At 35.8% G+C, this 72,089-nt stretch overlaps 4 protein-coding genes across 5 annotated transcripts in view; 3 read left to right on the top strand and 1 right to left on the bottom strand.

The window, feature by feature from the left end:
* The window catches only part of LOC125244882 (glutamate receptor ionotropic, kainate 2), a 55,685-nt gene extending 29,593 nt beyond the window's left edge, over positions 1-26,092 (top strand). The window contains exons 7-16 of the mRNA XM_048155247.1: positions 5,364-5,507; positions 7,250-7,357; positions 7,446-7,559; positions 7,791-7,997; positions 9,445-9,668; positions 14,840-14,958; positions 15,234-15,451; positions 20,940-21,165; positions 23,448-23,698; positions 23,821-26,092. Coding sequence (XP_048011204.1) covers positions 5,364-5,507; positions 7,250-7,357; positions 7,446-7,559; positions 7,791-7,997; positions 9,445-9,668; positions 14,840-14,958; positions 15,234-15,451; positions 20,940-21,165; positions 23,448-23,698; positions 23,821-23,985 — 1,776 coding nt within the window. The 3' untranslated portion in view covers positions 23,986-26,092. The remainder of the gene's footprint in view (positions 1-5,363; positions 5,508-7,249; positions 7,358-7,445; positions 7,560-7,790; positions 7,998-9,444; positions 9,669-14,839; positions 14,959-15,233; positions 15,452-20,939; positions 21,166-23,447; positions 23,699-23,820) is intronic.
* Positions 26,093-36,436: 10,344 nt separating this feature from the next.
* naga (N-acetylgalactosaminidase, alpha) lies at positions 36,437-44,428 on the top strand. The gene is made up of 9 exons (XM_048156478.1): positions 36,437-36,596; positions 37,306-37,462; positions 38,695-38,835; positions 38,917-39,128; positions 40,343-40,437; positions 40,560-40,721; positions 40,811-41,008; positions 43,712-43,852; positions 43,925-44,428. The coding sequence occupies exons 2-9, from the start codon at positions 37,308-37,310 to the stop codon at positions 44,135-44,137; spliced, it is 1,317 nt and encodes a 438-aa protein (XP_048012435.1). The 5' UTR covers positions 36,437-36,596; positions 37,306-37,307; the 3' UTR covers positions 44,138-44,428.
* Positions 44,429-55,309: 10,881 nt separating this feature from the next.
* Positions 55,310-62,381, bottom strand: rpap3 (RNA polymerase II associated protein 3). 2 transcript variants are annotated; one of them, XM_048155958.1, is made up of 17 exons: positions 62,245-62,381; positions 61,335-61,534; positions 61,110-61,259; positions 59,052-59,162; positions 58,848-58,975; positions 58,654-58,775; positions 58,497-58,567; positions 58,282-58,422; positions 58,073-58,200; positions 57,873-57,994; positions 57,718-57,788; positions 56,671-56,763; positions 56,468-56,586; positions 56,274-56,388; positions 56,103-56,200; positions 55,822-55,922; positions 55,310-55,730 (listed from the first exon to the last, which is right to left on the bottom strand). In XM_048155958.1, the coding sequence occupies exons 2-17, from the start codon at positions 61,482-61,484 to the stop codon at positions 55,645-55,647; spliced, it is 1,806 nt and encodes a 601-aa protein (XP_048011915.1). In that variant the 5' UTR covers positions 61,485-61,534; positions 62,245-62,381; the 3' UTR covers positions 55,310-55,644. The 2 variants fall into 2 exon arrangements, with proteins under 2 accessions (XP_048011915.1, XP_048011916.1); XM_048155959.1 differs by lacking the exon at positions 62,245-62,381 and adding an exon at positions 61,631-61,648.
* A 189-nt stretch (positions 62,382-62,570) lies between these two features.
* atp23 (ATP23 metallopeptidase and ATP synthase assembly factor homolog) lies at positions 62,571-65,682 on the top strand. The gene is made up of 6 exons (XM_048155960.1): positions 62,571-62,947; positions 64,462-64,507; positions 64,584-64,665; positions 64,743-64,880; positions 64,963-65,046; positions 65,125-65,682. The coding sequence occupies exons 1-6, from the start codon at positions 62,764-62,766 to the stop codon at positions 65,326-65,328; spliced, it is 738 nt and encodes a 245-aa protein (XP_048011917.1). The 5' UTR covers positions 62,571-62,763; the 3' UTR covers positions 65,329-65,682.
* Positions 65,683-72,089: the final 6,407 nt, after the last annotated feature.

Raw genomic sequence — 72,089 nt, 5'->3', positions numbered from 1 at the left:
ATCGGTATCGGCAGAAATCATTCTGAATAATCGGTTATCGGTATCGGAAGAAATCATTCTGAATAATCGGTTATCGGTATCGGCAGAAATCATTCTGAATAATCGGTTATCGGTATCGGCAGAAATCATTCTGAATAATCGACTATCGTATCGGCAGAAATCATTCTGAATAATCGGTTATCGGTATCGGCAGAAATCATTCTGAATAATCGGTTATCGGTATCGGAAGAAATCATTCTGAATAATCGACTATCGTATCGGCAGAAATCATTCTGAATAATCGGTTATCGGTATCGGCAGAAATCATTCTGAATAATCGACTATCGGTATCGGCAGAAATCATTCGGAATAATCGGTTATCGGTATCGGCAGAAATCATTCTGAATAATCGGTTATCGGTATCGGAAGAAATCATTCTGAATAATCGGTTATCGGTATCGGCAGAAATCATTCTGAATAATCGGTTATCGGTATCGGCAAAAATCATTCTGAATAATCGACTATCGTATCGGCAGAAATCATTCTGAATAATCGGTTATCGGTATCGGCAGAAATCATTCTGAATAATCGGTTATCGGTATCGGAAGAAATCATTCTGAATAATCGACTATCGTATCGGCAGAAATCATTCTGAATAATCGACTATTGGTATCGGCAGAAATCATTCTGAATAATCGACTATCGGTATCGGCAGAAATCATTCGGAATAATCGGTTATCGGTATCGGCAGAAATCATTCTGAATAATCGACTATCGGCAGAAATCATTCTGAATAATCGACTATCGGCAGAAATCATTCTGAATAATCGGTTATTGTATTGGCAGAAATCATTCTGAATAATCGACTATCGGTATCGGCAGAAATCATTCTGAATAATCGGTTATTGTATTGGCAGAAATCATTCTGAATAATCGACTATCGGTATCGGCAGAAATCATTCTGAATAATCGGCTATCGTATCAGCAGAAATCATTCTGAATAATCGGTATCGGCAGAAATCATTCTGAATAATCGGAAATCATTCTTATCGGTATCGGATCGGCAGAAATCATTCTGAATAATCGGAAATCATTCTTATCGGTATCGGCAGAAATCATTCTGAATAATCGGTTATCGGTATCGGCAGAAATCATTCTGAATAATCGACTATCGTATCGGCAGAAATCATTCTGAATAATCGGTTATCGGTATCGGCAGAAATCATTCTGAATAATCGGTTATCGGTATCGGCAGAAATCATTCTGAATATCGTTATCTGTATCGGCAGAAATCATTCTGAATAATCGACTATCGTATCGGCAGAAATCATTCTGAATAATCGACTATTGGTATCGGCAGAAATCATTCTGAATAATCGACTATCGGTATCGGCAGAAATCATTCGGAATAATCGGTTATCGGTATCGGCAGAAATCATTCTGAATAATCGACTATCGGCAGAAATATCGAATAATCGACTATCGGCAGAAATCATTCTGAATAATCGGTTATTGTATTGGCAGAAATCATTCTGAATAATCGACTATTATCGAAATCATTCTGAATATCGGTTATTGTATTGGCAGAAATCATTCTGAATAATCGACTATCGGTATCGGCAGAAATCATCTGAATAATCGGTATCGTATCAGCAGAAATCATTCTGAATAATCGGTTATCGGTATCGGCAGAAATCATTCTGAATAATCGGTTATCGGTATCGGCAGAAATCATTCTGAATAATCGATATCGTATCGGCAGAAATCATTCTGAATAATCGGTTATCGGTATCGGCAGAAATCATTCTGAATAATCGGTTATCGTATCGAAATCATTCTGAATATCGTTATCGTATCGGCAGAAATCATTCTGAATAATCGACTATCGTATCGGCAGAAATCATTCTGAATAATATCGGTATCGCAGAAATCATTCTGAATATCGACTATCGTATCGGCAGAAATCATTCTGAATAATCGACTATCTTATCGGCAGAAATCATTCTGAATAATCGACTATCGTATCGGCAGAAATCATTCTGAATAATCGACTATCGTATCGGCAGAAATCATTCTGAATAATCGACTATTGGTATCGGCAGAAATCATTCTGAATAATCGACTATCGGTATCGGCAGAAATCATTCGGAATAATCGGTTATCGGTATCGGCAGAAATCATTCTGAATAATCGACTATCGGCAGAAATCATTCTGAATAATCGACTATCGGCAGAAATCATTCTGAATAATCGGTTATTGTATTGGCAGAAATCATTCTGAATAATCGACTATCGGTATCGGCAGAAATCATTCTGAATAATCGGTTATTGTATTGGCAGAAATCATTCTGAATAATCGACTATCGGTATCGGCAGAAATCATTCTGAATAATCGGCTATCGTATCAGCAGAAATCATTCTGAATAATCGGTTATCGGTATCGGCAGAAATCATTCTGAATAATCGGTTATCGGTATCGGCAGAAATCATTCTGAATAATCGACTATCGTATCGGCAGAAATCATTCTGAATAATCGGTTATCGGTATCGGCAGAAATCATTCTGAATAATCGGTTATCGGTATCGGAAGAAATCATTCTGAATAATCGGTTATCGTATCGGCAGAAATCATTCTGAATAATCGACTATCGTATCGGCAGAAATCATTCTGAATAATCGGTTATCGGTATCGGCAGAAATCATTCTGAATAATCGACTATCGTATCGGCAGAAATCATTCTGAATAATCGACTATCTTATCGGCAGAAATCATTCTGAATAATCGACTATCGTATCGGCAGAAATCATTCTGAATAATCGACTATTGGTATCGGCAGAAATCATTCTGAATAATCAGCTATCAGTATCAGCAGAAATCATTCTGAATAATCTGTATCGGCAGAAATCATTCTGAATAATCGGTTATCGGTATCGGCAGAAATCATTCTGAATAATCGACTATCGTATCGGCAGAAATCATTCTGAATAATCGGTTATCGGTATCGGCAGAAATCATTCTGAATAATCGGTTATCGGTATCGGAAGAAATCATTCTGAATAATCGGTTATCGGTATCGGCAGAAATCATTCTGAATAATCGAATATTGTATCGGCAGAAATCATTCTGAATAATCGGTTATCGGTATCGGCAGAAATCATTCTGAATAATCGACTATCGTATCGGCAGAAATCATTCTGAATAATCGACTATCGTATCGGCAGAAATCATTCTGAATAATCGACTATCGTATCGGCAGAAATCATTCTGAATAATCGACTATTGGTATCGGCAGAAATCATTCTGAATAATCAGCTATCAGTATCAGCAGAAATCATTCTGAATAATCTGTATCGGCAGAAATCATTCTGAATGATCGGTTATCTGTATCGGCAGAAATCATTCTGAATAATCGGTTATCGGTATCGGCAGAAATCATTCTGAATAATCGACTATTGGTATCGGCAGAAATCATTCTGAATAATCGACTATCGGTATCGGCAGAAATCATTCGGAATAATCGGTTATCGGTATCGGCAGAAATCATTCTGAATAATCGACTATCGGCAGAAATCATTCTGAATAATCGGCTATCGTATTGGCAGAAATCATTCTGAATAATCGACTATCGGCAGAAATCATTCTGAATAATCGGTTATTGTATTGGCAGAAATCATTCTGAATAATCGACTATCGTATCAGCAGAAATCATTCTGAATAATCGGTTATCGGTATCGGCAGAAATCATTCTGAATAATCGGTTATCGGTATCGGCAGAAATCATTCTGAATAATCGGTTATCAGTATCGGCAGAAATCATTCTGAATAATCGACTATCGGCAGAAATCATTCTGAATAATCGACTATCGGCAGAAATCATTCTGAATAATCGGTTATTGTATTGGCAGAAATCATTCTGAATAATCGACTATCGGTATCGGCAGAAATCATTCTGAATAATCGGCTATCGTATCAGCAGAAATCATTCTGAATAATCGGTTATCGGTATCGGCAGAAATCATTCTGAATAATCGGTTATCGGTATCGGCAGAAATCATTCTGAATAATCGACTATCGTATCGGCAGAAATCATTCTGAATAATCGGTTATCGCATCGGCAGAAATCATTCTGAATAATCGGTTATCGGTATCGGCAGAAATCATTCTGAATAATCGACTATCGTATCGGCAGAAATCATTCTGAATAATCGGTTATCGGTATTGGCAGAAATCATTCTGAATAATCGGTTATCGTATTGGCAGAAATCATTCTGAATAATCGGTTATCGTATCGGCAGAAATCATTCTGAATAATCGACTATCGTATCGGCAGAAATCATTCTGAATAATCGGCTAACGGCATCGGCAGAAATCATTCTGAATAATCGGTTATCGTATCGGCAGAAATCATTCTGAATAATCGGTTATCGGTATCGGCAGAAATCATTCTGAATAACCGACTATCGTATCGGCAGAAATCATTCTGAATAATCGGTTATCGGTATCGGCAGAAATCATTCCGAATAATCGGTTATCGTATCGGCAGAAATCATTCTGAATAATCGACTATCGTATCGGCAGAAATCATTCTGAATAATCGGCTAACGGCATCGGCAGAAATCATTCTGAATAATCGGTTATCGTATCGGCAGAAATCATTCTGAATAATCGGTTATCGGTATCGGCAGAAATCATTCTGAATAACCGACTATCGTATCGGCAGAAATCATTCTGAATAATCGGTTATCGGTATTGGCAGAAATCATTCTGAATAATCGGTTATCGGTATCGGCAGAAATCATTCTGAATAATCGACTATCGTATCGGCAGAAATCATTCTGAATAATCGGTTACCGGTATCGGCAGAAATCATTCTGAATAATCGGTTATCATATCGGCAGAAATCATTCTGAATAATCGGTTATCGGTATCGGCAGAAATCATTCTGAATAATCGACTATCGTATCGGCAGAAATCATTCTGAATAATCGGTTATCGGTATTGGCAGAAATCATTCTGAATAATCGGTTATCGTATCGGCAGAAATCATTCTGAATAATCGACTATCGTATCGGCAGAAATCATTCTGAATAATCGGTTATCGGTATCGGCAGAAATCATTCTGAATAATCAAGAACTGCTTTTTTTTTACCCAAAAGTTGGTAAAAGCATTGTATGAGATGAGATGTATGAGACGAGGCCATCAGATGTCTGTGTATAACAGGTGCTCAGGTACAGACACAATCACAGCTGGTCTGTGATTAATGACACGTCTGTTTGAGCTCAAGGACAGAAAACCACAGATACAAACACAGCGGATGAAGAGACTGAAGGACTGAGACTCTCTGTCTGTGATCAGATGTTAGAGAGTGTGTGTGTGTTTCAGACGGATGCCGCTCTCATGTACGACGCGGTTCATGTGGTCGCTGTGGCCGTCCAGCAGTCGCCGCAGATCACCGTCAGCTCACTGCAGTGCAACAGACACAAACCCTGGCGCTTCGGTGGACGATTCATCAGCCTCATCAAAGAGGTACAAACATGCACACATATCAGGAACTGTCACTGTTACAAACATCTGCGTTATTTCAAAGAGAGCTGAAATTATGAGTTTAGATCTAATTAAAGTGGAGTGTTTCATGCACATGTTAAACATGTCTCAGTTCAGTCAGTGTCAGTGGGAAGAGTGTGTGTTTGCAGTCGTCTTTGTCATTATTTCAGACATAAATCACTGCAGGTGTGTTTGTTTGTATGTCGATATCGAGGTGTTTGTTTGGCTCAATCATGTTCAGATTCAGACAGTGTTTTGTGCGTCTATCCTCAGATCTTTGGTCTCATTGTGGGTAATTTGTGAAAATGACACTTCATACCTGCAGTCTTCTCTCCGTCTTTGAAGTGAAGAACAATACGTTGCTCACAGAAACAGAGACTCGTTTCACTCGCAGGCCTGAGAAATACACACAATAAGATTCACACAGAAAGACACTCTGCTGTAAATGTGAAACTTCACCTTAACTTATTGACCGAATTATATTAAAAAAAACTACAATTATTCAGATACACTCCAGATGCATCTCTCACATTTATACCTAAAGATATGAATAGAAAAAATTAGGTAAATTCATTGTAAAACTATTATTATATCCAGTTAAATGACATACAACAGTAAAAATGATTAATCTGAAATGTTCAATAATTTATTTAATGAGTTTAATTTATTAATTTTTAAAATAATAATAAAATTAAATGTGTGTGTGTATATATATATATATATATATATATATATATATATATATTTATTTATTTAATGAATTTAATTTATTAAAGTTTTATTTAGCTTTAGTTTTATTATTAATTAATATTATATATAGTGTGTATAAATATATATGTATGAGTTTATTTTAATAATAATTTGAGTTTAATTTATTGTTTTTAAAATATTATTAATTAATATTATATATATATATATATATATATATCATTTATCTATGATTTATCATTTATTTATTAAATTAAAATATTTAATTTGATAGTAATTTGAGTTTACTTTATTGTGTTTTTATTGTTATTAATTAATATTATATATACAGTGTGTGTATATATATTTAATTAGTTTAATTTGATAATAATTTGAGTTTAATTTATTAATGTGTTTTTAAAATAATAATTATATATATATATATATATATATGTGTGTGTGTGTTTTAAAAATATTATTAATATTATTAATTAATATTATATATATTTAGTGAGTTTAATTTTTTAAATGAGCTTTTAAAAATATTATTAAGAAATATTAATTAATTAATATTAGATTAATTAAGATAATACTTATCATTTATTTATTAGTTTTACAAGTGAAGTTTTCTTTCCTGTATTGTTTATTTCCTGTTGAAATTGAGAAATATTAAATGCCTTGTCCTTTAAAAAAAATTAACAAACAAACAAACAAAAACAATAGCCTTTAGATACACAGCTTGAGTCGTTTTAAATGCACAAAAGTATATTTTGTCATGTTTTAGGGAACACTGAGACAGAAATGATCTCACAGCTACAGAATAAAAGCCACAAAAACCCCTGATGAATTTGGATAATTTGATTCTCTTCAGGCTCTTTAGTGAAATAATGTGTTTGCAGTTCATGATTAATCATTTCAGATGAGAATCTTCTGCTGTGGATTGCGTCAGTAAACCCTCGACGTCTCTGATGCTCGTGAACGTGTGTGTGTGTGTAAATGTGTGTTAAAGCCTGTGTGGTGTGTGTTTGTCTCCGCAGGCATCATGGGACGGACTGACGGGGCGAATCCTCTTCAACAAAACCAACGGCCTGAGGACAGACTTTGACCTGGACGTGATCAGTCTCAAAGAGAACGGACTCGAGAAGGTGTGTGTGTGTGTGTACATCATGCACGACGAAGTGTATATGAGTTCATTCATGCATGTGTGTGTGTGTGTGTGTGTTTCTTGCACAGATCGGGACGTGGGATCCTCCGCGTGGACTGAACATGACAGAGAATCACAAGAGTAAAATCACCAACATCACAGACTCGCTGGCCAACAAATCACTGCGGGTGTCCACCATACTGGTAAACACACACACACACACACACACACAGAGGACCTACTCTGCTTTTTTCCATGTTCATCTTTCATCTTCAGTGTGTAATGTTGCTGTTTGAGCATGAAAAATGTGCAGTTAACCTAAAAATGACCTTTTGGGATGAACTAACATTTTCCTGCTTTGATTTTTAACTCACTTTGAAAAAATCCACGAACTAATAAACAGGATGTTTTGCTTCTTCCGTCTGTGTGTTCAGGAGGAGCCGTACGTCATGTTTAAGAAGTCGGATAAACCCCTGTACGGAAACGACCGCTTCGAGGGATTCTGTGTGGACCTGCTTCGGGAGCTTTCGGGAATCTTGGGCTTCCGCTACGAGATCCGGTTAGTGGAGGACGGGAAATACGGGGCGTTCGAGGAGAGCACCGGCCAGTGGAACGGCATGATCCGCGAGCTCATGGATCACGTGAGTAAAACTGTTCGATATTACAGTGTTTATTAATATTCTGAATTCGCTTTTATTTTTAGTTTTTTAGTTTTCATTTAAATTTTTAATTAATTTTTTCATTAGTCATTTTTATTATTAGTAAAAATGATAAAATATAATATTTAGGTTTAATTTGTATTTATTTTACTTTTAGTTTTGTTAATTAATTTTAGTCTTCTAGTTGCCAACTCATTTATTTCAAGTTTTTCATCTATTATTCTGTATTATATTTTATTTAAGCTTTATTTTAATTAATAAAATTAATTGTTTTTGTCATTATTACTATTTTTTTCTTTAAATATTTATATTTAGGTTTAATTAATATTTATTTTAGTTGTAGTTTTTATTTATTTCCTGTTAGGTTTTTCATCTGATATTTCTATTTTATTTCAGCCTTATTTTAATTAACAAATTATTATTATTTTTAAATATTTCTATTTAGGTTTAATTTATATTTATTTTAGTTTTAGTTTTGTTAATTAATTTTAGTCCTTCAGTTGCCAACTCATTTATTTCAAGTTTTTCATCTAATATTTCTATATTATATTTTATTTAAGCTTTATTTTAATTAACAAAATTAATTGTTTTTGTCATTATTACTATTTTTAAGTTTAATTAATATTTATTTTAGTTGTAGTTTTTATTTATTTCCTGTTATGTTTTTTCATCTAATATTTCTATTTTATTTCAGCCTTATTTTAATTAACAAATTATTATTATTATTATTATTTTTAAATATTTCTATTTAGGTTTAATTTATTTATTTTGTTAAGTTCATTTTTAGTTTTTATTAATTTCCAATTAGTAATTTTAGTGCTTCAGTTCACTTTAATTTATTTCTATTTTTTTTATTTAGTTTAAGTTTCATCTAATATTTATAAGCATGAATTCCTTTCTCAGAAGTATTTTTAAATTTTAAATAATTATTTAATTATTTATTTTTTTAATAAACTAAACTTACACTAAAGTTTTAGTTAATCACAGTGAGTGCTCGTCATCGCGGTCATATGAGTAAACAACATGTCACTAGTGTGAGAGAAACTCTGAAGTGATTTCGCTTGGAAAAGAAGCCGAGATCCGTCTGGAGATTCTGGGAGCCGCCCGCGTGTCTCCGGAGGTCTTATTAACGGACGCTGTAGTCTGAGCTTGTTCGTGTGTAAGAACCGGAGCTGACAGCGAGCGAGGGACATGCTCAACATGAATTAATGATCAGATTCTCCAGCGCCGCGAGCCGCGCCACACGTTCGGTTTGATCCCGCGCACGGATTTTAAATTCGCTGGCCTTTACGTTCATAATCCGCATTTGAAACCTCAGTCTGACCCTTGTTTTGTGTTCTTGTGATTTTGACCAGGAAAGGAATTTCTTGCTAATAAAGTGTTCGGATGAGTTTGAAACACTGTTAACTGTTGTGTTGGTGATTGACAGAAAGCAGACCTGGCCGTGGCGCCGCTGACCATCACGTACGTCCGAGAGAAGGTGATTGACTTCTCCAAACCCTTCATGACCCTGGGCATCAGCATCCTGTACCGCAAACCCAACGGCACCAACCCCGGCGTCTTCTCCTTCCTCAACCCTCTCTCCCCTGATATCTGGATGTATATTCTACTGGCTTGCTTGGGTGTCAGTTGTGTGCTGTTTGTCATAGCCAGGTAACATGTGACCCTCGCGTCAGTGTTTGACCACGCGTCCGTCTTCATCCTCATTCATCCTCGCTCTCAGGAAACGGGGCCGTTTGTGTCTCAAATTCTCTGCAGTTTAATAAAAACGTGAGATTTCTCTAGCCTAACTTGCGAAATATTATTGCATCACACCACATCATTCATAACCAATATTGTTATATTTACTGGCAAGCATAATAATATATATATATATATATATATATATATATATATATATATATATATATATATATAGTAATTTAATTACAGTCAATGTTGCTGTTTTTAGTGACAAGAAAAATAAAATATATATAAAATATATATATAAAAAAGCATCACACTATATTATTTAATAATATAGTATTAAATTATTAAACACACTATATTATTTAATATAGCCAATATTTCTATATATTTAGTGGCAAGCAAAATAATAATAAAAATATATTTATTTATTTATAATTATTTACAGCCAATGTTGTTGTTTTTAGTGGCAAGAAAAATTAAATATATATAAAATATCAATATAATTGCACCACAGCACATTATTTACAGCCAAAATTGTTATATTTAGTGGCAAACATTTTTAAAATAAATATTAAATATAATTATAATTGCACCACAATGCATTATTTATAGCCAATATTATAATATTTAGTGGCAAAAAAATTAAAATAAATATTAAAAATAAATATAATTGCATCACACCACATTAATTATAGCCAATATTATGATATTTAGTGGCAAAAAAATTAAAATAAATATTATATATAATTATAATTGCACCACACTGCATTATTTATAGCCAATATTATGATATTTAGTGGCAAAAAAAAAATAAATAAATATAAAATATAAAATATAAATATAATTGCATCACACCACATTAATTACAGCCAAAATTGTTATATTTAGTGGCAAAAAAATTAAAATAAATATTAAATATAATTATAATTGCACCACACTGCATTATTTATAGCCAATATTATGATATTTAGTGGCAAAAAAATTAAAATAAATATAAATTATAAATATAATTGCATCACACCACATTAATTATAGCCAATATTATGATATTTAGTGGCAAAAAAAAAAATATATATATATATATAAAATATAAAATATAAATATAATTGCATCACACCACATTAATTACAGCCAAAATTGTTATATTTAGTGGCAAAAAAATTAAAATAAATATTAAATATAATTATAATTGCACCACACCGCATTATTTATAGCCAATATTATGATATTTAGTGGCAAAAAAATTAAAATAAATATAAATTATAAATATAATTGCATCACACCACATTAATTATAGCCAAAATTGTTATATTTAGTGGCAAAAAAATTTAAAATAAATATTAAATATAATTATAATTGCACCCCACTGCATTATTTATAGCCAATATTATGATATTTAGTGGCAAAAAAAATAAAATAAATATTAAAAATAAATATAATTGCATCACACCACATTAATTATAGCCAATATTATGATATTTAGTGGCAAAAAAATTAAAATAAATATTAAATATAATTATAATTGCACCACACTGCATTATTTATAGCCAATATTATGATATTTAGTGGCAAAAAAATTAAAATAAATATTAAAAATAAATATAATTGCATCACACCACATTAATTATAGCCAAAATTGTTATATTTAGTGGCAAAAAAATTCAAATAAATATTAAATATAATTATAATTGCATCACACCACATTATTTACAGCCAAAATTGTTATATTTAGTGGCAAACATTTTTAAAATAAATATTAAATATAATTATAATTGCACCACAATACATTATTTATAGCCAATATTATGATATTTAGTGGCAAAAAAAATAAAATACATATAAAATATAAATATAATTGCATCACACCACATTAATTACAGCCAAAATTGTTATATTTAGTGGCAAAAAAATTTAAAATAAATATTAAATATAATTATAATTGCACCACACTGCATTATTTATAGCCAATATTATGATATTTAGTGGCAAAAAAAATAAAATAAATATTAAAAATAAATATAATTGCATCACACCACATTAATTATAGCCAATATTATGATATTTAGTGGCAAAAAAAAAAATAAAATATTACAAATAAATATAATTGCATCACACCACATTAATTATAGCCAAAATTGTTATATTTAGTGGCAAAAAAATTAAAATAAATATTAAATATAATTATAATTGCATCACACCACATTATTTACAGCCAAAATTGTTATATTTAGTGGCAAACATTTTTAAAATAAATATTAAATATAATTATAATTGCACCACAATGCATTATTTATAGCCAATATTATGATATTTAGTGGCAAAAAAAATAAAATACATATAAAATATAAATATAATTGCATCACACCACATTAATTACAGCCCAAATTGTTATATTTAGTGGCAAAAAATTTTTAAATAAATATTAAATATAATTATAATTGCACCACACTGCATTATTTATAGCCAATATTATGATATTTAGTGGCAAAAAAAATAAAATAAATATTAAAAATAAATATAATTGCATCACACCACATTAATTATAGCCAATATTATGATATTTAGTGGCAAAAAAAAAAAAAAAATATTAAAAATAAATATAATTGCATCACACCACATTAATTATAGCCAAAATTGTTATATTTAGTGGCAAAAAAATTAAAATAAATATTAAATATAATTATAATTGCATCACACCACATTAATTACAGACAATATTGTTATATTTAGTGTCAAGGGGGAAAAAAACATATATATTATATTATAATAATAATAATATATTTTTACAGCCAATGTGATTGTTTTTAGTGGCAAGAAACATAAAATAAATATAATTGCACCATACCACATTATTTACAGCCAATTGTTATATTTACTGGCAAGAAAAATAAATATATAAAATATATAAAAATAACACAAATTCTGCATTTTCTCAATATATCTATATATATATAAACACACACACATGTAGTGAAGGCGTGATGTTTACAGAACAAGCGAGTTGAACTCTGCACATGTACACTGGTTGATGTTCTGAGGAAGACAATAAACTTTAGTGAAATAATGAGATGACGTCCAGAATCGTGTTCACAGACGAACGGCAGCGTTTCCTGTGACTGAGCGTCAGCTCCTCGTGTCTCTGTCGTCTGGATATCCCATAATCACTTACTTCCCACCTTCATCCTCTCTCATAAGTGTCTCTCTCTGTAATATCTCTCAGCGTTTATGGCCACATCTCACAGCGGTCTCGTGACACTAATGAAATCACTTTCCTGATCTAAAGACCTCCGGGACGCTGATGTCGTTTGAAACGCCCCGCAGGTTTTTACGCTCGGCGTCGATGTTTAATGTTACTGGCGAGACGATACGAAAGAAAAGCCACGACTGTCACCTAAGTTAGTTTGGAATATGCACAGTGTGTTAGTGAGGCATTCTGGGTAAGTTTCCTCCTGAGGCCTGATGATTCCAGCTTTATTTGTGTTGTTGAACTGGAAGTCATTGAGTTTCCGCTCGGCTCTGTAATTGTAATATTGACGTTTTCAACTGCTGTATTGATTAGAAAAGCCCCGATTCAGCTCTAAACACACACACCAGTTCCTGCAGATCCCAAACACTCACACAGATGTTCCCGGAACTCGCTCCACACACGCGTGCCGTCGGGACTGACGGGATCTATGAAGAGTCACAGAGATAATTATTTAATGTCATAACTTTGTTTTAAATCATTCAGAACTTTAATGTTGCTTTAATTTAAAAAGCTTCTTTGGGGAATCAGTTCTTTCATGACATCACTGAAAACAAATAAAAAATATCAATATAATAAATGCACCACATTATCTACAGTTAATATTATTACATTAATAAATAAATGAACCTGAACACTTTCCTGTCTGTACCACTGTTCACACACACACACACACACACACACACACACACACACACACACACACACACACACACACACACACACACACACACACACACACACACAGTCTGTTTTATTATTCTGAACACTCTGAGCACTTTGTGATGATTGTTCTGCTGTGACCTTACCTGCCAGAACTAACACACACACACACACTAACACACACACACACACACACACACACACTACAACAAACACACACACGCACTCACGAGACACACACACACACACACACACACACGCCGCATGCACACGCAAACAAACACACACACTACAACACATGCACACACAACTCTCACACACACTCCAGCACACACACACTCACACACATACACACTACAACAAACACCACATGCACACACAACACACACACACACTTACACACTCTACAACAAACACACACACTACAACACACACACACACAACTCTCACACACACTCCAGCACACACACACTCACACACATACACACTACAACAAACACCACATGCACACACACACACAACACACACACACACTTACACACTACATGTAGACTCACACACACACACACACACACACACACACACTACATACTCTACAACAAACACACCACACACACTCTCTCTCTCTCTCTCTCTCTCTCACACACTCACACACACACACACACACACACACACACACACACACACACACACACTACAACAAACACCACATGCACACACACACACACACACACAACACACACACTTACACACTACATGTAGACTCTCATACACACACACACACACACACACAACACACACACTTACACACTACATGTAGACTCTCATACACACACACACACACACTCGCACACAGAGACATAGAAAGAGAAACATGTTTGAGATCAGTGCATGATTGACTAAAAACAGCGTCAGTAGATCAGAAAATAAACACTTGTTGTCGTTCTGCTCTGTGAGGATTGTGTGTTGTTAGTGTCAGTGTTCAGATGAAAGTGTGACACAAATGCTGCACAATCAGTCATCTGTGTTTAAGCCAAGACTCTACAGGCATCTTCATATTTGAAGGTTTTTACAAAGAGGATCTTGGAAATAAATCAGAAAATACTGTTCATATTTGTCTCAGATATGAATAAAACGCTGGTTTTGCCTGTAGTGTCTTAATGTTTGGTGTGTGTGTTGATGTGTGTGTGTGTGCTGTGACAGTAAATACGTCAGTTTGTACTCTCAGGTTCAGTCCGTACGAGTGGTATAACCCTCACCCCTGCAACCCCGACTCAGACGTGGTGGAGAATAACTTCACGCTGCTCAACAGCTTCTGGTTTGGTGTCGGAGCGCTCATGCGGCAAGGTGAGTCCCTCAGCGCCTCCTGCTGGAGCCGAGCTGCTACACCAGAGCTTAATGAAGGTCTTCCTGACACTGAAGTTGTGTTTGTTCAGAGTTTTCTGATCTTTAATCGTGTTCTCAGAGCAAACCACAGTTTCAGCTTATATTTTGATCTGTTTACATGCATGTCATGTGACCATCGACCGTCATCAGAGAACGTGTTTTAAATGATTGAAATATGAATTTAAAATCCCAAGGGAAGAAAATACTTTGACAAAAAACGCTTGTTCTCTCGTCAGGGTCGGAGCTCATGCCGAAGGCTCTGTCCACCAGGATCGTCGGAGGAATCTGGTGGTTTTTCACGCTCATCATCATTTCCTCCTACACGGCAAACCTGGCCGCCTTCCTGACCGTGGAGCGCATGGAGTCGCCCATCGACTCGGCGGATGATCTGGCCAAGCAAACCAAGATCCTCTACGGCTTGGTGGAGGACGGCGCCACCATGACTTTCTTTAAGGTACTGCAGGTGGAGATTCGCATTGATTTCTGTAGCGCTTCATACAGTTCAGTGTTTCAGAGCAGAAACATTTCAGGTGTAAAGCTGCTCTACAATTCAACTCAATTCAGTTCAGTGTTGATTCAATTTAGTTTCAATTTTGATTCATTTCAGCTGAATATCAGTGTCAATGTTTTAAAATTAATCAATTATTAAATTAAATTTCAGGTGTAAAGCAGCTCTACAGAAGACAATGTCATTATTCAACTCAATTCAGTTCAATTTTTATTCAGTTCATTTCAATAACAGTGTTAATGTTGCAAAATTCATCAATTATGAAACATTTTGATTCAATTTGGTTCAATTTTGATTAATTTAAACTTGAATATCAGTGTCAATGTAAAAATAATCAGTTATGAAACAAATTCAATTTCCAGTGTAAAGCATTTCTACAGAAGACAATATTGTCATTATTCAACTCAATAGTGTCATTATTCAACTCAATTCAGTTCAATGCTGATTCAATTTAGTTCAATAAAGGTTATAATATTGCAAAATTTATCAATTATGAAATATTTAATTCAGCTACAAAGCAATATAATGACAAGTGTCATTATTATTTAACAGTTCAGTTCATTGTTGATTCAATTTAGTTCAATTTTGATTCATTTCAGTGTCAGTGTTGTAAAATTCATCAATTATTAAACAAATTCAATTTCCGGTGTAAAGCAGCTCTACAGAAGACAGTAGTTCATTATTCAACAACATTCATTGAAGTTTTTACTCAATTTAGTTCAATAACAGTTTTAATGTTGCAAAATTGATCAATTATGAAACATTCAATTCAGCTATAAAGCATATTGTCATTCAGCTCAATTTAGTTCAATGCTGATTCAATTAATTTTGTATTAATTTGAGTTGAATATCAGAGTCAATTTTGCAAAATTAATCAATTATGAAAAATTCAATTTCAGGTGTAAAGCAGCTCTACAATATTGTCATTTATCAATTCTGAAACATTCAATTCAGCTATAAAGCAGCTCTACAAAACAAAAAGAGTCATTCAGCTCAATTCATTTCAATATTGATTCAGTTAAATTTTGATTAATTTGAGTTGAATATCAGTGTCAATGTTGTAAAATGTATCAATTATAAAACAAATTCAGTTTCAGGTGTAAAGCAGCTCTACAGAAGGAAATAGTGTTAGACTTCAACTCAATTCATTGAAATTTTTATTCAATTAATTTCAATAACTGTTGCAAAATTAATCAATTATGAAAAATTCAATTCAGCTATAAAGCAGCTCTACAAAACAAAAAGAGTCAGCTCAGTTCATTTCAATATTGATTCAGTTTGGTTCAATTTTGATTAATTTGAACTTGAATATCAGTGTCAATGTAAAATTAATCAATTATTAAACAAATTCAATTTCTGGTGGTAAAGCAGCTCTACAGATGACAATAGTTCATTATTCAACAAAATGCATTGAACTTTTTATTCAATTTAGTTCAATAACTGTTAATGTTGCAAAATTGATCAACTATAAAACATTCAATTCATCTATAAAGCATATTGTCATTCAGCTCAATTTAGTTAAATGCTGATTCAGTTCAGTTAATTTTATTTAATTAGAGTTGAATATCAGAGTCAATTTTGCAAAATTCGTCAATTATGAAAAATTCAATTTCAGGTGTAAAGCAGCTCTACAATATTGTCATTATTCAACTTAATTCTGTTCAGTTTTTATTCAGAAGTCAATAGCGTCATTATTCAGCTCAATTCAGTTCAATGCTGATTCAATTTAGTTCAAAAACAGTTATAATGTTGCAAAATGTATCAATTATAAAACATTCAATTCCACTATAAAGCAGCTCTACCAAACAAAAAGAGTCATTCAGCTCAATCCAGTTCAATGCTGATTCAATTCAGTTACATTTTTATACATTTGAGCTGAATATCAGAGTCAATTTTGCAAAATTCGTCAATTATGAAAAATTCAATTTCAGGTGTAAAGCAGCTCTACAATATTGTCATTATTCAAAGTAATTCTGTTCAATTTTTATTCAGAAGTCAATAGCGTCATTATTCAACTCAATTCAGTTCAATGCTGATTCAGTTTAGTTCAATAACCGTTATAATATTGCAAAATTTATCAATTATGAATCATTTAATTCAGCTATAAAGCAGCTCTACCAAACAAAAAGAGTTGTTTAGCTCAATTCAGTTCAATGCTGATTCAATTCAGTTAAATTTTGATTAATTTGAGTTGAATATCAGTGTCAATGTTGTAAAATGTATCAATTATAAAACAAATTCAGTTTCAGGTGTAAAGCAGCTCTACAGAAGGAAATAGTGTTAGACTTCAACTCAATTCATTGCAATTTTTATTCAATTCATTTCAATAACTGTTAATGTTGCAAAATTAATCAATTATGAAAAATTCAATTCAGCTATAAAGCAGCTCTACAAAACAAAAAGAGTCATTCAGCTCAATTCATTTCAATATTGATTCAGTTTGGTTCAATTTTGATTAATTTGAACTTGAATATCAGTGTCAATGTAAAATTTATCAATTATTAAACAAATTCAATTTCCGGTGTAAAGCAGCTCTACAGAAGACAATAGTTCATTATTCAACAAAATTCATTGAACTTTTTATTCAATTTAGTTCAATAACAGTTATAATGTTGCAAAATTGATCAATTATGAAACATTCAATTCAGCTATAAAGCATATTGTCATTCAGCTCAATTTAGTTCAATGCTGATTCAATTCAGTTAATTTTATTTAATTAGAGTTGAATATCAGTCAATTTTGCAAAATTAATCAATTATGAAAAATTCAGTTTCAGGTGTAAAGCAGCTCTACAATATTGTCATTATTCAACTTAATTCAGTTCAATTTTTATTCAGAAGTCAATAGCGTCATTATTCAACTCAATTCAGTTCAATGCTGATTCAGTTTACAGTAACAATTCAATAACAGTTATAATGTTGCAAAATTTATCAATTATGAATCATTCAATTCAGCTATAAAGCAGCTCTACCAAACAAAAAGAGTTGTTCAGCTCAATCCAGTTCAATGCTGATTCAATTCAGTTAAATTTATTGATTAATTTGAGTTGAATATCTGTCAATGTTGTAAAATTCATCAATTATAAAACAAATTCAGTTTCAGGTGTAAAGCAGCTCTACAGCAGGAAATAGTGTTAGACTTCAACTCAATTCATTGCAATTTTTATTCAATTAATTTCAATAACTGTTAATAGTGTCATTATTCAACTCAATTCAGTTTGGTTTTTATTCAGAAGACGGTACTCCATTATTCAACAAAATTCATTGAAGTTTTTACTCAATTTAGTTCAACAACAGTTTTAATGTTGCAAAATTTATCAACTATAAAACATTCAATTCATCTATAAAGCATATTGTCATTCAGCTCAATTCAGTTCAATGCTGATTCAATTCAGTTCAATTTTTATTCAGAAGTCAATAGCGTCATTATTCAGCTCAATTCAGTTCAATGCTGATTCAATTTAGTTCAAAAACAGTTATAATGTTGCAAAATGTATCAATTATAAAACATTCAATTCCGATATAAAGCAGCTCTACCAAACAAAAAGAGTCATTCAGCTCAATCCAGTTCAATGCTGATTCAATTCAGTTACATTTTTATACATTTGAGCTGAATATCAGAGTCAATTTTGCAAAATTCGTCAATTATGAAAAATTCAATTTCAGGTGTAAAGCAGCTCTACAATATTGTCATTATTCAACGTAATTCTGTTCAATTTTTATTCAGAAGTCAATAGCGTCATTATTCAACTCAATTCAGTTCAATGCTGATTCAGTTTAGTTCAATAACCATTATAATATTGCAAAATTTATCAATTATGAATCATTTAATTCAGCTATAAAGCAGCTCTACCAAACAAAAAGAGTTGTTTAGCTCAATCCAGTTCAATGCTGATTCAATTCAGTTAAATTTTGATTAATATGAGTTGAATATCAGTGTCAATGTTGTAAAATGTATCAATTATAAAACAAATTCAGTTTCAGGTGTAAAGCAGCTCTACAGAAGGAAATAGTGTTAGAATTCAACTCAATTCATTGCAATTTTTATTCAATTCATTTCAATAACTGTTTATGTTACAAAATTCATCAATTATGAAAAAATCAATTCAGCTATAAAGCAGCTCTACAAAACAAAAAGAGTCATTCAGCTCAATTCATTTCAATATTGATTCAGTTTGGTTCAATTTTGATTAATTTGAACTTGAATATCAGTGTCAATGTAAAATTAATCAATTATTAAACAAATTTCTGGTGTAAAGCAGCTCTACAGAAGACAATAGTTCATTATTCAACAACATTCATTGAACTTTCTATTCAATTTAGTTCAATAACTGTTAATGTTGCAAAATTGATCAATTATGAAACATTCAATTCAGCTATAAAGCATATTGTCATTCAGCTCAATTTAGTTCAATGCTGATTCAGTTCAGTTAATTTTATTTAATTAGAGTTGAATATCAGAGTCAATTTAGCAAAATTAATCAATTATGAAAAATTCAATTTCAGGTGTAAAGCAGCTCTACAATATTGTCATTATTCAACGTAATTCTGTTCAATTTTTATTCAGAAGTCAATAGCGTCATTATTCAACTCAATTCAGTTCAATGCTGATTCAGTTTAGTTCAATAACAGTTATAATGTTGGAAAATGTATCAATTCTGATACATTTAATTCCGCTATAAAGCAGCTCTACAAAACAAAAAGAGTCATTCAGCTCAATTCATTTCAATATTGATTCAGTTTGGATATCAGTGTCAATGTAAAATTCATCAATTATTAAACAAATTCAATTTCTGGTGTAAAGCAGCGCTACAGAAGACAATAGTTCATTATTCAACAAAATTCATTGAACTTTTTGATCAATTTAGTTCAATAACTCTTTTATCAACTATAAAACATTCAATTCATCTATAAAGCATATTGTCATTCAGCTCAATTTAGTTCAATGCTGATTCAATTAATTTTTTATTAATTTGAGTTGAATATCAGAGTCAATTTTGCAAAATTAATCAATTATGAAAAATTCAATTTCAGGTGTAAAGCAGCTCTACAATATTGTCATATTCAACTTAATTCAGTTCAGTTTTTATTCAGAAGTCAATAGCGTCATTATTCAACTCAATTCAGTTCAATGCTGATTCAATTTAGTTCAAAAAGTTATAATGTTGCAAAATTTATCAATTATAAAACATTCAGTTCCACTATAAAGCAGCTCTACCAAACAAAAAGAGTCATTCAGCTCAATCCAGTTCAATGCTGATTCAATTCAGTTACATTTTAATTCATTTGAGTTATCAGTGTCATTCTTGCAAAATTCATCAATTATGAACTTCAGGTGTAAAGCAGCTCTACAGAAGACATTATGCGTCATTATGTGGATAATATTTCTGAATATTAACTGTTTCAGTGTAATGTTCATCTCTGTGTCTCTGCAGAAAACCAAGATCTCCACGTACGATAAGATGTGGGAGTTCATGAACAGCCGTCGTCAGTCGGTGATAGTGAAGAGTGTGGAGGAGGGAATCCATCGAGTGCTGACGTCCGATTACGCCTTCCTGATGGAGTCCACGGCCATCGAGTTCGTCACCCAGCGCAACTGTAACCTCACGCAGGTCGGAGGCCTCATCGACTCCAAGGCGTACGGCGTGGGAACGCCCATGGGTAAAACAGGCTTATCTAGTTTCATTTCCCATGATTCTCCCGTTCGACAGCAGATATCTGAGCGCTCTTGACGAGAGGCTTTATATAAACATTAATATCTTGTAAGGAGTTGTGTGGGGGTGGAGAAAGTAGAAAAGGAAATATTTATCCATCTTTATCTGTGCAAATCCTCTTCCCACTCCCATCTGGGTAATCCTGTTAAGCGCACACATGCTTCAGACTCGTACGACACGCAAACTCGCTCCAGAATCTGTGTTCGCGGCTAATAGGCGTTGAATGGCGTCTGGCAGCCGAGCGCTGGGTGTTCGAGATTCACGCGCTTTGATCTGACGCGTCCCGCTGCGGATTGAGGCTTTACATCTGACTCACTGCCGCTCGTTCTGCGGGACGAAATAAACATTCCTGGAATAACATCAGTGCTTTCATAAAATAATACATCTCATGTAATGATGTTTGAAGCGTGGAGACGGAAATGAGGACTGATGTTCAGCATTTGTGTCATTATGTTGATTAGCTCTGAAAATCATTTAGACTCAGCCCTTATTTTATTTATTTATTTATTTATGTTTGTGTATTTATTGGTTTTGTGTTTATTTTTGTGCATTCATTTACCTATTTATTTTTTTATTTGTGTGTAAACTTTTTGTTTATTGTAATTACTTCTTTTATATTTTTTTCAGTTGCTTGTTTTTAATATTTATTATTTGTGTATTTGTTTTTTATATTTGTTTATGGATTTATGTATTTACTTGTTTTTATATTTATTTATTTTATTTATTTATTTGTCTTTTTACCTGTTTTATATCTAATTAATGAATGAATTGTGTATGTACTTGTTTTTTATATTTATTTATTTGTTTGTTTTTATTTGTGTTTGTTTGTGTATGTATTGGTTATTGTGTTTATTATTTTGTGTATTTATTTACCTCTATTTATTTAATTTTTTGTTTATTTTTAGTTACTTATTTTTAAATATTTATTTATTTATTTGCATTTTTGTTTTTATATTTATTTACTTTATATTAATTCCTTAATCTATTTAGTTATGTTTATGTATTTACTTGTTTTTATATTTATTTATTTGACTATTTACCTGTATTATATTTAATTAACTAATTGTGTATGTACTTGTTTTTTATATTTATTTTTTAGTTGCATGTTTTTATATTTATTTATTTGTTTGTTTTTATTTGTGTTTGTTTGTGTATGTATTGGTTATTGTGTTTATTATTTTGTGTATTTATTTACCTCTATTTATTTAATTTTTTGTTTATTTTTAGTTACTTATTTTTAAATATTTATTTATTTATTTGCATTTTTTGTTTTTATATTTATTTACTTTATATTAATTCCTTAATCTATTTATTTATGTTTCTGTATTTACTTGTTTTTATATTTATTTATTTGACTATTTACCTGTATTATATTTAATTAACTAATTGTGTATGTACTTGTTTTTTATATTTATTTTTTAGTTGCGTGTTTTTATATTTATTTATTTGTTTGTTTTTATTTGTGTTTGTTTGTGTATTTATTGGTTATTGTTTATTATTTTGTGTATTTATTTACCTCTATTTATTTGATTTTTTGTTTATGTTTTAGTTACTTATTTTTAAATATTTATTTATTTGCATTTTTGTTTTTATATTTATTTATTTACTTTATATTAATTCCTTAATCTATTTATTTATGTTTATGTATTTACTTGTTTTTATATTTATTTATTTCACTATTTACCTGTATTATATTTAAATAATTGTGTATGTACTTGTTTTTTACATTTTTTAGTTACTTTTTATTTGTTTATTTGTTGTGTATATTTTATATTTGCTTATTTTTATTTGTGTTTTTACCTTTTTTATTTATTTAACATAACTGACAATTGAAGTGAACATGACAACACACAAAAAATGTATAAATAATTTTTTTTTAAGTACAGACTACAATTTAAGTCATTATTCACTGAAAATAAAACAAAACAACTTTAATAAAGAATATAGTTCATCAGTGCTCTCAACACTAAAAGCATGATTTAGATTTTACCACTAAAATAACATTTTTAAAGAATAAAAATGATTTAATTCTTTAAATTTCATATTTTAAAATGTTTTTTAAGGTTTGGCTCCAGAATGTTTTTGATTATTAAAACTAAAAATAACCATTAGAGAAGATTCTGAAGAAGTTCTAATATTTTTGTCGCATGATTTATGCTGAAACTTCAAACGGTTTAAAAACTCACTAGTTCCAGATGAATTTCAGCCCTCTTCCGTCGCCCTCCGCAGGCTCCCCGTATCGAGACAAGATCACCATCGCCATCCTGCAGCTGCAGGAGGAGGGCAAGCTGCACATGATGAAGGAGAAGTGGTGGAGAGGGAACGGCTGTCCGGAGGAGGAGAGTAAGGAGGCCAGTGCGCTCGGCGTGCAGAACATCGGCGGCATCTTCATCGTCCTGGCCGCCGGGCTGGTGCTGTCCGTGTTCGTGGCCGTCGGCGAGGTGCTGTACAAATCCAAGCAGAACGCTCAGATCGAGAAGGTATCGCCAACACTTGCTTTGTTTATTTAATAAAAATCATGTTTACAGAAATTTAAATACACATTATTTTAAAAGTATAACCAATAACACGGGCTGAAGTGTTGATCTTCTCTCTGTCCTAGCGTTCGTTCTGCAGCGCGATGGTGGACGAGCTCAGGGTGTCTCTGAAATGCCAGCGGCGGCGGAAACAGAAACCTCAACCGCCCGCCATCGTCAAAACAGAGGAGGTTATTAACATGCATACCTTTAACGACAGGAGGCTCCCGGGGAAAGAGACCATGGCCTGAACGGACTGAAAGCCTCGAAATCCTGCGGGACTCTCCTGTAACTCTCGTCCAAACGAAGGACACAAAGATGTTTCCTGTGGAAATCCGGATACGTGAGCAAACCACATCCCCTCACAGAGCAGCATTCGATTATCGGCTTGTATCTTGAGTCCCAAACACCAGAGACGTCCGTCTCTCTGACGTCCGGCGATGCGTCGTGTTCTCATTCTGTGTTGCTTCTCTCTGTTTTCTCTGTGAAAGACACGTAGGATGCTGTGAAACTAAGTAAATGTTTTAAACGGATCAGTTTTGATGCTCACGTCACTGCAGAGAAATGATCATATGCTGCCTTTATTGCTGCCTTCAAGAGCGCCTGATAATGACAGGTTCCCAGAACGTTCTCGGAACGTTTGTTTATGGTTATAAAACTGAAAATAACTATTAGAGAAAGTTCTTATTGGTTTTGTCACACAAAAACCTCCATGCAATGTTTTTAGAATGTTTGTCTCATAAACTAGAACCTTTAAGAGAACATAATCGAAAAAACAACATTCTGGAAATGTTCCTGTAACCATTATATAACGTTCTGTATGAGTTCTTATTAGGTGTGTCTCACAAAAACCTTCCTGCAATGTTCTGAGAACATTTGTGACACAACCTTGAGAGAACGTTCCTGGAACGTTAGTTTTTGGTTATAAAAGCTAAAAATAACCTTTAGAGAAAGTAATTTGTCACATGAAAACCTCCCTGCAATGTTTTTAGAATGTTTGTCACGTAAACTAGAACCTTTAAGAGAACATAACCAAAAAACAACGTTCTGGAAACGATCCTTTAACCATTATATAACGTTCTGAATGAGTTCTTATTAGTTTTGTCTCACAGAAACCTTCCTGCAATGTTCTGAGAACGTTTGTGACACAACCTTGAAAGAACGTTCCTGGAACGTTAGTTTTATAACTAAAAATAACCATTAGAGACAGTTTTCATTAGTTTGTCACACAAAAACCTTATTGCAACGTTCTGAGAACCTTTGTCACACAAACTAGAACCTTTAAGAGAACATAACCAAAAAAACAACGTTCTGGAAATGATCCTTTAACCATTATATAACGTTCTGAATGAGTTCTTATTAGTTTTGTCTCACAGAAACCTTCCTGCAATGTTCTGAGAACGTTTGTGACACAACCTTGAGAGAACGTTCCTGGAACGTTAGTTTTTGGTTATAAAAGCTAAAAATAACCTTTAGAGAAAGTAATTTGTCACATGAAAACCTCCCTGCAATGTTTTTAGAATGTTTGTCACGTAAACTAGAACCTTTAAGAGAACATAACCAAAAAACAACGTTCTGGAAACGATCCTTTAACCATTATATAACGTTCTGAATGAGTTCTTATTAGTTTTGTCTCACAGAAACCTTCCTGCAATGTTCTGAGAACGTTTGTGACACAACCTTGAAAGAACGTTCCTGGAACGTTAGTTTTATAACTAAAAATAACCATTAGAGACAGTTTTCATTAGTTTGTCACACAAAAACCTTATTGCAACGTTCTGAGAACCTTTGTCACACAAACTAGAACCTTTAAGAGAACATAACCAAAAAAACAACGTTCTGGAAATGATCCTTTAACCATTATATAACGTTCTGAATGAGTTCTTATTAGTTTTGTCTCACAGAAACCTTCCTGCAATGTTCTGAGAACGTTTGTGACACAACCTTGAGAGAACGTTCCTGGAACGTTAGTTTTTGGTTATAAAAGCTAAAAATAACCTTTAGAGAAAGTAATTTGTCACATGAAAACCTCCCTGCAATGTTTTTAGAATGTTTGTCACGTAAACTAGAACCTTTAAGAGAACATAACCAAAAAACAACGTTCTGGAAACGATCCTGTAACCATTATATAACGTTCTGTATGAGTTCTTATTAGGTGTGTCTCACAAAAACCTTCCTGCAATGTTCTGAGAACATTTGTGACACAACCTTGAGAGAACGTTCCTGGAACGTTAGTTTTTGGTTATAAAAGCTAAAAATAACCTTTAGAGAAAGTAATTTGTCACATGAAAACCTCCCTGCAATGTTTTTAGAATGTTTGTCACGTAAACTAGAACCTTTAAGAGAACATAACCAAAATATAGCTGCGAGCAGCGATGGCGGGCCCAAGCCCGGTGGCACCGCCACCCCGGTGGCTTCAGGGCAACTGTGCACAGCGGGCAATAGGCACTTAAAACGGTTAAACATCAAAGGACTATGTCAAATTCACTCCACATTTACTGCACTACAAGGTGCCACTATAGAGCCCCTCCTCCCTGCCCATTTTCAAAGGATTACATGTGCCAAGTTTTAACATTATTCTGATGAATTTTGAAGCAAATCAGGTAAAAATAAGAGGGTGATCTCAATGTATGCTGAAAGTGACACATTTTCTGCTTCCAGTTGGTGGCGCTATGACTTTGAATCACAATAGTCACATCCATGTGATCAGCCTTGTACAACGAAGACTAAGCCGAAGTTTCATCAAAATCAATTAATGTATGCAGGAGTTATAACACTTTGTTTCCCTTTTCTTGCCATAAATTCGTTGCCTCGCCACGGCCAAACCATTTGAGATATCCAAAATCCGTTTGCAATTAAACAACTTCAATGTGTTAGCAACAAGTTAAAAAAAGCTTGGTGTAAATTGGATAAACCCTGTAGGAGTAGTAGTATAAAATTCATAGCCTGTTTTTTCAAAAAATTAACATTCAAACCAAAATAGCTGACTTCCTGTTGGTCGGAGCTAATGAATGTAAATTAGAAAATTGTCCGGCTTGATGAGAACAATATGTGTACCGAGTTTGGTGACTGTAGGAAAAACTAACCCCCCCACTTTTGTCAAAAGGTGGCGCTACTGAGCCCCTCCACCACGCCCATTTCTATGGCTTTGTCCATGTCTACTGGTTGACAATATTGATGTGTGTGTCGAGTTTCATGCAATTTGAAGCATGTTAAGAGCCTCAAAAACACTCAAGAATATTATTACAGTTTGACCTGTTGCCATGGCAACAATATTTCAAATATCAAAAATCCTGTCATAGGTCTACATCTGCTGTGTATTGACATTACACTGATGAAGTTTGAAGCAAATCAGGTAAAAATAAGAGGGTGATCTCAAAACATTTCAAAAAGTGATACACTTCCTGCTGCCAGTTGGTGGCGCTATAACTTTGACTCACAATAGTCACATCCATGTGATCAGACTCCTATAACGAACACACTCGTGAAGTTTCATAAAGATCAATATATGTATGCAGACGTTATAACACATTTCCTGTTTCCTTTTTCTCGCCATAAATTCGTTGCCTCGCCACGGCCAAACCGTTCGAGATATCAAAAATCCCCTGGCAATTTTTCATCATCAGTGTCTTGACTTCATGCTGACCGAGTTTGGTGGCGATCGGATTAATCGTCTAGGAGGAGTATATCAAATTCCAGAGCATGCGTTTTTCAAACAACCCTTAATAGCTGACTTCCTGTTGGCGTGGTGTTTAACTTAGAGCACGAAAGTTGTTCGGCCCGATGAGGTCTATATGTGTACTGAGTTTCATACTAATACGTGCAAGCGTGTTTAATATATGGACCAAATTTTCAGACTTTTTTCAAGGGGGCGCTGTCGAGCCCCCCTGCCACGCCCGGGTACCAGCCTCTCCGGCGTCCTAATGGCCGCGGATTCCAATGTGTGTGCCAATTTTCAAGAGTTTTTGAGCATGTTAAGGCCCCCAAAAAGCCCCGGAAGACGGAAAAAAAATAAAAAAATAAAAAAAAAAAAAAATAAATATAGCTGCGAGCAGCGATGGCGGGCCCAAGCCCGGTGGCACCGCCACCCCGGTGGCTTCAGGGCAACTGTGCATGGCGGGCAATAGGCAGTTAAAACGGTTAAACATCGAACGACTATGTCAAATTCACTCTACATTTACTGCACTATAAGGTGGTGCTATTAAGCCCCTCCTTCCTGCCTGTTTCTAAGGCTTTGCCCATGTCTACTGGCTAAGAATCCTGATGTGTGTATGGAGTTTCAAACAATTTGAAGCATGCTAAGAGTCTCAAAAGCGTCCAAAATGAATATTAAAGTTTGATGCGTTGCCAAGGTAATTGTGTTTGAGATATCACAATTCTTTTCAAAGGTCTACATCGGCCATGTTTTGACATTATACAAAAGAAGTTTGAAGAAAATCGGGTAAAAATAAGATGTTGATCTCAAAAGCATGCTGAAAGTGACACATTTTCTGCTTCCAGTTGGTGGCGCTATGGCTTTGAATCACAATAGTCACATCCATGTGATCAGCCTTGTACAACGAAGACTAAGCCGAAGTTTAATCAAAATCAATTAATGTATGCAGAAGTTATAATACTTTGTTTCCCTTTTCTTGCCATAAATTTGTTGCCTCGACACGGCCAAACCGTTTGAGATATCCAAAATCCGTTTGCAATTAAACAACTTCAATGTGTTATCAACAAGTTAAAAAAAGCTTGGTGTAAATTGGATAAACCCTGTAGGAGTAGTAGTATAAAATTCATAGCCTGTTTTTTCAAAAAATTAACATTCAAACCAAAATAGCTGACTTCCTGTTGGTCGGAGCTAATGAATGTAAATTAGAAAATTGTCCGGCTTGATGAGAACAATATGTGTACCGAGTTTGGTGATTGTAGGAAAAACTAACCCCCCCACTTTTGTCAAAAGGTGGCGCTACTGAGCCCCTCCACCACGCCCATTTCTATGGCTTTGTCCATGTCTACTGGTTGACAATATTGATGTGTGTGTCGAGTTTCATGCAATTTGAAGCATGTTAAGAGCCTCAAAAACACTCAAGAATATTATTACAGTTTGACCTGTTGCCATGGCAACAATATTTCAAATATCAAAAATCCTGTCATAGGTCTACATCTGCTGTGTATTGACATTACACTGATGAAGTTTGAAGCAAATCAGGTAAAAATAAGAGGGTGATCTCAAAACATTTCAAAAAGTGATACACTTCCTGCTGCCAGTTGGTGGCGCTATAACTTTGACTCACAATAGTCACATCCATGTGATCAGACTCCTATAACGAACACACTCGTGAAGTTTCATAAAGATCAATATATGTATGCAGACGTTATAACACATTTCCTGTTTCCTTTTTCTCGCCATAAATTCGTTGCCTCGCCACGGCCAAACCGTTCGAGATATCAAAAATCCCCTGGCAATTTTTAATCATCAGTGTCTTGACTTCATGCTGACCGAGTTTGGTGGCGATCGGATTAATCGTCTAGGAGGAGTATATCAAATTCCAGAGCATGCGTTTTTCAAACAACCCTTAATAGCTGACTTCCTGTTGGCGTGGTGTTTAACTTAGAGCACGAAAGTTGTTCGGCCCGATGAGGTCTATATGTGTACTGAGTTTCATACTAATACGTGCAAGCGTGTTTAATATATGGACCAAATTTTCAGACTTTTTTCAAGGGGGCGCTGTCGAGCCCCCCTGCCACGCCCGGGTACCAGCCTCTCCGGCGTCCTAATGGCCGCGGATTCCAATGTGTGTGCCAATTTTCAAGAGTTTTTGAGCATGTTAAGGCCCCCAAAAAGCCCCGGAAGACGGAAAAAAAAAAAAAAAAAAAAAAAAAAAAAAAATAATAATAATCCTTAGAAGAACAAGAGGGCCCTGCGCGAATTTTCGCTTGGGCCCTAATAATAATCCTTAGAAGAACAAGAGGGCCCTGCGCGAATTTTCGCTTGGGCCCTAAAAACAACGTTCTGGAAACGATCCTTTAACCATTATATAACGTTCTGAATGAGTTCTTATTAGTTTTGTCTCACAGAAACCTTCCTGCAATGTTCTGAGAACGTTTGTGACACAACCTTGAAAGAACGTTCCTGGAACGTTAGTTTTATAACTAAAAATAACCATTAGAGACAGTTTTCATTAGTTTGTCACACAAAAACCTTATTGCAACGTTCTGAGAACCTTTGTCACACAAACTAGAACCTTTAAGAGAACATAACCAAAAAAACAACGTTCTGGAAATGATCCTTTAACCATTATATAACGTTCTGAATGAGTTCTTATTAGTTTTGTCTCACAGAAACCTTCCTGCAATGTTCTGAGAACGTTTGTGACACAACCTTGAGAGAACGTTCCTGGAACGTTAGTTTTTGGTTATAAAAGCTAAAAATAACCTTTAGAGAAAGTAATTTGTCACATGAAAACCTCCCTGCAATGTTTTTAGAATGTTTGTCACGTAAACTAGAACCTTTAAGAGAACATAACCAAAAAAACAACGTTCTGGAAATGATCCTTTAACCATTATATAACGTTCTGAATGAGTTCTTATTAGTTTTGTCTCACAGAAACTTTCCTGCAATGTTCTGAGAACGTTTGTGACACAACCTTGAAAGAACGTTCCTGGAACGTTAGTTTTATAACTAAAAATAACCATTAGAGACAGTTTTCATTAGTTTGTCACACAAAAACCTTATTGCAACGTTCTGAGAACCTTTGTCACACAAACTAGAACCTTTAAGAGAACATAACCAAAAAAACAACGTTCTGGAAATGTTCCTGTAACCATTATATAACGTTCTGAATGAGTTCTTATTAGTTTTGTCTCACAGAAACTTTCCTGCAATGTTCTGAGAACGTTTGTGACACACAACCTTGAGAGAATGTTCCTGGAACGTTAGTTTTATAACTAAAAATAACCATTAGAGACAGTTTTGATTAGTTTTGTCACACAAAAACCTTCTTGCAACGTTCTGACAACCTTTGTCACACAAACTAGAACCTTTAAGAGAACATAACCAAAAAAACAACGTTCTGGAAATGATCCTTTAACCATTATATAACGTTCTGAATGAGTTCTTATTAGTTTTGTCTCACAGAAACCTTCCTGCAATGTTCTGAGAACGTTTGTGACACAACCTTGAGAGAACGTTCCTGGAACGTTAGTTTTTGGTTATAAAAGCTAAAAATAACCTTTAGAGAAAGTAATTTGTCACATGAAAACCTCCCTGCAATGTTTTTAGAATGTTTGTCACGTAAACTAGAACCTTTAAGAGAACATAACCAAAAAAAACAACGTTCTGGAAATGATCCTTTAACCATTATATAACGTTCTGAATGAGTTCTTATTAGTTTTGTCTCACAGAAACTTTCCTGCAATGTTCTGAGAACGTTTGTGACACAACCTTGAAAGAACGTTCCTGGAACGTTAGTTTTATAACTAAAAATAACCATTAGAGACAGTTTTCATTAGTTTTGTCACACAAAAACCTTCTTGCAACGTTCTGACAACCTTTGTCACACAAACTAGAACCTTTAAGAGAACATAACCAAAAAAACAACGTTCTGGAAATGATCCTTTAACCATTATATAACGTTCTGAATGAGTTCTTATTAGTTTTGTCTCACAGAAACCTTCCTGCAATGTTCTGAGAACGTTTGTGACACAACCTTGAGAGAACGTTCCTGGAACGTTAGTTTTTGGTTATAAAAGCTAAAAATAACCTTTAGAGAAAGTAATTTGTCACATGAAAACCTCCCTGCAATGTTTTTAGAATGTTTGTCACGTAAACTAGAACCTTTAAGAGAACATAACCAAAAAAACAACGTTCTGGAAATGATCCTTTAACCATTATATAACGTTCTGAATGAGTTCTTATTAGTTTTGTCTCACAGAAACTTTCCTGCAATGTTCTGAGAACGTTTGTGACACAACCTTGAAAGAACGTTCCTGGAACGTTAGTTTTATAACTAAAAATAACCATTAGAGACAGTTTTCATTAGTTTTGTCACACAAAAACCTTCTTGCAACGTTCTGACAACCTTTGTCACACAAACTAGAACCTTTAAGAGAACATAACCAAAAAAACAACGTTCTGGAAATGATCCTTTAACCATTATATAACGTTCTGAATGAGTTCTTATTAGTTTTGTCTCACAGAAACCTTCCTGCAATGTTCTGAGAACGTTTGTGACACAACCTTGAGAGAACGTTCCTGGAACGTTAGTTTTTGGTTATAAAAGCTAAAAATAACCTTTAGAGAAAGTAATTTGTCACATGAAAACCTCCATGCAATGTTTTTAGAATGTTTGTCTCATAAACTAGAACCTTTAAGAGAACATAACCAAAAAAACAACGTTCTGGAAATGTTCCTGTAACCATTATATAACGTTCTGAATGAGTTCTTATTAGTTTTGTCTCACAGAAACCTTCCTGCAATGTTCTGAGAACGTTTGTGACACAACCTTGAGAGAACGTTCCTGGAACGTTAGTTTTATAACTAAAAATAACCATTAGAGACAGTTTTCATTAGTTTGTCACACAAAAACCTTCTTGCAATGTTCTGAGAACGTTTGTGACACACAACCTTGAGAGAACGTTCCTGGAACGTTAGTTTTATAACTAAAAATAACCATTAGAGACAGTTTTGATTAGTTCTGTCACACAAAAACCTTATTGCAACGTTCTGAGAACCTTTGTCACACAAACTAGAACCTTTAAGAGAACATAACCAAAAAAACAACGTTCTGGAAATGTTCCTGTAACCATTATATAACGTTCTGTATTAGTTCTTATTAGGTGTGTCTCACAGAAACCTTCCTGCAATGTTCTGAGAACGTTTGTGACACAACCTTCAGAGAATATTTGTGGAACATTATTTTTTGGTTATAAAAGCTATAAATAACTATTAGAGAAAGTTCTTATTCATTTTGTCACACAAAAACCTCCCTGCAATGTTTTTAGAACGTTTGTCACACAAACTAGCTCATTTAAGAGAACATAACCAAAAAAAACAAAGTTCTGGAAATGTTCCTGTAACCATTATATAACGTTCTTTATGAGTTCTTATTAGTTTTGTCACAAACAAACCTCCCTGCAACGTTCTGAGAACGTTTGTTACACAAAATACAACCTTGAAAGAACATTCCAGGAATGTTAGGAATTGGTAAAAACAAAAATATCCAAATGGGAACATTAATGGAACATTCTCTTGTTTTCTTGTCCTGGAGTTTTACATGTATTAATAATACGGAAAATATTTGTGTCTTCTAAGGAAGTAAATTTAATGATTGTCAAGTCTTAATTATGATCTGATGTGTGTGAAAGAAATGAATGCTTTGAGCAATTACTTGCTGACAAATACAGGAAGCTTTTTAGCATTAAAATTAAGAGCGGGAGAGCGGCTAAAACAGAATGCAAAACGTTGTAAACGAAGAAAATTAATAACATCCAATTCAAAGTATCTTACGTCTTCAAACCAAGGATGTCAAAGAAAATCCTGCTTTAATACGCCATTGTGACGGCATTCATCGCTGCAGCAGGACTTGAAGGCACCAATAAAATCCATGAAACAATGTCCGTCAGTTGTATGTCACGGGCTGCATCCGAAATCGCATACTTAGTAGGCGAAAAATAGTATGCGACAAAACAAGTATGCATGACTTCCTACTTCCCGTGTGGTGAGAAATCGAGTCCCCCCAGGCATATCAGGTCTCCTTTAGGACCCCGATTGATCCTAATTGGTTCAACTGACTTTTAATGGGAAGTATTTTTAGTTTAGTTATGATTTATATCGTTTAAAATGCGTTATAATGACCATTAATGCCTGATTAGCCTATATTATATGAGGTATGTTTTTTGCTTCCAATATCTGTTTCCAGTTTATTAGGTTTTATAGTTTGTTAGGCATTCATTTCATATTTCAAGCATGTTGTTGTGCACTTAATGTAATAAACATCATAGAGATAGAGGTTATAATTAGTCATCACAATAACAACTTTTGATCAGGCATTACCGCCTGGGTCCTAAAGGAGACCCGATTGAGTTTGATTGACAGGCGATCTAACCAATCATAACGCCAAATCCGCAATTTTGTCCGACAAAGCAGTCAGGAGTTAGTAGATTAATGTAGGTGGACTTGAGCTTGGAAAATGGTGTGTATTGACGTCTTTCCACGTTTGAAACAACATACCTTCTGATGTTCATTCATGTTTATTTGATGCTATAAATGAACTAGTATGAAGAGATGATCGGTTCACGAGCCGCTTGAGCTGAGGCGCCTCAGCGATCTGTCACGACACAATAAAGAGCCACAATTTATTGTTTAAATTTCTTTTAAAACGACAAAATTTGAAATTTGAGACTTTGTTTTTCATATCAAAAGTAACCTGCTCTGTCTTATCTGGACTCGTTTTCTCATGACGCCGGATTACATTCTGCTTATTCAAAATAAGTACCCGCTCAAGAGAGCATGTGATTTTGGACGCAGCCACATTAACGCTCTGTGTCATGATGATCGACGACTCAAGCCAAAGTTCTGTCGTTTAGATAAACTTTTCTAGAAAAAACTTTCTACTAGCGTCCATTCTGTCTGTCATTCAACGGAGATTTATAACAAGAAAAAAAAAGAGAAAAGCAAGTTTTTGTACAGACAAATTTTGTAGTAAATCTTTATATTGGTGTGTCTGATGCTAATGTAGGTTAAACAGGAAGGCAGGCGAGTCGAGCCGCCTCAGACATATATGCACGCTGGAGACCGACCGACCGTCCGTCCGTCCATCGAGCCCAGAGCGAGCAGCGTCTCCACAAACCACCTTTGTTGTTTTACAAGCATATTTCTGTTTCCGTGTGCTGATGTTTGTGTTTTATCTGAAGGGGAGTCACTCTCTGAGACGTTTCTGTATAATAGTGTACTGAGCAAACGCTAGGATTTCTCCAAACCGGGTTTAATCTACAGGAAAAGAACCATGTGCAAATTAGCATCGGGTGGAGAACTGTTCAAGCTCATCTTGTAATAAAAAAGAGATTATACTGTGTATAACGTGTCGTTTCCTTTCTGTTTGTGTGTGTGTTCAGCGTTTATCACTCTATATCAAGCTATTCTAGATCAACTCTTGCTTAAAGTCGCCATGAAATTGAAGTTGTGCTCTATTGTGTGCCGTATATCTGAGTTAAAGGGTTAGTTCACCCAAAAATGTCATTTATTACTCACCCTCATGTCGTTCTACACCGGTAAGACCTTCATTAATCTTCTCTCAAGATCCATTAATGTACTAAAAACATATTTAAATCAGTTCATGTGAGTACAGTGGTTCAATATTAATATTATAAAGTGACGAGAATATTTTTGGTGCGCCAAAAAAACAAAATAACGACTTATATAGTGATGGCCGATTTCAAAACACTGCTTCAGGAAGCTTCGGAGCGTTATGAATCAGTGTGTCGAATTAGCGTTTCGGAGCGCCAAAGTCATGTGATTTCAGCAGTTTGGCGGTTTGACACGCGATCCGAATCATGATTCGACACAAAAGATTGGGTGAACTAACCCTTTAAAAATGTATTTATTTTTTTTTTTTTTAAACTCAGTTTGAATGAATGATTCAATGACTCACTCGTACAGTCTTCACTGTCAATATTGGATAAATCTGTTTTTGAATGAATCTCTTGAATGATTCAATGACTCACTCATAAAGACTTCACTTGGTTCATTACTGGATGAATCAGCATTCTGAACTCTCTCTGGCTCAGGAAGCTTCGGAGCGTTATGAATCTTTTGTGTCGAATCAGTGGTTCGGAGCGCCAAAGTCACGTGATTTCAGCAGTTTGGCGGTTTGACACGCGATCTGAATCATGATTCGACACAAAAGATTCATAACGCTCCGAAGCTTCCTGAAGCAGTGTTTTGAAATCAGCCGTCACTATATAAGTCGTTATTTTGTTTTTTTGGAGCACCAAAAATATTCTCGTGGCTTTATAATATTAATATTGAACCACTGTACTCACATGAACTGATTTAAATATGTTTTTAGTACATTAATGGATCTTGAGAGAGGAAATGTCATTGCTCAGGCCTCGGATTTCATCAAAAATATCTTAATTTGGTTTTACGGGTGTGGAATGGCATGAGGGTGAGTAATAATGACATTATTTTCATTTTTGGGTGAACTAACCCTTTAAACGTCTTCTCGAACAAGAACAAATGTAGGGCGGGGCTTGATTTTGTCTGCGGGGAATTGATTGGATGGTTGTGGTTTGCTATTGGCGGATCTCACGTGAGTGACAGGATGCCCCGCCCTCGTGCAGGTTAGCAAAATATAGCATATCAAGACAAGAGAGCATTGTTTTTTGTTTTATTTTGAGTGAGAGGATTAACTACTCTGAAATTGGCCAATCTTTAACATCTTTGCTCTAAAATTTTCTATTTTTAATTTACACTGAAAAAAAAACGCGTTTCATAAGAGAAGTGTAATTTATTGCAGTATTCCATAAAATAATAAGCACTGTCTCTTGTGATTTCATGTGGACTTTAATAATATTACACTCTCTAACGGTTTATTTGATTTCACTTGTAAAATCGCAACAATTTTGCTTAAAATCGTTTAAGAATTGAATTGTTTTTAATGTATGCGGAACTTCCTCATGAACAGTCAGCTGCGGTCAGCTGATGCTGCGTCACATGACATGAATGCGGTCACATGACCGGCTGGATCAAGCCCTTTGAATCAAACCCACACTGGGAGAGGGAGAGAACTGTTCCAGCAGCAGAACTGAACCGATCCACTCGAACACAGGAGTGATATCTGATCCAGAGTGAGAGCGGTTCTGAGATCCGGATCCGGTGAGTGATGAATATAATCAGATTATCAGATCCAGTCGAGTTTACTCTGTTCTGATCATCTGATGAACGCACTTCTGTAGGATATCGATGCATGTGAAGAATTAAACAATTCTTCATTCATAAAGGCTATAATGTCTGCGATGCACATAGAGATCCGTGTCCTGGATTCTAGCCGGAAGTGTGTCTAACAGGAAGTAAAGAAACCCGTGCTCATTTATTGTGATTATGTTTTATTAAAAATTTAGATTGATTTCGCTGTGAGAAAGTGTGGAAGGTTTATTAGGGAGATTTATTAACTGTGTGTGTGTGTGCGTGTGTGTTGGTCACGTGTGTCAGTCACGTGTGTCAGGTGACAGTGAATCACGGGACACTGACAGGTGTGTTCAGGTGTTTCTCTCATGATGTTTACAGCAGACATATAAACTCGCTTAATTAATGCAAAATATAATTGAAATGGTGCAATTCCACATTAATGGTTTAAAAACACAATGTGATCATTCAGTGTTTCTGTCTAAATGAAAAATCATATTGTTAAATATAGAATAACATCAAACAGCTTCATAGTTGATGAATTTTGCCACATTATCAGTGTGAAGCTGCTTTGAAACTATCTGTATATAAACATTAAAGTGACATAAGACTTTTCACATATGTCGTGTAATGTCAGGTCGTACACCATCATAAGTGTTGATGTTATGGTGTGTTTCAGATATGCAGCGGTCAGCACTGATTCTGGTTCTGGCGTTCTCCACGGCCACCTTGGCTTTGGACAACGGTCTGATGAGGACCCCGCCGATGGGCTGGTTGGCCTGGGAACGTTTCCGCTGCGACACCAACTGTGAGAGCGACCCGCAGAACTGCATCAGGTACAGCGGCCAATCACAGCACAGCACTGATACTCATATTAGAATCTTATCATCTTCATATTTTAATTAGATTTTTATTTATATAGTATTATAGTTTTTTATTAATATTTATATGTTCTGTTTTCATTTTAATTTTAGTCTATTAGTTTTTTTTAATTCTATTTAGGTTTAATTTCATTTTAATTTCAGTTTTAGTTTTAGTTCAGTTTTAGTTTATTTATTTCCAGTTAATGTACTGCTTCAATTTCAACATTTCTAATTTTCATTTAGTTTGTTTTTTATCAAATATTTATATTTAAATTTATTTCAATTTTTTTTAATTAACAAAAATATTATTTGTATTTTTATATACTATTATATTTTATTAATATTTTGAATTAGCTTTTATTTTAATATTTTCCATTTTCATTTTAGTTTATTTTTAATAATTTTGTTACATGCTTTTCTCATTTTTTTTATTATTTTTAATATTACTATTTTAGGTTTAATTTATTTTAATTATAGTTTTAATTTTTATTTATTTCCTGGTAATAATTTTGTTAATGGAATTTTAAAAGTGTAATAGTAAAATAATTTTAATAGTGTTTCAACTTAAAATTATTTTAGTTTATTGACAAGGCAACATTTCTAATTTTTATTTAGTTTTTTTTATTCTTTTTTTTTTAGTTTTTTTATCTTTTTGTTTAATTAACAAAAATAGTTTTTGTTATTTATATGCTGTTTTATTAATATTTTTAATTAGCTTTTATTTTTATATTTTATATTTTATATTTAGGTTTAATTAATTTTAATTTATGTTTTTATTTATTACCATTTAATAATTTTGTTAATAGAATTTTAAAAGTGTAATAGTAAAATAATTTTAAATAAAATATTGTATAAAATATAGTAAAATGTTGACAAGGCAACATTTATAATTTTCATTTAGTTTTTTCATCTAATTTCTTTCAACTTTATTTAATTTAACAAAATATTTTTGTGTTATTTATACACTGTTAAAATCTTTAATTAATATTTAGAGTTAGCTTTTATTTTTATATTTTCCGTTTTCCATTTTAATTAGTTTATTTTTTTATAATTTTATGTGCTTTTACTATTTAGGTTTAATTTATTAGTTCAGTTATAATAATTACAATATATATATATATATATATAATGTGTGTGTGTGTGTGTGTGTGTGTAAAATATATAATAATTGAATAACGCTGATGTTTGTGTTGTTTGGGCTGCAGTGAGACGCTGTTCATGGACATGGCCGACAGACTGTCGGAGGACGGCTGGAGAGAGCTGGGTTACGTCTACATCAACATCGACGACTGCTGGTCCTCCATGGCCAGAGACAATCAGGGCCGACTGCAGGCCGACCCCGAAAGGTGCTGTGACCTTTGACCTCTGACCTTCTGACAGCAGCAGATGCATTCCAGCTTCATCTCACGTTATTGTGCGATCCGCAGGTTCCCGAGAGGCATTCCTCATTTGGCGCGTTACGTCCACGACCGCGGGCTAAAGCTGGGCATCTACGGAGACATGGGCACACACACGTGCGGCGGGTATCCGGGAACCACGCTGGACAAGGTCCAGATCGACGCACAGACGTTTGCTGACTGGGGCATCGACATGCTCAAGCTGGACGGGTGTTACTCAAACGCCACCTACCAGGAGCAAGGTGAGTCTGCTTCAGACTGGTCACAGAGTTTTAAGTCTTTTTGTCCGTTTTCATCTTTCTTTAGTGTATGATGTTGCTGTTTGAGCATGAAAAAGTTTCCAAAGTCCCTCCAGTGGGAGTTATTCTCTGCAACATCAGGAAAATAATGAACATTCAAGCAGGAAAACCAAAAATAACATCAAGACTTTGAGAAAGAGCAGAATAGGTAGGGATGGGAGAAATGAAGCTTTTCAAAACTTTGATTTAATTTGAACCGGTTGCTCAGCAAAATGATTCACTGTGTTGAAGCTCTGGAAATGCCACACGCTGGTGACCCCTGCTGGACAAAACTATGTAAATGCAGCTCAAACATGCATTAAAACACCTTTTTTAAATGTTTTATTCTAGTAAATGCAGTTAACAAATCTAATACCTTTACATGTATAATATGATGCTTTATTAAATTGTTTTGTTTCTTTTTGGAGACCAAAAAGAGACTATGATGTGAACTACAGACTTTTTTAATTATAAAAATGTGTCATTAAATGTCTACAAATTTATAAAACTGGTAAAAATGGTTTATTGAAATGTTTTGAAGCCTGGCTTGCTAAAATCACGTGACGCATGAATCACTGGTTAATATTTTCTATTTTTAAGGGATTTTATGGTATTAAATTATATTTATGCAGTAGTTATAATCCATTTATTCACTTTTTGAGCACAGACCTGAAAATGAAATTTCCAGCTTAAACTGTGGTAAATCTTGAATCTTTTGATCACAGACTGAAGTTTGGTCTCTTTTTGAAGAAAAAAGTTTATTGTTTATCAAACTTTTTATTTATTGTTTATTAACATTTATTATGAAACATGCACAAAAATACCATTTTCAGTTTATAATTGAAGTATATATATTTCCAAAACACTTTTTACTTTAAAACTGTGAGAAAATTGAAGCCATAAACAAGTTGTTCCAAATTTGAGGTTGATATCTCAAAAAATGAGCTTTCAGTAAGATTTTGTTCTGAACGCTTCCACTAGATGAAATTCGTCTCCAATGCGCTGATTTCTGACTGTGAACAATACTAGTGTCTATTTTTCAGCATCATTTAACCTTTTTGAATCATGTCCATGATTTTTTTTATCACACAGCAAGTGCCAAAACCTTTACCGCACCATTTCAATGAAGTAAACAATTCTAAATACAATGTCCGAACTGTCCAATTATTTAAATACAGGCTACCCAATGATGTCAAAGGCCCTCAATGCTACAGGCCGTCCCATTGGCTACTCCTGCAGTTGGCCCGCCTACCAGGGCGGTCTCCCTCCTAAAGTGAGTTGAACTGCCATTTCTGTTGCGTATGAGAAACATTACAATTTAGGAACTCTAACTTGATATTCATAAACATTTGGAATTATATTATTAATGTTTATCATTCTGTGGCTGTTTCTCAGGTGAACTACACGCTGCTGGGTCAGATCTGTAACCTGTGGCGTAACTATGGTGACATCCAGGACTCGTGGGACAGTGTGCTGAACATCGTGGACTGGTTCTTCAATAATCAGGACGTCCTGCAGCCTGCGGCCGGACCGGGACAGTGGAACGACCCCGACATGGTGAGGTCATTATTCACTAGAAACCTCAAGAGCGTCTGCTCGTGATTTATGCTCATTTGTATCATCATCATCATCATCATCATCCTCAGTTGATCATTGGAGACTTCGGCCTCAGCATGGACCAATCACGCTCTCAGATGGCGCTGTGGGCGATCATGGCCGCGCCTCTCTTCATGTCCAACGATCTGCGCACCATCAGCAGCGGCGCTCGCGCCATCCTGCAGAATAAAGTCGTGATTGGCATCAATCAGGACCACTTGGGCATCCAGGGCAGACGCCTGATCAAGGTGAATCATGTGCAATATTGGCTTTCTATTATGTTTCACTATTACAGTTGGTTCTAGCAGGGTTAATTGAAATAAATACATTGAAATTTAATTGAAATAAAGCTAAATAAAATATAAATATTAGTTGAAAAACTTAAGCTAAACGGAAAAAATAAAAAACCTAAATATCAGGATTTAATTTAAAAAAAAAAAACTAATAATATGACAAAGACAAATTACTAAATATATAAAAAAAATAGCTAATTCAAAATATTATAAAAACACTCAATATTTTACTGTGCTGTATTATTTATTATACATTTTAACATTTATTTATTATTCACACTTTTTTATTACTTTATTAATAATGGTTATAGTTTATTATAATTAATAATCAAATTTATTTATTTAATAATATTTTAAGTCAAGACACTACAGGTGAATAGGGTAAATATGAATAGATATTACTATTTTGGCTTCAAAGCTATTTTAATCTAATTAATTGCATGATGTGCCGATTAATTAATTAAGCCGAATTAAGTTTGGTTGATAAATTACCCTCAAAAGATAATTTAAAGTCATTATTGTGTTAAATGAGAAATGCATCAAATAGACATTACAAAAAGTAGCTTTAGAAAGAATTATTTTATTTGATTCAACATATAATTTATTACACAAACTTTTAGGCTACAAGGGCCATCGTTTGTTTCAGAAGCTGTATCTGTTTGGGTATTTACATATATTTACAGACCAAAACAGCTTCAAAATACTTTTTTTATGTTCTGCAAAAGAAACTCATACAAGTTTGAAAAGACATGAGGGAGAGTAAATATAAATACTTAATTTTCATTTTTGAGAAAATTATCCCCCAAATTTTTTTTAATTATGAACTGAACTATGTCTAAATGAGTAAGTCACTGAGTCATTCATTCATTTGATTAATTCAAATGGCTGATTCTTTCGCTCAAAATGCAGATTGTTTCAGAAATGAAACACCGCTGTATGTTTCTCGGAGATGCAAAACAGTTCTGCTCAGGCTTTAGGAAATATATTCACTGGCAAAATTGAGCAAAAACAGACAATTGTGTCAAAAATATATCACAATATTAACTTCTTATTCTACTATGGAAGCCCTTTTCCGCCACTAAATAAAAAAAATAAAAAGAGAAATTGCGACTTTTTATTTCAGAATTCTGACTTTTTATCTCACAATTGCATGATATAAAGTCACAATTGCGAGATTTAAAGTCACAATTGCATGATATAAAGTTAGAATTGCATGATATAAAGTCAGAATTACATGATATAAAGTCAGAATTACATGATATAAAGTCACAATTACATGATATAAAGTCACAATTGCATGATATAAAGTTAGAATTGCATGATAAAGTCACAATTGCGAGATTTAAAGTCACAATTGCATGATATAAAGTTAGAATTGCATGATATAAAGTTAGAATTGCATGATATAAAGTCAGAATTACATGATATAAAGTCAGAATTACATGATATAAAGTCACAATTGCATGATATAGTCACAATTGCGAGATTTAAAGTCACAATTGCATGATATAAAGTCACAATTGCATGATATAAAGTCAGAATTGCGAGATTTAAAGTCACAATTGCATGATATAAAGTCACAATTGCATGATATAAAGTCACAATTGAGAGATTTAAAGTCACAATTGAGAGATTTAAAGTCACAATTGCGAGATTTAAAGTCACAATTGCATGATATAAAGTCACAATTGCATGATATAAAGTTAGAATTGCATGATATAAAGTTAGAATTGCATGATATAAAGTCACAATTGCATGATATAAAGTCACAATTGCATGATAAAGTCACAATTGTGTGATATAAAGTCACAATTGCATGATATAGTCACAATTGCATGATATAAAGTCACAATTGCGTGATATAAAGTTAGAATTGCATGATAAAGTCACAATTGCATGATATAAAGTTAGAATTGCATGATATAAAGTTAGAATTGCATGATATAAAGTCACAATTGCGTGATATAAAGTCACAATTGCATGATATAAAGTTAGAATTGCATGATATAAAGTTAGAATTGCATGATATAAAGTCACAATTGCATGATATAAAGTCACAATTGCATGATATAAAGTCACAATTGCATGATATAGTCACAATTGCATGATATAAAGTCACAATTGCATGATATAAAGTTAGAATTGCATGATAAAGTCACAATTGCATGATATAAAGTCACAATTGAGAGATTTAAAGTCACAATTGCGAGATTTAAAGTCACAATTGCATGATATAAAGTCACAATTGCATGATAAAGTCACAATTGCATGATAGTCACAATTGCATGATATAAAGTCACAATTGCATGATATAAAGTCACAATTGCATGATATAAAGTTAGAATTGCATGATATAAAGTCAGAATTACATGATATAAAGTCAGAATTACATGATATAAAGTCACAATTAATCTTTTTATTTTTTTATTTAGTGGCTGAAATGGGCTTCCATATTCTACAGATGTTTAATGTGCAATAAAATAAACACTTAGATGTGTGTTTTGCATGTTTTCTCTCCACTAGTCTGAAGTTACAGAAGCAAAATAGATCTCAAAACTCATAACAGGCTAGTTTTTGCCTGTAGTGTCTTGCTTTAAATTTTTCACACTGTTAAAAACCCTCTGCTTTAACAAACCGATGCTTGTGTGTTCCTCTCAGGAGAAGAGCGGGATCGAGGTGTACTGGCGGCCTCTTTCTAAAGGAGCCAGCGCTCTGGTGTTCTTCAGCAGGAGGTCAGATATGCCGTATCGCTACATGACGTCTCTGAAGATGCTGAACTACACACTTGGAGTCTATGAGGTGAGCGATCAGAAACACACTAACTGAAGCTCTCAGACATGTGATCGTTTACACGACGTCTCTCTCTCTCAGGTGTATGATGTGTTTTCGGAGAAGCCTTTGCCCGAGCTGAAGGACAGCACAGACTTTGTCGTGTCCATCAATCCGTCCGGTGTGGTCATGTGGTACGTCTATCCTGCAGCTGAGTGGCGGAAAGAGGCGGGGCCTAGTCGCTTCAGTGAGAAGCTGAGAGGGCCAAAGTTCCATCGATATGCTAATGAGGTCGACGCCCCTCTGGTGCTTTGACTCTGATTGTTTTTGAAAAAGGAAATGAATTACGCACTCAGGGACCTTCAGCCAATCAAATGTGCCTCGCTCGATTTCTTTTTAAAAAATGTAAATTTTTTAGCACTGAATGAGTTTCCATTGGATATATTTGAATGTTTTTATATTGACCTTAATAAGAAGCCTGTTAATAAACTAACATTATAATCTCATCTGTGCAAATTTCTTGTCACTTTAGCATGTAAATGAAGTTGTTCAAATCATGATGCATTCAGTGACTGTTTTTAAACTCAAATAAACACATGATGATAATTGGCTGCAGCTTTCATTGTTTATCAATAAACTGACAGATACTGTGTTGGACGAACAAGAGCAAATCCATTAATCGCCTCACTTCAATCTGAGAATACCCTAACCATCTTCCATTTTCTCCCATGCTTCGCAGGCTGTGATGGCGTAGTGGTTAAACACACGTTCTCTGTGTGCTGAGCTGCGATGGAGACGTGGGTTTGGCTCTCGCCTGACTTTAACTGGTTTATTGTAAAATCACAGGTCTCGACAGTGATATATAAGTTCCAGCACTTGCATAGACAAGAGATCTGTAGCTCACTAGTATGAGCACTGCCTCACGGTTACAGAGGTTGCTGGTTCGAACCCCGGCTGGATCTCCAAGAAATGAATGAGTGGTGCAATGAAGATGGAGCGGACAAGTGGAGTGGAATGAGGAGGAGTCCTGGATGAGGTAGAGGAGGAGCAGCAGCAGCAGGTTATCCGGAAAAGGCAGCTGGAAAATTGTTGACTTAGTCTGGGGCCTGGATATTTTTATTATAAGTCGAACACTTGCATAATAGATAACCGCTGCTGGTTATTGTCCCAGAAGTCCCCAGGGGGAGGCGGCTGGATATTAACCTCCCCCCTTCGTTTCCGACCTTCTCTTGTCCTCCTGTCAGGATCTGATCGCTCCTGCCACAGCCTGTCTCTGATCCTGATCAGGTGACCATTCCACAACGCAACCATGCTTGGGTGTCCAGGCCGGTTTCGAACCGGGAACCTCCCGATTGGGGAGGATGTGCTCATACCATCGAGCCACTGGCACCTTTACACTCAACCTTCTTTTTTTTGGGGGCATGTCTTTTTTTTTTGGACAAAACCATTCAAACTAAAGCATTTTACCTCAAAGAGTGAGATTCGAACCAGGATTCTTCACGTCAAGGACCAACACTCAGACCACTGAGCTACTGGAGCTTCAACGCTCATGACTCTTTTTTGGGGACGTCTTTTATATTTGGACAAAAACAGTCAAACTAAAGCATTTTACCTCAAAGAGTGAGATTCGAACCAGGATTCTTCACGTCAAGGACCAACACTCAGACCACTGAGCTACTGGAGCTTCAACGCTCATGACTCTTTTTTGGGGACGTCTTTTATATTTGGACAAAAACAGTCAAACTAAAGCATTTTACCTCAAAGAGTGAGATTCGAACCAGGATTCTTCACGTCAAGGACCAACACTCAGACCACTGAGCTACTGGAGCTTCAACGCTCATGACTCTTTTTTGGGGACGTCTTTTATATTTGAACAAAAACAGTCAAACTAAAGCATTTTACCTCAAAGAGTGAGATTTGAACCAGGATTCTCCACATCAAGGACCAACACTCAGACCACTGAGCTACTGGAGCTTCGACGTTCCCAACTCTTTTTTGGGGACGTCTTTTATATTTTGACAAAACCAGTGAATTGAAAGTATTTTACCTGAGATTCGAACCAGGATTCTTCACGTCAAGGACCAACACTCAGACCACTGAGCTACTGGAGCTTCGACGTTCCCAACTCTTTTTTGGGGGATGTCTTTTATATTTGGACAAAAACAGTCAAACTAAAGCTTTTTACCTCAAAGAGTGAGATTCGAACCAGGATTCTCCACATCAAGGACCAACACTCAGACCACTGAGCTACTGGAGCTTCAACATTCGCAACTCTTTTTTGGGGACGTCTTTTATATTTGGACAAATACAGTCAAACTAAAGCTTTTTAGCTCAAAGAGTGAGATTCGAACCAGGATTCTCCACATCAAGGACCAACACTCAGACCACTGAGCTACTGGAGCTTCAACATTCGCAACTCTTTTTTGGGGACGTCTTTTATATTTGGACAAATACAGTCAAACTAAAGCTTTTTACCTCAAAGAGTGAGATTTGAACCAGGATTCTTCACATCAAGGACCAGCACTCAGACCACTGAGCTACTGGAGCTTCAACATTCGCAACTCTTTTTTGGGGACGTCTTTTATATTTGGACAAAAACAGTCAAATTAAAGCTTTTTACCTCAAAGAGTGAGATTCGAACCAGGATTCTCCACATCAAGGACCAACACTCAGACCACTGAGCTACTGGAGCTTCAACCCTCACAACTCTTTTTTGGGGACGTCTTTTATATTTGGACAAAAACAGTCAAACTAAAGCATTTTACCTGAAAGAGTGAGATTCGAACCAGGATTCTTCACGTCAAGGACCAACACTCAGACCACTGAGCTACTGGAGCTTCAACATTCGCAACTCTTTTTTGGGGACGTCTTTTATATTTGGACAAAAACAGTCAAACTAAAGCATTTTACCTGAAAGAGTGAGATTCGAACCAGGATTCTTCACGTCAAGGACCAACACTCAGACCACTGAGCTACTGGAGCTTCAACGCTCATGACTCTTTTTTGGGGACGTCTTTTATATTTGGACAAAAACAGTCAAACTAAAGCATTTTACCTGAAAGAGTGAGATTCGAACCAGGATTCTTCACATCAAGGACCAGCACTCAGACCACTGAGCTACTGGAGCTTCAACCCTTACAACTCTTTTTTGGGGACGTCTTTTATATTTGGACAAAAACAGTCAAATTAAAGCTTTCTAATTCAAAGAGTGAGATTTGAACCAGGATTCTTCATGTCAAGGACCAACACTCAGACCACTGAGCTACTGGAGCTTCAACGCTCACAACTCTTTTTTGGGGACGTCTTTTATATTTGGACAAAAACAGTCAAATTAAAGCTTTTTACCTCAAAGAGTGAGATTCGAACCAGGATTCTCCACATCAAGGACCAACACTCAGACCACTGAGCTACTGGAGCTTCAACATTCGCAACTCTTTTTTGGGGACGTCTTTTATATTTGGACAAAAACAGTCAAACTAAAGCTTTTTACCTCAAAGAGTGAGATTCGAACCAGGATTCTCCACATCAAGGACCAACACTCAGACCACTGAGCTACTGGAGCTTCAACCCTCACAACTCTTTTTTGGGGACGTCTTTTATATTTGGACAAAAACAGTCAAATTAAAGCTTTTTACCTCAAAGAGTGAGATTCGAACCAGGATTCTCCACATCAAGGACCAACACTCAGACCACTGAGCTACTGGAACTTCAACATTCGCAACTCTTTTTTGGGGACGTCTTTTATATTTGGACAAAAACAGTCAAACTAAAGCTTTTTACCTCAAAGAGTGAGATTTGAACCAGGATTCTTCACATCAAGGACCAGCACTCAGACCACTGAGCTACTGGAGCTTCAACCCTCACAACTCTTTTTTGGGGACGTCTTTTATATTTGGACAAAAACAGTCAAATTAAAGCTTTTTACCTCAAAGAGTGAGATTCGAACCAGGATTCTCCACATCAAGGACCAACACTCAGACCACTGAGCTACTGGAGCTTCAACATTCGCAACTCTTTTTTGGGGACGTCTTTTATATTTGGACAAATACAGTCAAACTAAAGCTTTTTAGCTCAAAGAGTGAGATTCAAACCAGGATTCTCCACATCAAGGACCAACACTCAGACCACTGAGCTACTGGAGCTTCAACGCTCACAACTCTTTTTTGGGGACGTCTTTTATATTTGGACAAAAACAGTCAAATTAAAGCTTTTTACCTCAAAGAGTGAGATTCGAACCAGGATTCTCCACATCAAGGACCAACACTCAGACCACTGAGCTACTGGAGCTTCAACGCTCACAACTCTTTTTTGGGGACGTCTTTTATATTTGGACAAAAACAGTCAAATTAAAGCTTTTTACCTCAAAGAGTGAGATTCGAACCAGGATTCTCCACATCAAGGACCAACACTCAGACCACTGAGCTACTGGAGCTTCAACATTCGCAACTCTTTTTTGGGGACGTCTTTTATATTTGGACAAAAACAGTCAAACTAAAGCTTTCTAATTCAAAGAGTGAGATTTGAACCAGGATTCTTCATGTCAAGGACCAACACTCAGACCACTGAGCTACTGGAGCTTCAACGCTCACAACTCTTTTTTGGGGACGTCTTTTATATTTGGACAAAAACAGTCAAACTAAAGCTTTTTACCTCAAAGAGTGAGATTCGAACCAGGATTCTCCACATCAAGGACCAACACTCAGACCACTGAGCTACTGGAGCTTCAACCCTCACAACTCTTTTTTGGGGACGTCTTTTATATTTGGACAAAAACAGTCAAATTAAAGCTTTTTACCTCAAAGAGTGAGATTCGAAACCAGGATTCTCCACATCAAGGACCAACACTCAGACCACTGAGCTACTGGAGCTTCAACATTCGCAACTCTTTTTTGGGGACGTCTTTTATATTTGGACAAAAACAGTCAAACTAAAGCTTTTTACCTCAAAGAGTGAGATTCGAACCAGGATTCTTCATGTCAAGGACCAACACTCAGACCACTGAGCTACTGGAGCTTCAACGCTCATGACTCTTTTTTGGGGACGTCTTTTATATTTGGACAAAAACAGTCAAACTAAAGCATTTTACCTCAAAGAGTGAGATTCGAACCAGGATTCTTCATGTCAAGGACCAACACTCAGACCACTGAGCTACTGGAGCTTCAACGCTCATGACTCTTTTTTGGGGACGTCTTTTATATTTGGACAAAAACAGTCAAACTAAAGCTTTTTACCTCAAAGAGTGAGATTCGAACCAGGATTCTCCACATCAAGGACCAACACTCAGACCACTGAGCTACTGGAGCTTCAACATTCGCAACTCTTTTTTGGGGACGTCTTTTATATTTGGACAAATACAGTCAAACTAAAGCTTTTTAGCTCAAAGAGTGAGATTCGAACCAGGATTCTCCACATCAAGGACCAACACTCAGACCACTGAGCTACTGGAGCTTCAACATTCGCAACTCTTTTTTGGGGACGTCTTTTATATTTGGACAAATACAGTCAAACTAAAGCTTTTTAGCTCAAAGAGTGAGATTCGAACCAGGATTCTCCACATCAAGGACCAACACTCAGACCACTGAGCTACTGGAGCTTCAACATTCGCAACTCTTTTTTGGGGACGTCTTTTATATTTGGACAAAAACAGTCAAACTAAAGCTTTTTACCTCAAAGAGTGAGATTCAAACCAGGATTCTCCACATCAAGGACCAACACTCAGACCACTGAGCTACTGGAGCTTCGACGTTCCCAACTCTTTTTTGGGGATGTCTTTTATATTTGGACAAAAACAGTCAAACTAAAGCTTTTTACCTCAAAGAGTGAGATTCGAACCAGGATTCTTCACGTCAAGGACCAACACTCAGACCACTGAGCTACTGGAGCTTCGACATTCCCAACTCTTTTTTGGGGGATGTCTTTTATATTTGGACAAAAACAGTCAAACTAAAGCTTTTTACCTCAAAGAGTGAGATTCGAACCAGGGTTCTCCACATCAAGGACCAACACTCAGACCACTGAGCTACTGGAGCTTCAACATTCGCAACTCTTTTTTGGGGACGTCTTCTATATTTGGACAAATACAGTCAAACTAAAGCTTTTTAGCTCAAAGAGTGAGATTCGAACCAGGATTCTCCACATCAAGGACCAACACTCAGACCACTGAGCTACTGGAGCTTCAACATTCGCAACTCTTTTTTGGGGACGTCTTTTATATTTGGACAAATACAGTCAAACTAAAGCTTTTTACCTCAAAGAGTGAGATTTGAACCAGGATTCTTCACATCAAGGACCAGCACTCAGACCACTGAGCTACTGGAGCTTCAACCCTCACAACTCTTTTTTTGGGGACGTCTTTTATATTTGGACAAAAACAGTCAAACTAAAGCATTTTACCTGAAAGAGTGAGATTCGAACCAGGATTCTTCACGTCAAGGACCAACACTCAGACCACTGAGCTACTGGAGCTTCAACGCTCATGACTCTTTTTTGGGGACGTCTTTTATATTTGGACAAAAACAGTCAAACTAAAGCATTTTACCTGAAAGAGTGAGATTCGAACCAGGATTCTTCACATCAAGGACCAGCACTCAGACCACTGAGCTACTGGAGCTTCAACCCTCACAACTCTTTTTTGGGGACGTCTTTTATATTTGGACAAAAACAGTCAAATTAAAGCTTTCTAATTCAAAGAGTGAGATTTGAACCAGGATTCTTCATGTCAAGGACCAACACTCAGACCACTGAGCTACTGGAGCTTCAACGCTCACAACTCTTTTTTGGGGACGTCTTTTATATTTGGACAAAAACAGTCAAATTAAAGCTTTTTACCTCAAAGAGTGAGATTCGAACCAGGATTCTCCACATCAAGGACCAACACTCAGACCACTGAGCTACTGGAGCTTCAACCCTCACAACTCTTTTTTGGGGACGTCTTTTATATTTGGACAAAAACAGTCAAATTAAAGCTTTTTACCTCAAAGAGTGAGATTCGAACCAGGATTCTCCACATCAAGGACCAACACTCAGACCACTGAGCTACTGGAGCTTCAACATTCGCAACTCTTTTTTGGGGACGTCTTTTATATTTGGACAAAAACAGTCAAACTAAAGCTTTTTACCTCAAAGAGTGAGATTCGAACCAGGATTCTTCATGTCAAGGACCAACACTCAGACCACTGAGCTACTGGAGCTTCAACATTCGCAACTCTTTTTTGGGGACGTCTTTTATATTTGGACAAATACAGTCAAACTAAAGCTTTTTAGCTCAAAGAGTGAGATTCGAACCAGGATTCTCCACATCAAGGACCAACACTCAGACCACTGAGCTACTGGAGCTTCAACGCTCATGACACTTTTTTGGGGACGTCTTTTATATTTGGACAAAAACAGTCAAACTAAAGCATTTTACCTCAAAGAGTGAGATTCGAACCAGGATTCTTCATGTCAAGGACCAACACTCAGACCACCGAGCTACTGGAGCTTCAACGCTCATGACTCTTTTTTGGGGACGTCTTTTATATTTGGACAAAAACAGTCAAACTAAAGCTTTTTACCTCAAAGAGTGAGATTCGAACCAGGATTCTCCACATCAAGGACCAACACTCAGACCACTGAGCTACTGGAGCTTCAACATTCGCAACTCTTTTTTGGGGACGTCTTTTATATTTGGACAAAAACAGTCAAACTAAAGCTTTTTAGCTCAAAGAGTGAGATTCGAACCAGGATTCTCCACATCAAGGACCAACACTCAGACCACTGAGCTACTGGAGCTTCAACATTCGCAACTCTTTTTTGGGGACGTCTTTTATATTTGGACAAAAACAGTCAAACTAAAGCTTTTTACCTCAAAGAGTGAGATTCGAACCAGGATTCTCCACATCAAGGACCAACACTCAGACCACTGAGCTACTGGAGCTTCAACATTCGCAACTCTTTTTTGGGGACGTCTTTTATATTTGGACAAAAACAGTCAAACTAAAGCTTTTTAGCTCAAAGAGTGAGATTCGAACCAGGATTCTCCACATCAAGGACCAACACTCAGACCACTGAGCTACTGGAGCTTCAACATTCGCAACTCTTTTTTGGGGACGTCTTTTATATTTGGACAAAAACAGTCAAACTAAAGCTTTTTACCTCAAAGAGTGAGATTCGAACCAGGATTCTCCACATCAAGGACCAACACTCAGACCACTGAGCTACTGGAGCTTCAACATTCGCAACTCTTTTTTGGGGACGTCTTTTATATTTGGACAAAAACAGTCAAACTAAAGCTTTTTAGCTCAAAGAGTGAGATTCGAACCAGGATTCTCCACATCAAGGACCAACACTCAGACCACTGAGCTACTGGAGCTTCAACATTCGCAACTCTTTTTTGGGGACGTCTTTTATATTTGGACAAAAACAGTCAAACTAAAGCTTTTTACCTCAAAGAGTGAGATTCGAACCAGGATTCTCCACATCAAGGACCAACACTCAGACCACTGAGCTACTGGAGCTTCAACATTCGCAACTCTTTTTTGGGGACGTCTTTTATATTTGGACAAAAACAGTCAAACTAAAGCTTTTTAGCTCAAAGAGTGAGATTCGAACCAGGATTCTCCACATCAAGGACCAACACTCAGACCACTGAGCTACTGGAGCTTCAACATTCGCAACTCTTTTTTGGGGACGTCTTTTATATTTGGACAAAAACAGTCAAACTAAAGCTTTTTACCTCAAAGAGTGAGATTCGAACCAGGATTCTCCACATCAAGGACCAACACTCAGACCACTGAGCTACTGGAGCTTCAACATTCGCAACTCTTTTTTGGGGACGTCTTTTATATTTGGACAAAAACAGTCAAACTAAAGCTTTTTAGCTCAAAGAGTGAGATTCGAACCAGGATTCTCCACATCAAGGACCAACACTCAGACCACTGAGCTACTGGAGCTTCAACATTCGCAACTCTTTTTTGGGGACGTCTTTTATATTTGGACAAAAACAGTCAAACTAAAGCTTTTTACCTCAAAGAGTGAGATTCGAACCAGGATTCTCCACATCAAGGACCAACACTCAGACCACTGAGCTACTGGAGCTTCAACATTCGCAACTCTTTTTTGGGGACGTCTTTTATATTTGGACAAAAACAGTCAAACTAAAGCTTTTTACCTCAAAGAGTGAGATTCGAACCAGGATTCTCCACATCAAGGACCAACACTCAGACCACTGAGCTACTGGAGCTTCAACCCTCACAACTCTTTTTTGGGGACGTCTTTTATATTTGGACAAAAACAGTCAAACTAAAGCTTTTTAGCTCAAAGAGTGAGATTCGAACCAGGATTCTCCACATCAAGGACCAACACTCAGACCACTGAGCTACTGGAGCTTCAACATTCGCAACTCTTTTTTGGGGACGTCTTTTATATTTGGACAAATACAGTCAAACTAAAGCTTTTTACCTCAAAGAGTGAGATTCGAACCAGGATTCTCCACATCAAGGACCAACACTCAGACCACTGAGCTACTGGAGCTTCAACATTCGCAACTCTTTTTTGGGGACGTCTTTTATATTTGGACAAATACAGTCAAACTAAAGCTTTTTACCTCAAAGAGTGAGATTCGAACCAGGATTCTCCACATCAAGGACCAACACTCAGACCACTGAGCTACTGGAGCTTCAACATTCGCAACTCTTTTTTGGGGACGTCTTTTATATTTGGACAAAAACAGTCAAACTAAAGCTTTTTACCTCAAAGAGTGAGATTCAAACCAGGATTCTCCACATCAAGGACCAACACTCAGACCACTGAGCTACTGGAGCTTCAACATTCGCAACTCTTTTTTGGGGACGTCTTTTATATTTGGACAAAAACAGTCAAACTAAAGCTTTTTACCTCAAAGAGTGAGATTCGAACCAGGATTCTCCACATCAAGGACAAACACTCAGACCACTGAGCTACTGGAGCTTCAACATTCGCAACTCTTTTTTGGGGACGTCTTTTATATTTGGACAAAAACAGTCAAACTAAAGCTTTTTACCTCAAAGAGTGAGATTCGAACCAGGATTCTCCACATCAAGGACAAACACTCAGACCACTGAGCTACTGGAGCTTCAACATTCGCAACTCTTTTTTGGGGACGTCTTTTATATTTGGACAAAAACAGTCAAACTAAAGCTTTTTACCTCAAAGAGTGAGATTCGAACCAGGAATCCCCACACGAAAAACCAACACTCAGACCACTGAGCTACTGGAGCTTCAATGCTCATGACTCTTTTTTGGGGACGTCTTTTATATTTGGACAAAAACAGTCAAACTAAAGCTTTTTACCTCAAAGAGTGAGATTCAAACCAGGATTCTCCACATCAAGGACAAACACTCAGACCACTGAGCTACTGGAGCTTCGACATTCCCAACTCTTTTTTGGGGGATGTCTTTTATATTTGGACAAAAACAGTCAAACTAAAGCTTTTTACCTCAAAGAGTGAGATTCAAACCAGGATTCTCCACATCAAGGACAAACACTCAGACCACTGAGCTACTGGAGCTTCAACATTCGCAACTCTTTTTTGGGGACGTCTTTTATATTTTGACAAAAACAGTCAAACTAAAGCTTTTTACCTCAAAGAGTGAGATTCGAACCATTGACCCACTCAACCAATGAAACTAAAGAATTTTCCACTGCAAAAGTGGGATTTGAACCATGATTCTCCACATGATGTGACACAGTCCACTGGCACTTCAACACATGACTTTTGTCTTTTGTATTTGGATAAAACCAGTGAAACTAAACCATTTTTGCAACAACAAAAGGTTTGAATCAGGATTTTAACCTCCATGTAAAGAAGCAATGCTCAGACGTCTGAGCCATAGAAGCTTCCTTCCTTTTTTTGTAAAAAAAATCCCCAAAACAAAAAAACACCAAAAGTGAGAATTGAACCTGGATTCTCCACATGAGGGCGACACTCACACCTATAACACTTTTACTTGCACATAATTTTTTTACCCGTTTCTGTCAATGTTCAACCAAAAACACATTATAATAAATAGTAACATTTATTAATTTAGCTCACACTTTTATCTAAATAAATCACAGCCACGTGACTGAAACTGATCTTTTCACAAGCATCTTGGTCAGTCAGAAGCTCATTGATTCTTACAGGATTAATCATCTTCAGTGTTTTCTGATTCATGTCGAAAGATGCTCAGTTTTGTCTGTCGTTTCTGAGCTCATTTCAAGTCTTGTATGAGCTAATTTATGATCGAAGAGTCTCCAGAGACAGACTTTATTCACACGACACTATTTATGATCATATTACTCTTGTTAAACGTACAAATTTGTGCAGTTGATCACTACATGCTGAAATTTCATCAAAACAAAAATACTAGATTCTGTCTTTTTCTCAAATAGAAGAGTGTCACATGACATAGTTCAGAGTAAAACTGCTTTTAATGAGGAAAGTACATCTAGGATGGGATGGGATTTTCATATCAGAGTCTGAACATGAGTTTGCAGTGGATGAAAGATATTTTTATTTGTGTACTGAATGAATCATTTACAAGAATAAGTCCATTTGGATTTCATGTTGACTTTAATACTGAAGCATTCAGAACAACAGGAGCAGATTCTGAAAGACGTTCCCTCATCCAGACACAAGATCGACATGAACTGAAGCAACACAAATAATGTCTTCAAACACAAACAGGAATAAAATGAAGCAGTTCAAAGGCACCGAGCGTCCGTTCTGAGGCATCTCATTCATTCACATCACTTTGGTTCGGGTGTGAGACGGCTGAGATCAAACGCTGTATATCCAAACAGATGTTCCTGTAGAGGTCAGAGGTCAAAGGCCGTATTTCTTCCGTAGATCTTGAACTGAAGGGTCTGTCAGACCGGTGCGGTGAATCCAGTCAAACACCTCCTGCAGCACTGAAAGAAGAAAAGAGATTATTATTCGGCACTGTGGACACGACGTTCGGTGTGTGTGTGTGTGTGTGTGTGTGTGTGTGTGTGTTTGTACTTTTCTTCTCCGCGGGCGACATGAACATGACGGCCATGTCAAATCTCCTCACACTCGCCAGGCTCCTCAGGACGGCCAGCAGAAGAGACGCATCTTCATGTCTGAAATGACAAAGTAAACGCTGATTTTCTTCCAGATGATGAACGATGAGCCAATCAGAATCAAGAGCTCGAGCATTTAAAGAGGCAGACGACAAAACTGCAGCGCTTATAATAAACAGAAGGATATTGAGTGCTGGTGTGGACGCCGTCATCATCTGTGCGGTTTCGTCTCGTACTCACTGAATGTAGAAGCTGTGGAAGATCTTGAGCATGAGGTTGAGAACATCAGGCTCCAGAGAGTTCTGGAAGATCTTCGGATAAGCGTCTGGGCTGATTTGCTAAAATGGTGAAAGTTGCAGTGAGAAGCACAGATAACGGACACGTGGAGACGGTGGGCGGCACTGACGTTACCTTTAAATATATGTAAGTGGATTGTGGGTGCCGGCTGATCTTCCTGAGGTCGGCCTCCAGCTGAAAACTGCTGCTGGGTGGAGGAGGAATCGATTCAGGACCTTCAGACGAAGTCCTGAAAACACAAGAGAACGAACGCGTGAGACTCGCTCCGGCCTGATGGTCTGATCACGTCTGTTCATCAGATCACCGACCTGGACGGAACGCCGGAGATCTCCTCGATCTTCTGGATCTTGGGATGGGGTGAAGACGTGACGGCGTGAGGCTCTACGGACGGTGTTATCTCCTGTATGTCCATCCTCCGTAACGGCTTCTGACGGGACACAAGGAACTTTGACTTAGTGCTAGAGGTGAATAAATCAAATCAAATAAAAATGACATAAATTCACAAACTCACGGTGGATCTGAGATGTTCAGGTTTGTTGATGGGCTGGATGGTTCTTCTCTGTGTGTTCTCCACTGGATCCATGAGACCACTGGTGCTCATCTCCTGATCAACACACACAGATATCAGACTAGGCATGTGATGGAACAACAGGAAACACTTCACAATAAGGTCTCATTATTTAATGCATTAACTAAGATTGAGCAATAGCTACATTTGTTACATTTTTTATTAATGTTAGTTAAGAAACACAACTGATCATTGTTAGTTTAATCTCAGGTCCATTAAATAAGTTCTTTTGATTTTAGTAATGTAAACAGTAACTAAGAAATTAACATTAAGAATAATTAATGCTTTATAAGTATTTTTCATTGTCAGTTTGATAATAATGAATTAACATGTTAACTAATGAAGCCGTATGTCTCAAAGTTTTACTGAACAATATCAAAAAATCAGAACATTTCTAATCATTAGGGCATGTTGTAGTCCAGATTAAAATATAAAAATGTTTAAGTTTGAAAATAAATAGCCTATTAAGTCTTTAAGTATTTGGTGCTGTGATGAACAACATTGAGATTACATAAAAAATTAATGTCTGTTTGAAGCATTTTAAAAACTTCACTAGAGCAGCTGCTTTGTTTCCGGGGTTTCTGGGGTAACCGCTGCATTTCTGCTGTTCCATCAGCGCCCTCTGCTGTCAGAGAGTGAACGTGCACTTTCATTCAGCGCTCGTGAGCTTGTTTACATCTGAGCGCGTGTCACTTTGACGCAGAATACAGCGGTGTTGTGCATTTTATTCGGTTGATGGGAAAAGTATACTTAATGCATTATAAAAATTTTAATAATTGGTAATAAATTATTATTTATGGTATTTAGAAGTGCCCATGATAGCAATATCGTGCATATTCATTATCGTGATATATCGCATTACCTAATATCAGCACACGTCTAATCAGACTAGAGCTGGTTATCAAATCGCAAAAGTCTGATTTAAATAAATATTGAGCAGAAAATCACAGAATTGTGCAACAGAGATTCATGCAGATCTGCATCACGTACCGCTGTGAGTTTCTCGATCTCATTTATGGCTTGTTTGTTTCCCGGCTCGAGCTTCAGAACCTGCTCAAAATCTACAAACAAACATAAAACAGGTGTGTTTTCCTCAAAAACAAGGATTCGGCTGTGAAAAGCGACTGAACTGATGGAACATCAACCTTCTTTGGCTTCTCTGATCCTCCCTAAAGCGGCTCTGGCTGTCGCGCGTCTGGCGAAGGCTTTGGCGTACGTGGCGTCCAGAGCGACGGCCGTGCTGCAGTCCTGCTCCGCCTCACTGTACCTGCAGAGAAACACCAGACACTTACAGACAGAACACACTGCAAAACAAGTATGCACTTGGTAGGAAACATTTCCTCACTTCTGGAGTTTGAGGTACGCCATGGCTCTGTTAGCGGGCAGCAGGGCGTTGGTGCCGTCCGCCTCCATTCCTTTAGAGTAGCACTCCACGGCCGCCTCGTACTTGCCTTCTTTAAAGTAAGCATTTCCCTGGCACATCGAGAAACAAAGCGTCAGCGTTCATATCTGATCATCTGCTCAGTCACATGATGATTGAGAGACGCGTCTCACCCTGTCTTTCTGCACGACAGCTTCCTGTTTTCTCTGTTGTTCCTCCAGACGCTGCTGTTGTAACGGATCCACCGTCGGCGCAGCAGCAGCGGGAGTAACGATCTCGCTCTTCTCTGTCGTCTGTCCGCTCGATTCCAAGACCTGAAGCGAAGCAACGATAACTGACGGAGAACTCAATCTACATGCATTTCTGAAACTGTGGATCAGTAACACACCTGCTGGAGTTTCTGGATTTCATTCCGCGCCTCTGAGTTTTCAGGATCCAATTTGAGAACCATTTCATAATCTGGATGAACAGGATGAGCAGAACTAGATAAATGTTTATCATACTTCCATCACAAACCCTGTATGAAGATGCTGTGATCTGCAGACCTTCAAGAGCTTCCTGATGTTTCTTTAGAGCTGCGCGTGTCGCCGCTCTCCTGACGTAAGCTTTCACATATTTACTGTCCAGAGCGATCGCCAAATGACAGTCCGACTCCGCCACGGCGTACCTGCGGCACAGAAACTCTCACGTCAGGAATGATCCATCCAAACACACAACTGAATGAATGATGGAGACATACTTTTTCAGTCTGAAGAAACAGGCCGCTCTGTTAGTGGGCAGGACAGGGTTGTAGGGATCGGCGTCCATCGCTCTGGTGTAGCACTCGATGGCGCTGTCATACTGGCCGTCCTTGAAGAACTGATTCCCCTGAGACATCACAGACTCTCATGTATGACCGTATGAAAGCATATTTCATGATGAATTCTCAGTGGTGACGTCATACCTTCTCTTTCTCAGTGAGCGCCAGATCTCTGTCCACCTGAATCACTTCAGAGTCAGATTCATTGGATTGCACTGGGCTCTCCTCTACGTCCATGGACTCCAGAGTCTTTTCCTGCAAACAAACAATGTTCATTTGTTGGGGTTAAAGCATTACAAGCATGCATTATGTCATCAGATTACTTTTGTGATGTAACGTGCATTAGGTAATCAGATTACTTTTTGATGTAACGAGTAAAGTAATGCATTACAAGTAACATTTATTACATAATCAGATTACTTTTTGATGTAACGAGTAAAAGTAACGCATTACAAGTAACATTTATTACATAATCAGATTACTTTTGTGATGTAACGAGTAAAGTAATGCATTACAAGTAACGTGCATTGTGTAATCAGATTACTTTTTGATGTAACGAGTAAAGTAACGCATTACAAGTAACATTCATTACATAATCAGATTACTTTTTGATGTAACGAGTAAAGTAACGCAGTACAAGTAACGTGCATTGTGTAATCAAATTACTTTTGTTGATGTAACGAGTAAAGTAACGCATTACAAGTAACGTGCTTTGCGTAATCAGATTACTTTTTGATGTAACGAGTAAAAGTAACGCATTACAAGTAACATTCATTACATAATCAGATTACTTTTGTTGATGTAACGAGTAAAGTAACGCATTACAAGTAACGTGCTTTGTGTAATCAGATTAATTTTTGATGTAACGAGTAAAGTAACGCATTACAAGTAACGTGCTTTGTGTAATCAGATTACTTTTTGATGTAACGAGTAAAAGTAACGCATTACAAGTAACATTCATTACATAATCAGATTACTTTTGTTGATGTAACGAGTAAAGTAACGCATTACAAGTAACGTGCATTGTGTAATCAATTACTTTTTGATGTAACGAGTAAAGTAACGCATTACAAGTAACGTGCATTGTGTAATCAGATTACTTTTTGATATAACATGTAAAGTAATGCAGTACTAGTAACATTCATTACGTAATCAGATTACTTTTTGATGTAACGAGTAAAAGTAACGCATTACAAGTAACATTCATTACATAATCAGATTACTTTTGTTGATGTAACGAGTAAAGTAACGCATTACAAGTAACGTGCATTGTGTAATCAGATTACTTTTTGATGTAACGAGTAAAAGTAACGCATTACAAGTAACATTCATTACATAATCAGATTACTTTTGTTGATGTAACGAGTAAAGTAACGCATTACAAGTAACGTGCATTGTGTAATCAGATTACTTTTTGATGTAACGAGTAAAAGTAACGCATTACAAGTAACATTCATTACATAATCAGATTACTTTTGTTGATGTAACGAGTAAAGTAACGCATTACAAGTAACGTGCTTTGTGTAATCAGATTAATTTTTGATGTAACGAGTAAAAGTAACGCATTACAAGTAACATTCATTACATAATCAGATTACTTTTGTTGATCTAACGAGTAAAGTAACGCATTACAAGTAACGTGCATTGTGTAATCAGATTACTTTTTGATGTAACGAGTAAAAGTAACGCATTACAAGTAACATTCATTACATAATCAGATTACTTTTGTTGATGTAACGAGTAAAGTAACGCATTACAAGTAACGTGCTTTGTGTAATCAGATTAATTTTTGATGTAACGAGTAAAAGTAACGCATTACAAGTAACATTCATTACATAATCAGATTACTTTTGTTGATCTAACGAGTAAAGTAACGCATTACAAGTAACGTGCATTGTGTAATCAGATTACTTTTTGATGTAACGAGTAAAGTAATACATTACAAGTTACATTTATTACATAATCAGATTACTTTTTGACGTAACGAGTAACATGACACATTACCAGTAACATGCATTACATAATCAGATTACTTTTGTGATGTAATGTGTAAAGTAATGCATCACAAATAACATGGATTAAAATGTGTTATAGGGAGTAACGCATTACTTTTAAAAGTAACTTTCTCCAAAACTGTTGTTGAAATCATCACATCATTCTGCATTAGTGTGGTCATGAATCAGAATGCAAAAATCATATTACCACATCAAATTTGTCCCAGGCCTGATAAGCGTAGGATTTTATCCGCTGCGTCTGCGTTTGATCTTTCCGATCGCCGCCGCCGTTAGTCTGTCGTTTCACCCTCTTCTTTGTCTTTTTATAATCTTTGTTCCTCACTGGCGGGAGTGTTTTCTGAAATAAAATAAAATCTTAAGTAAACAAAGACCTGAATCTTTCTGATTTCATCTCAGAATCTCAGAGTTTTACTGGTGTTTCGTTGGTGTTCCCGGTGCGAAGCTGCTGGTCTTTCTTCTTGATCTCTTCCTCCCAGTTGTTCAGCTCCTTCATGAAGCTCTGCAGATCTTCTGCGTTCTGTCGCATCTGAATCTGCAGCTCCACAGCTTTATTTCCCGACATCACGGCGCTCTTCTAACGCTGTCAGACCACTTTAGACAAACAGACATTCCCTGAAACACATTAGAAAAAACAATCACAAACAAAACACTACAGGCAAAACCTCTGATTTTCATGCACTGGTCAGTTTTGAGCTCTGTTTTGCTTACGTAACATGTCTTCTGTCAGACCAGTGATGTGATTATGATTTTAACATGTTCTGTTATTGCCGGTAAAAAAAAATAGTTTTGTTATGTGGTTGCTATGGTTACTAGTGAGCGTTGTTATGCTATAATGTGCACTCATGTTAATATTTAGTACGTATGAGCAGTGATTATTGCATTACCATGATTATTTTCGCAGATTTTACAGTAAAAAACAACAACTTTAGTAACTATGGTATGTTGGCGGAAGCTACGGTTACCATGGTAACTATTTAAAAAGGAAACTAACAACAACGTGGCACTGAAAAGACACTTAATCACAGATTAATAAGTGATTCGTCAAGAATTTATGGATCTAAATAAATAATATTATAACCTCCAAAAGTCTGACATTCCAGAACATTCGCTGCATCTGCGAGAGATGATTAATCTACACACATACACTGATCATTAACTCATAATGAAGTTATCTGAAAATGTGTTTCAGTAAAAACTCTTTACACACATTTAAATGTTTAACTGCTAATTATAAACGTTTCATAGAGAAGCTCATAAGGATCGGTTTAAAACAACCATTTTAACAGCAGTAATGATCAGAACCAGAGATGTGTGTGTCATACCTGTGATGATGATGAAGAAGAAGAGTTTTGATCAATAGTTTGTGTTCAGCGCCATGACAGCACAAACGCCTCTGTGCGCATGCGAAGAACAAGCGTCTTACGTAAGACACGCGCTGCTTGTGCATGTTATGGCGCCGGAAAAAAAAGCAACAGTAGCTTCCGGAACAGTAAAACATTTTATATACAAATTATTTTTTCCGACATATAATTATAAGTGATACTGATGCTGTATTCATTCATATATTGTTATGACTGTCATTATTGCGTATGTCGTTTGGTTTCGGGGCTTTTATTTTGAAAAGACAAAAACAGACACTTGACTGCATCTTATTTTGGGACATCTCATCGCGATCAAAAAGCAAATATTTAAAATCATAAAAAATAAATCGTACACTAAGTAGATTAAGTGAAATTCATCAGCTTTAATAACTGAAATACTTTAATCCTCTGTCGCCTGCTTTCAATCACGTGACTCAGTGACGCACGCGTGACCTCTGCGTACACGCGCACCACAAAGCAATGGCTCAAAGTAGAGCTGAAGATGATTATAGCGACAAACAGCCGAAACCGAAGCAGGAGGACTACGGCTACAGCTTATACCCCGAGCGAACCGGCAGCAAGTACAAGCAGGGCTCGATCGGAGAGAGTCTGTTCACCTTTAAGCACAAATGTCACATCATGCTGCAGTTCGCCATGGACACTAGTAAGGGAACATCCTCTGTGCGCGTGCATGCAGCGCAATGCTTACTTGCTTAAAAAATATATTGTCTCTAGGGTGTTTTTAATAACAGTATTCAATAGACTTTATTAAAAGAACTGCTTGACTCTATACTGTATGGAAGCTCATTTGTGCCACAAGAAAGCATCAGAATTATGACATTAGATTATAAATTATGACAGTCATATTTATGAGGTAAAGCGTCAACATTATGAGATAAGAAGTCTTAATTATGACAGAAATAAATCGAAATTGTACTTTCTATTTTTAATATTATATGATTTTGACAAATATTATAATATTATATGATTTTTGCAAATCTCGTAATTTTGACCTTTTATCTTAAATTTCTATTTTAATCTCGTAATGTCATAATTTTGACTTTTTAATCATGATTTTGACTCATTTTTATATCATAGTTTTGACTATCTCATAATTTTTACATTTAATCTCGCAATTTTGACTTTATCTCGTAATTTTGACCCTTTATCTCAAATTTCTGTTTAATCTCATAATTATCATAATTAGAATTTTTAATCATGATTTTGACTTTTTATCCAATTTTTATCTCATAATTTTTGACTCTCGTAATTGACATTTTATCTCAGTTTTGAACTTTTACCTAATTTCTATTTTAATTTCATAATTAGTGTCATCATTTTGACTTTATCTCATAATTATGACTCATAATTTAGACTTATAATTTTGACCTTTTATCTCAGATTTCTATTTTAATCTCATAATTGTCATAATTTTAATTTAATCATGATTTTGACTTTTTATCTAATTTTTATATAATAATTTTGACATTTTATGTTTTTAACTTTTACCTAATTTCTATTTTAATTTCATAATTAGTGTCATAATTTTGACTTTATCTCATAATTATGACTCATAATTTAGATTTATCATAATTTTGACCTTTTATCTCAGACTTCTATTTTAATCTCATAATTGTCATAATTTTAATTTAATCATGATTTTGACTTTTTATCTAATTTTTATATAATAATTTTGACATTTTATCTGTTTCTAACTTTTACCTAATTTCTATTTTAATTTCATAATTAGTGTCATAATTTTGTCTTTATCTCATAATTATGACTGTCATAATTTAGATTTATCATAATTTTGACCTTTTATCTAAGATTTCTATTTTAATCTCACAATTGTCATAATTTGAATTTTTAATCATGATTTTGACTTTTTATCTCATAATTACGACTGTCATAATTTAGACTTTTATTATAATTTTTAATTTTTATCTCGTAATTTTGACTTATCTCATAATTTCTATTTTAATCTCATAATGTCATCATTTTTATCTCATATTTATGACTTGACTTTTTCTCAATAATTTTGACTTTATCTCATTATGTATATTATAGTTATGACATTGAGATTTACCAAAGCATGATTTTTGGTCTCATGGGCTTCCATACTGTGCAGTGCACTATGAAGTGAACGTGCTGTTCATTGTCAGTCTCTCTGTCGCTCAGGTCCGTACGCTAAACTTCTGCTGGCGGCCATGAGAACCTCCGGCTGGTAAGAGAGAAGCTTCACCTCAGTTTCCCTCAGGCGTCAGTGTCTGGCATCACATGTCTGTTTGATGTCTTCTCAGTGCAGTTCATAAAGACAGACATTTCTCATGTGAGGACTGTGACGGGACCGTCAGCGGCGGGTTCGATGCCGCCACCTCTCAGGTGAGTCGAAGAGAGCGGCTTCACGAGCCCAAACACATGCTGATATGGGTCTGAACGGAGCGGGTGTGTCGTTGCAGATCGTATTGTGCCAGAACAACATCCACCAGCAGGCTCACATGAACCGCGTCGTCACGCACGAGCTCATCCACGCCTTCGACCACTGCAGGGCTCGAGTCGACTGGTTCACCGACTTCAGACATCTGGCCTGTTCAGAGGTGAGAGATCGTACCGTCTGTGGAAAAGCCCTGACTTCATCTGTCAGACGTTTTAAAAGGTCTATGTTTGTTCACTCTTCAGATCCGTGCCGCCAATCTGAGCGGAGACTGTTCGTTTGTTAACGAGGTTTCCAGATTTAACTTTGGCCTCAAAGAGCACCATCAGGTAACGCTTCTGCCCCCGTCGCTCGCTGTCATTCGGTCAGATGATGTTTTGAGTGTCTGGATTGTGTTGTTCCCGCAGGAGTGTGTGCGGAGCCGAGCGCTGCGCTCCATTCTCGCCGTACGCAAGGTGAGCAGGGAGGAGGCGGAGCGAGTGGTTGACGAGGTGTTTGACAGCTGCTTCAGTGACCACGCCCCCTTCGGACGCATCCCACACAGCAAGAAGGACGCCAAGTTCGCCTACAGGGATTTTGAGAACCGGGACCGCTACTACGCAAACCTCTGATGCTGCGGCATTAAATCTTCGTTGATGCGAAGTCAATCTCGCGGAAAGACTGAACTGAAGGAAGAGAGAATATCACTCCTCAGATGAACATGTTGTGCTGAAGGAAGTGTGTCATGTAATTAAAGCACATGCTTGACTTTTTCATTACTGTACTAAAGGTTTGACAAGAAAAACGTGATTGTTGTTCTTCTGTATCAGTTTGAAAGGGATGGAATTGTTTATTGGTTGTATAAAGTCAAATCTGTCTTTGTCTATCAGCTCAGGTTTCTCTGATATGAGACTGAAAACCAGGGCAACTGCCTCACAATTATATGATAGTTTCAATTCAAATAATTAAAAATGAATTCAACATTATTTTACACGAGTATATTTTCCCTATGAGTTTGAAAGCTAGGCGGATGTTGCGTCACTGATCCACACGGTGGCGCTGCTGCTCTTCATATGATGTCTGGTTTGATTTTGGACAAATGTGCTCCAGTATGAGGAGAATAAACCAGAACGGGCTCATGTTTCCATATTTAACTATATGGAAGCTCTACATAAGGAAAAAAAAAAAGTAAAAATTATGACTTCATTTTATGTCATAATTAAGATTTACAAAAGCATGATTTTTTTCTTATGTGGTGGAAATTAATTTATTTTGAAGAGCCATAATTCTTCTGTCCTACATTTAAAACACTCATATAAAGTGGTTCTTATTATGTGCAGGTTGTTCGTGAAACATTAAAAACGCAGAAATAAAAATAAGTTAATATAGTAGTTGAAGTCCTGTGGTGCGACAAAATTATCTATAGATGTAGATTTTAGAGCTCTTATTAATTGAGAGACTGTATTAATTATTTGTACTGTTAACATTAATTTTCACACCACACGACCATTTAAAATGAAATTATTAAATAAATTGAATAAAACCAAAGTTCCTTTAAGACGAGTCGTTTCACTCGGCGGCCATCTTAGAAACGCCTCTCGAACATCAAATTCTACAAAGCTGCTTGCCAAGCTTTCGATTAAATTTCATATTTGAGAAATCAATGAAATCTGACAACAACTGTCTCATAACTTGTTTCTAAACGCTCGAAACGTGACAAAAAAAACAGATTTTTTCAGGCTGGATCAACCAGAGCTTCTAACGGCCGCTGCAGTGACGCGATTCTACCAATTGGTGATTGGCTCTTATTTAGAAGGCGGGACTTATTCCGCCATTTTGCGTGTTGCACTTTCTCCCATTCATAATAATAAGAGTGCGCCGTTTTTCTATATATAATGAAACTAAATACATGGTAATTCATGTTGTTCAGGCCGCAGATCACGTGACTGATCCATGACGTGACTGGCACCGTCGCGAGTGTGATATTGCTTTTACACAACAGTTAAAAAACAAACTAAATCACACTAAATCTCTATTTACTTTGTCTATAATATAACAGTTTCAAATGAAGCCGCAGGAGTCGGTTGAGTGAATGATTCAATGACTCAGCCATCGCGGGAGTCGCTTGTTCTGCTTTATATGAATCAGTGTTGAACGAATCATTTGAATAAATGACTCACTCATTTCCGCCACCTACTGGAGCAACGATGTAAAATTCCCTCCACTAATACACAGACTGACAATGATTACACATCATTGTGTGTATCTTTTTTGTCACTAGTAATATATTTCTTTTAAATTATAATTTAGTTTAATAATTATTTTTATTATTTATGTATTTTTACAATGTTTTTCTCTAAACTTTTCCTCAGACCCCCCCTTCATGGTACCATTGTCAAAAATGCACAATATAGTTTTGAAAGTGTTAAAGTTCTGCCGTGTTTCAAGGACGAGGGTCGACATCAACTGCCGGACGTCCTGCTTAAAGTCATCAATGTCACAGTGACCCAAAGCCGCTGCGCGAGGGAACAGGCCCGACGACCCCAAACGCGCCGAAGCTGAATAAAGTGCGTCCCTGCTGACGGCCGCGGATCTCTGTCACGCTTGTGAGCTTCATGCTGCAGGCGGAATGAAGCGGACGGACAGCAGAGCCACGAGACGTGAGGATCTTTCCCCGTAAAAGCCCTTTGACACCGAACTCACTTTATCTGGTGGTCTAAATGAGGACAAGGACACCCGCCATGAACATTTGTGTCCTTAACACCAGTATTATCTTATAGTTTAAGCTTCATTTAAACTCAAACAATCAAACAGCTGCAGGCCTATTAACACAAACTCGTTTGCAGCGAAGCTTCTTCATCTGATCAAACAATGAGGTCTGACCCGTACGCCGTGACCTGCGCTGACCTCACATCAGCGGGAGGTTCATTAGCGGGGAGTGAAACCGGCGTCTGACCTCCACCATCATCAGCACATCTTCTCATTCTCATTAACAACAGATATGTGACGGCAGGTCAAAGGTCACGGCTCCTGCTGCCTCTAATCAGGCCTTCAGTAATTAAGAGTCACTAAAGTAAACACACTAATGAGTGCACTAACGACTCCATCACTGAAACAACAGGGACGTTTCGGCAGAAGCGTCTTGAACTTCGGTTCACTCTGTTGTCTGACCTCCAAAACAATAAATCATATTCATTTACTGTGTGTGAAGAAAAGGTCATTATTGAGAGTGAATTGTTTGAAGATTTAAAAGCATGTTTACATTTATTTTGTTTCAAACAAATACACTAAATAAAATCATAATAATAAATATAATAACTAGAAATTGATAATAATGTAGAATATTACTTGTTGGAGTTTATGGAGGCAGTATATTCTACTGTTTTGAACAGCTCTGGATGTTTTAATCACAAGAATCGTCTTTTCCACTAGGTGGCGCTAAAGGAGCCTTTAATCCTCACATTAAAGGCCTCTTTGTTCTTCACACACACACACTGACGTGTGTAAACTTGTCATATTTCAGAAGTTTGTGGCTTTATTCTCACTCACCAGCAGTTTTCACTTAATGCTCTAGTGAATGTCAGCCATCCTGTGTTTTGTTCCACTCTCTTCTGTGATTGGCTGGCCATCCTGATGGGGGCGGAGCCTCTATTGGTGAGGCAGAGTCATCACAGCTCATTGGCAGGCCAGTTTCTGTGATTAGCTGTCAGAAAGGAGTCTGGAGCTCTTATTTATTTTGGGAAGAAGAACCTCCTGACTGCCAGAGACATTCACATCAGAGCAGTGTGTGAGGAGATATTACACACACACACACACACACACACACACACACACACACACACACACACAGTTTTTTGTTCCGCAGAAGCATCATTATATCATTGAAGTATTATAAAAATAAGAAAAATGTCAAAAATATTAAAAAGTATAATAAACATACCATGCAAAATTAACAGAAGTATCATAAAAAATCATAAAACATTTAAAATATCGTAAAGTATCAAAATCATCAAATATATCATACATCAAAAATATAAAAATGTTATAAAAATGTATCAAAATATCATAAAACAATCAAAAAATAAAAGTATCATATTATATAAAACAAATATAAATCATAATACAAAAACCCCATTAAAAATCATAAAAGTATCATAAAAATATAATAAAAGTATTAATATAAAATATCAAAAATAATTAAAAATGATATTATCAGTAAGTCATTATGTTTTTACATTACTTTAACTCGTCAAAAATAGTAATAGTAATAGTTCAAGTAATTTCAACGTGTTTTTTCAAGTTATAGGAGATTCAACTCAATTTAAGTCTTAAATTGAATAATAATAATTGAATAATAAATGACTTGTACCGCCAGAAAGTACGGAAGAGGATTAGGGCCAAGCAATAATAAAAAAGTAAAACCATCTCGAGATTAAAGTTGTTAAATTTCAAGAAAAAAGTCGAAATAAAATGTTGAGAATAAAGTCATTAAATTACGAGAAAAAAAGTCGTTAAATTATGAGAATTTAACGACATTTTTCTCATAATTTAACGAATTTGTTCTTGTAATTTAACGACTTTTTTCTCGTAATTTAATGACTTTATTCTCAACATTTTATTTCGACTTTTTTCTCGAAATTTAACGACTTTTTTCTCGAAATTTAACGACTTTATTCTCAACATTTTATTTCGACTTTTTTCTCGAAATTTAACGACTTTTTTCTCGAATTTTAACAACTTTTTTCTCATAATTTAACGAATTTGTTCTCATAATTTAACGACTTTTTTCTCGTAATTTAACGAGTTTATTCTCAACATTTTATTTCGACTTTTTTCTCGAAATTTAGCAAGTTTTTTCTCGAAATGTAACAACTTTAATCTCGAGATGGTTTTATTTTTGTATTATTGCTTGGCCCTAATCCTCTTCCGTACTGAAACGTCCATCAGTTCATGAGCTGAGAAAAGCTTCTGAGATGAAGATGAAGATTAATAATCATTTTCTGGACTGTTTCTCGTCGACTGACTGCAGAGAATGTTTTACGTCTCCTCCAAACCCCTTCAAAACCACTTCTGATGGAGAACGCAGATGTTTGCTCTGAGAGCACGTGGAAACGGTTTGAGAATGAGACGAGGATTTAAAGAGGGAGAAAAAGAACAATGAGGTCTGACTCTGATTGGTTGATGTTAGGAGTGTTTAGTTCATGTTAACTGATGGAACATCATTATAAAGTGTCAAAGTTTCAGTCTGTAAATCAAAACTGCTTTGGATGTTGTTGTTGTCGATCATGTTTGAGACTGAAATCACAGTCAGTTTGACACGAGCAGATCTGTGGTGTTACATGTGTGTGTGTGTGTGTGTGTGTATTACTGCAGATCACAGACTCTGAACAACCTGAAGATGTGTGTGTGAGAGTGTGTGTATGTATTTCTGGTCCATAATGGTTGGATTCACTGTGAAAGAAGGTTTTGTGGATCGTCCACCTGTGTTCAGCAGGTTTGGTAACAATCACACGGGTCCGGAAGACCAACATTACTGAACCATTAGTGTAATAACAGTGTTTCAGTCCTCTCTGCAGGACACACACACACACACACACACACACACACACACACACACAATATTCTCAGAGAACATCATCTTGAGTCATATTTGAACTAGTGTCAATTACTTATAATTGCGTGCAGAAGAGCAGCGCGAACATTCGGCTGAACATCTGACGACAACCGCAATGATGGAGGTGTTCGTGTTTCTGAAGGAATCGTTCCAGAGCGTCTGGAAAACATCAGGGAATCGTTGTTATGAGAGCGAGTGTGTGATGGCAGCTCTTATTTCTGGAGTCTGATTTCTTCTTGGATGCTGCTCATTTGGCTTGGAAGCGGGACGAGAGAGAAGTGACAGTATATGTGAGTTGGCCGAGCTCCGATAAACCAACAGCGGAGCGTCTGTGAGCTCCAGCGTCTCTTCTGGGTGGGCCGGCGAGGGAAAGTGTTGTGTTCAGACAAACATCAGACAAACCTGACACTGATCCTTCACATCCATCACCATTCCATGATACCTTCATAACGTTTTATATTTTAATGATAATTTTGTGATGCTTTTATAGTGTTTTATAGGATAAAAAGTAAAAAATGCCCTTGGAAATTGAAACAAGTCATTATGGAAAAGTACAGTCATTCAGTTTTATTCTGGCTTCTCTGAATCCTGTCCTCCTTTTAGGTGTTGTAGGATCTTCACCGAACAGATGGTGTTTGATCCGAGGCTCGCACATTCCCACCTGTGCCGACGGTTTACAAGAAACCACAGAGAGATTCCAGCGTCTTTTTCTCACAGCAGCGCTGAGCATTTCTGCAGAACACTCGCAGTCACAGACATCTGTACATCTGCTATTAATCTCTTTAAAGGAGAGGACAGGACGGACTCGAGATTTGAGATGTTTGAGTTCCATCAGAAACCAGAATTATAAGATCACAATTCTGACTTTTTCCTCACAAGAGTGTTTATATCTCACTATCTGTAAGAAATGAAGTCAGATTTGCAAGCTATAAACTCATAATTGTGAAAAAATGTCAGAATAGCAAGTTATAAACTCGAAATTGCGAGAAAGTCAAAATTATGAGTTATAATCTCATAATTATGAAAAAAAATAACATTTGCTAGATATAAACTTGAAATTACGAGAAAAAAGTCAGATTTGCACGCTATAAACTCATAATTGTGAGAAAGTCAAAATGGTGAGCTGTAAACTCGAAATTGCGAGATAAACTTGAAATACCGAGTCAAAATTGTGAGATATAAACTCATAATTGTGGAAAAAAATGTCAGAATAGCAAGTTATAAACTCATAATTGTGAGAAAGTCAAAATTGCGAATTATAATCTCATAATTGTGAAAAAAAAATCTAAATTGCAAGATATACTCAAAATTGCGAGATAAACTTGAAATACCGAGTCAAAATTGCGAGATATAAACTCATAATTGTGAAAAAATGTCAGAATAGCAAGTTATAAACTCAAAATTGCAAGAAAAAAGTCAGATTTGCATGCTATAAACTCATAATTGTGAAAAAAATGTCAGAATAGCAAGTTATAAACTCGAAATTGCGAGAAAGTCAAAATTATGAGTTATAATCTCATAATTATGAAAAAAAATAACATTTGCTAGATATAAACTTGAAATTACGAGAAAAAAGTCAGATTTGCACGCTATAAACTCATAATTGTGAGAAAGTCAAAATGGTGAGCTGTAAACTCGAAATTGCGAGATAAACTTGAAATACCGAGTCAAAATTGTGAGATATAAACTCATAATTGTGGAAAAAAATGTCAGAATAGCAAGTTATAAACTCATAATTGTGAGAAAGTCAAAATTGCGAATTATAATCTCATAATTGTG

This window comes from Megalobrama amblycephala, linkage group LG14 (assembly GCF_018812025.1).
Source record: "Megalobrama amblycephala isolate DHTTF-2021 linkage group LG14, ASM1881202v1, whole genome shotgun sequence".
NCBI classification, from domain to species: Eukaryota; Metazoa; Chordata; class Actinopteri; order Cypriniformes; family Xenocyprididae; genus Megalobrama; species Megalobrama amblycephala.
This window is presented reverse-complemented; position numbering and strand designations above follow the sequence as displayed.

What these genes read in the sequence shown, in the direction of transcription:
- rpap3 (XM_048155958.1), bottom strand. Translation starts at nt 61,484, where the DNA reads ATGTCGGGAAATAAAGCTGTGGAGCTGCAGATTCAGATGCGACAGAAC. An exon ending in GATCAGAGAAGCCAAAGAAG is followed by an intron (nt 57,789 to 57,872) that starts GTTGATGTTCCA and finishes GTTTGTTTGTAG; the next exon opens with ATTTTGAGCAGGTTCTGAAG. An exon ending in CTGAACATCTCAGATCCACC is followed by an intron (nt 56,587 to 56,670) that starts GTGAGTTTGTGA and finishes GTGTCCCGTCAG; the next exon opens with AAGCCGTTACGGAGGATGGA.
- naga (XM_048156478.1), top strand. Translation starts at nt 37,308, where the DNA reads ATGCAGCGGTCAGCACTGATTCTGGTTCTGGCGTTCTCCACGGCCACC. An exon ending in AGGGCAGACGCCTGATCAAG is followed by an intron (nt 41,009 to 43,711) that starts GTGAATCATGTG and finishes TGTTCCTCTCAG; the next exon opens with GAGAAGAGCGGGATCGAGGT. An exon ending in ACACACTTGGAGTCTATGAG is followed by an intron (nt 43,853 to 43,924) that starts GTGAGCGATCAG and finishes TCTCTCTCTCAG; the next exon opens with GTGTATGATGTGTTTTCGGA.
- atp23 (XM_048155960.1), top strand. Translation starts at nt 62,764, where the DNA reads ATGGCTCAAAGTAGAGCTGAAGATGATTATAGCGACAAACAGCCGAAA. An exon ending in TCGATGCCGCCACCTCTCAG is followed by an intron (nt 64,666 to 64,742) that starts GTGAGTCGAAGA and finishes GTGTCGTTGCAG; the next exon opens with ATCGTATTGTGCCAGAACAA. An exon ending in GCCTCAAAGAGCACCATCAG is followed by an intron (nt 65,047 to 65,124) that starts GTAACGCTTCTG and finishes TTGTTCCCGCAG; the next exon opens with GAGTGTGTGCGGAGCCGAGC.